This window comes from Merops nubicus, unplaced genomic scaffold (genome assembly GCF_000691845.1).
Source record: "Merops nubicus isolate BGI_N331 unplaced genomic scaffold, ASM69184v1 scaffold18632, whole genome shotgun sequence".
Lineage (NCBI taxonomy): Eukaryota > Metazoa > Chordata > Aves > Coraciiformes > Meropidae > Merops > Merops nubicus.
Window position 1 is genome coordinate 1 of NW_008595820.1, and position 50,551 is coordinate 50,551.

General features: G+C 43.0%; 1 protein-coding gene across 1 annotated transcript; it reads left to right on the forward strand.

Annotated features, from left to right (window-relative positions):
* Positions 1-16,677: 16,677 nt before the first annotated feature.
* On the forward strand, positions 16,678-46,907 carry AFF4 (AF4/FMR2 family, member 4). The gene is made up of 20 exons (XM_008936201.1): positions 16,678-16,800; positions 18,223-19,008; positions 20,569-20,613; positions 21,560-21,646; positions 26,758-26,794; positions 28,312-28,360; positions 30,012-30,066; positions 31,264-31,301; positions 31,654-31,816; positions 32,330-33,244; positions 35,270-35,358; positions 36,955-37,186; positions 40,018-40,115; positions 41,880-41,943; positions 42,094-42,230; positions 42,617-42,688; positions 43,412-43,505; positions 44,701-44,744; positions 45,603-45,823; positions 46,480-46,907. The coding sequence occupies exons 1-20, from the start codon at positions 16,678-16,680 to the stop codon at positions 46,596-46,598; spliced, it is 3,468 nt and encodes a 1,155-aa protein (XP_008934449.1). The 3' UTR covers positions 46,599-46,907.
* Positions 46,908-50,551: the final 3,644 nt, after the last annotated feature.

A 50,551-nucleotide genomic window follows, 5' to 3' on the forward strand; every position in this document is an offset into this window, starting at 1 on the left:
CTGCCTGACAGGCGATCGCACCCTCCTTGCGAGCCAGCAGGGAGTCGTTACGTAAAGCCCCATCCCCGGTGAGGGCTGTGTTACAGTTTAGAAGCAAAAGAGCTTCAGGTTTCTGGAACCCGGGCTGACAACGGCTTTGTTTTTCTTTATCTTTTTATTTTTTTCCCAAGGAACGAAGTAATAAAGTGTTGAGATGGGTAGTACAGACGTTAGTGCTTTCAGTTGCTGTGTCTTTCATTCACTTCTTGAACAGAGAGCTTCATTCCATCTGAAATACAGCCTAAAGAGGTGGTGTTGTAACAAAAAGAGAGCTCTGCTTCCCAGGTGTGAGCCCCTCTCTTTCACAAGCCCATCCCCTCAGCTTGTTACAGCCTTGCTTCATTTACATAGGAAGACTGATGGACATTTGAAATGTTGACATGTCCACAGCTGTCAGTCAGACCTCCCACCTGCCTCTGAGTGAGCTGGACACTTAGTCAGCACCAGCAATCCTTGAAAAGAACTTTTTTTCTGCTTGAGCCTGTGCTTTTATTTGTCACCTTACTGCCAGCTCCCTTCTAGCTGCAGAACTTTTCCTCACGGGTACAGTTTCTAGTTCCTTGCATTTCTTTGGGAGTTCTGAGTGCTCCTCTGAAGTCACCAGAGCTTTGCAGCCCCGGGGGCGTTGTTGTGAAACAGGGTCTAGTCAGGCACTTGGGAGGAGTGGTTGTAGACTTGGATTTGTCATTTTGTTATCTCCTCTAATGACAGAGACATAATTAAACTCCCAGTGCTACTGTTGTGTGTGCCTGCCTCAGGAAGGTGTGGTGCCCAGTGCTGGGTTGGTGCTGGATGTGGGTGTCCTGGTGGGTTACACAGGGGCTCCTGGTGGTCCTCCTGCAGTTCTTGAGGGCCACTATCAAGAAGAACATTTCACCCTTTGGCACTACTGATATCCTGGCTTTGTTCATGTGTCAGTGTTATTTGTTATCATTTCCTAGCTGCTGTACAGTGTGTTTGGATCTTTGTGCAGGAGCAAGCTCCCCTCTGTCAAACAGTGTTCATAACTGTGGAAAAAAACCAACAAACTTCAACTCTCCTCTCAAAAACAGTTTCTGGTCCCTTTAAACATCTCTGCACTCCTCATTTTATGACCTGTCTCCAGTGTCTCAACCACTGAGAGTGAGTTTTTGTGCACCAAGGGCAGCAACAACAAAGAAGAGCAGTTTGTGTGTTTGTGGTTTGCATCTTCCCAGTTGCAACGATCTGAGCTTGATAAAACTTGAGCTGCGTGGGTTTCTAGGTTCTCTCTTCAGCAAGCTGGAGCGTAGAGATGCTTTTCTGTGGTTCTGATCCAACTCATGAATGAGGAGATGCCCCCTTTTTATTTGCAGGTGCCACACGCTTTGCCTTGTTGGGGTTTTGTAGGGAGATGGTTGCAGCAGAAATCTGCCCTGGCCCTGCGGCCGGTAGGTGATCAGCTGGCACAGACACACCAGCTCCTCCTTCCTTTCCAGCTCACAGCTGCTGGCAAGGGTGTTCTGCTGGGCTTTGTGTTCCACCCAGGGTGCTCCTGAGGTCGGGTGTGACTGAGGACACGTGTGAGCTGTGTGGGGCTGACTGAAGGAGAGCCCCTAGCATCTCCTGAGGCAGGCAGGGAGCCCTGTGACAGAGGGGTGGTGAAGCTGCTGCTCTGTCCCCCCTGTATTTTCAGTGCTTAGGAGAGTTGCTGTGACTCCTTCTGATGCCTCCCTTCCTTTCGTTCCTGCTCATCCTCTGGTTTTCTGATTATTTGGGTTTTTTTTCCCCTAACCATTACTACTCTTACTCTTTACTCCTCATCAACAAAAAACTGTGTAGTTTAGGGTATAAATATTAACCAGCAATACCTGTGTCTGAGGCTGAATCTTAAGAATTGAGACATGAAATCAGCCCCTCCCATACAGGCAGATTTTGCCCTTTTTGGGCACATGGGAAAAGTATAAGCAAGGATCTTTGCAGCATCCACCTCTACCAGCAGCAACATGTTTCTTCCCTGCTCCAGCTGGGAGGGGTGTTAGTTGCACAGTGTCATATTTGGGGTCTGCCTGTCTGCAGACATAAGAATAGTCCTGAGATTGTAGTGACTCTGAGGTTTCTTTTCTGCTGCAGTAATCGTTCTTGGCCACATAATTTCAGATTGTTCCTCGCATGTGGTTTGTCCTGCAAGTGTATTTCTCTTCTCTGGTGTAGCTGTAGCCTCAGAGTTACCTTGAGCAGATGCAAAGAAATAAAGCTTGAGTCCACCTGTCTTCCTTGTCACTGGGTTTTAATATCTGTCCTGGAGTTTGTGTCAAGAAAGAAGAAATGTTGATGTCCTCTTTGCTAAGCAGTGAGAAAATAATGCCCCAAATGGAGAGGGACTGGAAATGGGTCAGGAAACTCTAACAGGGTACATTTTGATAGAGAAGGGTTGGATGTGTGTGAAGTACATTGCTAACTGTGTGAGAAGAAGCAGCAGGTTCATAGCCTAGAAGAACTCTCAGTGGAAGGAGTCCTGTGGCAGCTGCTGCTCTGCACTCCTGAGCAGTGTGGGGATCTCCCCAGGCCCTGCCTGCCTCCAGCCCCTTCCTGTCCCAGAGCTGTGCTCCCAGCCTCAGGCAGCCCGGGTTTCTCGGGTAGCATTGTTCTCTCCGGTGCCTTTTCCTCCCGCTGGCTGGGGGGGTTAGGGGGGGGTCGCAGGGCTGCCCCGAGGGCGGTCACCTCCCCCTCTGGTTCTCTGCCAGCCTCCGACCTGCCGTCCAAAATTCCACTTTCCCCGTGGCTGTGATGTTGTTTGATTAGACTCCTGTCTAATTTGGTGTCTGCCATCTCCCCAGGCTCTCCAAATCTTACTGCTTTCCAAGTTTCTTTCTCCAACTTTGTGTTTCGAGCCTCTCTTTTCCCTGATGTAGTGAACTATATTTTCTCCCCAAGTGCATTAGCTTATGGTTCTCCAGCTTGTCATGTCTCTTGTTCTTACTTGATTCATTAATTCTTGCTGATGAATGTAGAACACAGTTTATTAACTGGCAGTAGCACCAGGTACCGACAGGAAAGAAAGGAAAAAAAATACCTCCTTGTGCTTGGCACTGTACAAACATTGAATAAGAGAACTTCTTGCCCTGAAGTCTTGAACTAATTTTCTTCTGTTAACAGCTCGTTAGGAAAAGTTTTCCAGCACTTTTCTGTTGAGCTGTGGCACCCAGGCCCACCAGAACCTCCCTGGGCAGCTCCGAGCCTGATTTTATTGATCCCTCGTTTTACAGTTCATCTTCGTTTTAATTCGTGTCAACACTGACTGATCATTTACTTCAGTGTGGTGCTTTCCATGTTTTATAGTGAACAAACTGTGCTTTTGCTAATACTGTAATCCTGTACTGACCATGCTTTTTGGGAGAGGCTGTTCTGCCATTCCCAGCCTCTCCCTGTGGGTAGGTGTGCTCTGCATTTGTGCTGCTGACTCCCAGCACTCTACCGGGGGCATAAAGACTAGGCAGAGTAGACAACAGCCCAGAATAATGCTGTGGTTCTCCTCAGTGTGATTATTTTCAGCAGAGGATTGATGTTTCCCCCTTTGTCTGCAGTTCCTGAGAGCAGCTTTAAGATGTTTGTCTTTTGGACTCCGAACTTTCCACAGCTTTTAAGTTTAGTGGCTCACTCGTGGAGGGGCAGAAGTGAACCCTGGATGTGTCTGCCCCTCCTTAAGCTCTTGAGGGAGGCTCTGCTGGGCTTGGGAAGACTCCTGGAGAATGTGTCAAACCACAGTGGATCCCTAAACTTAGTGCTTTTAAAACCCCCAAACTTTTACTGTCCATGTTAGAAGGAGGAGGCGCCAGGTTTTGGTGCACTGTAACCTTGGAACCTTCTGGAAGCAGAGGTGAGTACTTGGTATCTCACTGTGGTTGGATCATATATCATTTTATTTACATACTTCCTTTAATTTTAAGGAAAAAAATAATAGCATGTTTAATTTTTAGAACCAAGCTCTGGGAAAATTGTTCCTAACCAGTGATAAAATACTCTTCAGACAGGACAAATTGTTTAAGCTCGTCCCTAGCTCAGATTCTGAGATTCCCCCAAGGTAAATTGCTCCGTATTAGAGACTTTCCTCAACATTTTTGCTCCCTGCTGAAATTCCATACCGTTGAAGAGTCAGTCTTTCTCTCCTGCTTTGTCCCTGCAGCGTAGCAGGTACATCAAATCTTTGAGAGCTGGGTTGTGATCTGTGGCAGGGATGTGAGAGCTGGAAATCTGCTCCAAGTGCCGAATCCCCACAGGCCAGGAGAGCAGAGCAGATGCTGTGGGGCTCTTCTGGCTGCATACAGCCTGTAGATACCGAGGTGGTGGCACCTACCCATAGATAGACACGTACTCACAGATAAACGTGCAACCACCCTGAAGCCATATAAGGCAATGTTAGTGGAACTGGTCCTCCAGCATCAGAAAATCTGGAGAGGAGCTGCGATAGCTTTATTTACCCCAGCAGGCAGCTCCCCTCAGGGCTTTTTCCTCCTGTGCTTTAGAGCTGCCAGAAGCACGGAATGCTCTTTCCTTAGTGTCACCCTGCTGCAAGTGGCTGGTTTGAAATGAGTGTTTAATATTTATATTGATTGTCCTCAGTGTTGTGTAGATAAATTATGCTTCAAAATGCTAAACCGTGCATGGCACCATCTACGCCAACCTTGGTAGAAAAGCTCAACAGCTTCTCATAATTACACATCTGTATGTTCACATGTAGTTTTTTTCTTTCCACGTTTAATTTGATTTCCAGAAGACTTTAAAGAGATTTCAGTGATGGAAGTGCTTAAATGATTTTAATCAGGCTTTGATGTGCACAAATCGTTAAAGCGAGTAGGATGAGGAGATAAGAGTCCACAATTCTCTTTGGGTAGTTTGGCTGCAGAGCAACCAAGGGAGTATTTTTCCTATAGGGGAGGATAAAATCAAACCAAAAAAGCCACATCAAAATGGGAGTTGAGCTTTTTTTTTGTGATGTATTTCGTAGGCAGAGGAGTAACCGGAGTTTCTGGAAAAAAAAAAAAGCCAGAAATCTACCAACCTCTTTTGCCAGAGTTTCACTACTATTAGCATAAGCATTTCCTTATTTAAAGGTAATTATTAAAATGCTTGATCAAAGTCCAAATCTGAAGAATTGAGCCATTAAGATGAAAAATTTCAGAAAAATTGAATATGGAGAAACAGGTTAAAGGACTTAATGGAGGAACATGTTCTAAATTTAATGTAGCAAGTTGTACAGTGTTTTGGCATAAATAACAGTAACCTAGTGGAAGTTACTGTAATTTAGAAATGCTTGATTTTTCTGAAATGTCTTAAAATCGTTTTATTCTTGCAACTTTAAGGGTCTTGCATAAAAATTGTCAATGATGAGATAAAATAGACTGATATTTTCCCCCCTCTTTTTTTGATGTGTTGGCTGGATATAGAAAAAAAGCTCACTGATAGTTTTGTGTGTTTGGAGAAGGTTTTCATAGATTTGGATGGGTAGGGGACTGCTGGGGGGGGGTTGTGTCAGTTTTTTGGTTGAGATTTACCATTAAACCTTCCAGTTTGCTGGTGGATTGTCTGTCAGTGCCTTGGGCTGGTGTGTAGCTGCTGCAGCCCACACTGGCTGTGGGCAGAACTCAGCACGGCCACTGTGCCTGCCTGATGGATTGGTTTAAATTCTCTGGTGAAGCTTTGGAACCACTTTATTTAATTTTGTCCATATGATGCTGAAAGGATAAATTAGCATCTTATTAAAGCATTGATCTGACACGGCGAAAGCTCTGGTGTAGATCCCCTTTAAAAGATAAAGGGTGAAAAGGTTTCTCCTGGAGCAATGATTACTGCTGTGGAAATGTCTGCAGCAATTACATTTAATGAGGAAAAAATGCAAGTAAGACGTTTGTACTGTGACATGACTACATTCTTAGCCAATAATTACCAGAAATATGTTTTAATAGGAGAGAGTTTTAACAAGCAGTCTTCAACTTAAATTTGTTAATCAGTAATAAACTCCTAAAACCCAACTTTTTTTCTTTTTCTTCATTTTTTTATCCAATTTTCTGGTTTTTTTTAAGGAAAAGGTTGCATTCTTTATGGCCACATGGAACAAGATCTAAGCTGAGCTGACTTTTAAAGATACTTCACAGTGTCTTCTCCACGTCCCCAGTTGGCACAAATAGCTTGTGTTGATATTTTTGTTTGTTTGGGGTTTTTTTTTGATGAACCCACTCACTGTTTGCTCTGCTGGTGCCAAGGAGCAGCACGGGGTGCGTGGGGGGCACCGGTGGCTGCAAGTGTGTCACTCCTGCTCTCTGTATCCAGGGTCTGTTCAGAGGAATGTTAAAATACTTTCAGCCAAGGTTTAGTGACAGACTCAAAACCTAAAGATGGTCAAAAAGGGGTGTGGTTTAATCTTCCGTTCTGTGTAAGAGAAGATGAGTAAGAAGTGTGGATCTCATTGGCTGGTATAATGGGGTGATTTCTTGCTAGCAGGAGTGCACTTGGTATTTATACAATTAATTGTAATCCATCATACAGCTCAGTATTTCTTTACTTTATTATGTGTAGGCAAAAAATTAATCATGCCTGAAAAAGAATTAATCTTAGCTTGTACTTAGTAGAATTCAGTTAATTGAGCCAACAACGAGGAGGTGCCAGCCGTGCCAGGGGCCTGAGAAGGGCAACAGAACAGTTCAGCTGAAGCTGGTTCATCCCCCACATCCCTGGGAGCTTGAGGGGTGGGGAGCAGCCCTCGCCCCGAGGTCCCTGTGGCTCTGGAAGGTGGCAGTGGCACCCCCAGGTCCCCAGGTGGTCTCCGTGGCACTCGTCTGTCTGAAATCCAGCTGAATTTTGACAAGACTTTTGCAAGGTCGCTCCTGTTTTTCTTTAACTTCACTCAGCAGAAAGCTTCACTCCTGTCTCCTGCAGCAGCATCCGTTGAGTCTCACAGACTTGAAATTTTACACGTTGTTGTGATTCTGTCTTCTGCAGTTTCATGGCTGTGGAGTCTTTCAGCTTCTAGTTAAAAACACGTCAGGAGCAGCAGTTCAAAACCAGCTTTGCACAGAGCCCTTGCTAGCTCACCAAATGCAGAACTCAGCTTTTTGGTCTGGGGAGACCAAAAACTGGTTACATATAGTCTGCGGAGGATATTTCATCCTTATTATTGTTCATAATTATCACCTCTCTGGTGTCACTGTGTGCTCCTGGGTGGCAGAGGGCTGAGACTCTGCAGGGACAACCACGAAGCTGCCGTCGGATTCCTGGCTGCCTTGCCTGGGACGTGGGATCCCTGGGGACAGGGAGTAGCACAAGGCACATTCTGTTCTGGGTGTCTTTGGTGGCTCAGGGTCTTTTTGGTTCTTAAGAACTTCAGGAAATAAAAAACAAACCAAGAAGTTTATCATGGGAGGGGAAGTAACATCCTTTTATTAAAAGGATTTGTGTAGCTAAGTTGATGTCTATTCTATTTTCCTGCAGTAATTAATATGCTCCTCTCTATCTCTATACTCAGTGGCTGCTGAAATTTAATTTTTTTTTTTTCCTCAATCTACTTACAGGGTTTAAAAAATACAGGTGGCATTTAGGAGGTAGGATGAAAGGTTAAAACTTTCCATCTTTTTTAACTGGTGTTTGTTTGGAAGCTGCACATCAAAGCTGTGGCTTCCCAGCTGAATTTCAGCTTACCTCTGTAGATAGTTCTGGGCCCTTCCCCTCGCTTCCAATTTTTTTTTGCTTTGTCTGCAAATCTTAAATACTCCTCTTCCCTCGTGGGTTTTTCCAGAGTTTAACTAATACTCGCTCTCCTCATTTTCATTATTTAAATATAAAAAGAAAGGTTTTAGAGATCAGAAAATATCCTGGATCTCAGAGCTGTCGTGTCATTCACATAGTAATAGCAGATTTTAGACAGGTAGCAAATGGTGATGGATGTGGTAAACTTCTTGCATACAATTTAGCTGAAAACTGGGAATCGGAGTTAAAATTGTTATTCTCTCGGTTTTTTGGTTCTCAAAATTGTAGATTTTAAGAACTCTACGAACCCTTTTAGTTTCCAAAATGCAGAGCAGTCCCGGAAATGCCGTTGCTGCTCGTGGGGACTGTTGGTGCTGCCTGAGTTCAAGCCAGCACTTTTGAATGGATATTTTCCTGCCGACGTGCATGAACTCAGTTGGCTTTTTGATGCTTCCCTTCAGTTGTTCTGTTAACGATCTGGAAACATAATTCACTTTGTTATGCTACTCAGTCCTTCTGCAGCAGACCTCCAGGTTTTCCCTTGTTTCTGAAGAGAGTTAAATCCCAAAACGATGAAGTTCTTCAGCTCTGGCTGCTCTGCCAACCTGCTCACCAGCATCATTCTGCTCTTGTTTCATCAGTCACAACTGTGCTGCTTGTTGGCTGGTGCAGACAGAGCCACCCGTGGCACTGTGATGCCAAAACGTAGGCAGCAATTTAATGAGAATTCTGTGGATTTGGGGTTGGGGGGTGGTAGGTTTTTTGGTTGTTGTTTTAATACCTATTTTGCACCTGCACAGATTTCCCTAATGCAGCTAAACCAGCTCAAATAAACGGCTGGGTGAGGACAAGCAGGAGAGTGGTGCAGGGCAGGGGAGCTCTGGGTGCAGCCCTGGAACCACAGGAACCCCCCCTGGACCAGACTCTCACATGTTAGCAGTCACCTTTTGCGTTAGGTACCAAGCAGAGCTGGGCACAGGGTGTATTAATAGCCCCAGAATACTCTATTACTGATGCTTGTGAAGATGCATCACATAAATGCTGCATTTAGAAAATAATCTGTGCTTGAAAGAGCAAGGGGAAGAGGCAGAGATGCTGCTGGTGCTCACACCACGTTGTCATGTGGAGGAGAACTTCCTACTGTGAGCAGCTGCAGAAGTTCCAAGTGGTTTATGCAGTGGCAGAATTGATATCTCAGGCCCTGGTGTTCACTTTAGTATGTTGTGCAGCAGGATGTTCAAACCTTGGTCGTGATAGGAGGTCTAAGATGAATGTCTTGTGAGGCAGTGCAGACAGATGATCTACCCCAAGGAAGCAGCTGTTAAACCTGGGTGATGCCTGTGACAAACTTTCTCTCCCTGCTTTTCCTGTAGTTCTGTTAGGTGGGAGAAGGATGTCAGCCTTGAATGGGATTTTTCCCTTCTGCCTTTTCACTGGGTTGGTTTAGATGGCACCTCATTAAAACATTGTCTGCTGTTCCAAATCTTGTACAGAGCATATTTATCAGAGAACTTCTGTGAAGTGAATCCGTTCTTAATCCTGATGCTGTAGAGTTCATAGCACTCAAATGTAATGATGGCTTTTATGAAAGTAAATTAATGTGAGGAAGTCAGAATTATAATAGACAGATTAATGTTAAATGTCTGAATAACTATTGCTTAATAAAATTTAAAAACCAATTTTCTTGGCTTCGAAGTTTAAGCAGGAGAACATGTAGGCACAGGAATTCAGCTATTAAGTTGCTGCCCAATTAAACTGCAGAATATTGTTGGGAAACAGTATTAGAATATGCTTTGGTTGGCCTGTGTGGACATGAAAAAGATTACATGTAAAAAATTTTGTGTTTGTGATGCTCCATCTTTGCACTCTGCAAATTACAGAATCCACCAGCAGTGGAGAATTGAAAGGACGAGGAGGATGTTGTTTCAGAGTGAGATTGGATTGGGCTGAAGTTTGCTGAGTTGAGATTTGTGTGAGAAACAAAATTCAGTCCCCAGTGGATGACAAAGCTCTGTTGAATTCAGTTGACTCTGCAGTGCTTTTGGGTTTGTTGTCTCCTGTACTGGAGGACATCAGGACCTGAGCTTCAGATGATGTTAAAAAGCCTTGGCTGAGAAAGCCTCATATCCCTGAAAGCAGTTTTGGTATTGCAAGATAAAGCAAATAGAAATGCAAAAAGTTGAGAAGGCAAAGTTGAAATTCTGCTTTGCTTACCAGCAGAAATGAGCTTTATTTCCCTCTTCTGGCTCAAGCTCAGCTCTTGGTAACTCCTCTGCCTGACCTGACTTGGTGTCCTGACTCGGCATTGTGGTAGGTGCAGAAAATGACCATTTTAGTAGATTTTTGTTGTGTGCTCTGTTGTATCACAGCATTCAATTGTAGAGGTCATTGCTCTGTGGGGTCTGTGCCTTTGCTTTGGGGTTGATAGAGGGATGAACCTTGTGCTGCTGCTTATGTCCAGCAAGAGAGGAGGAGAGAGCAGGGAGTTGTTCTGGCCCTTCCCAGACTCCCATATTTCTCTGCTGTTTTTGAAGAGACAGGACAAAAAGGAGGGACCGAAGTTGAAGTCCTGTGAGCAGCTCTGCTCTCTATGAAGGAAAAGAGCTGGGGACTTCATTTCTGTGTAAAATTAACCAGGGGAGGAGGGGAACCAGACGTTTTCATTGCTGTGTAATACTATTGCACAAAACCCATGACACTTTGAAGAATGGATGGTTTGGGATTTTTAAAGATCCCTCGAGTAGATTACATCAAACCAGTCTTGCAAACTCTTCCTGGGTATAAAAAATGCCAAGCTATTTTAGTAGTATGTTTTAGAAGTGGTCTTAGAACTTGGTTCAAAATGAGCTGTATTACAGCCTCTGAAGTTATAAATTTCCTCCTTAACTTGGCTTCTAAAATCCAGTTGCTGGCTGTTAACTCTTCCCTTAGTCAAAGTGCACTTAGTCCAGAGTGCTTCCACGTGCTGTGATGAGCAATAGACCCACTTCTTGTTGGCATGTCTTTAATGAAGCGTTCTACTTAAGAGCCTCTTTAGTTCTAAAGGTTCCCCAAGTTCTTTTTGAGTAGTTGGTGTGGAGTTACAATGGTCCCTGTAATTCTGCTCTCCATCATTGTGGTGTGGTGGCTCCTCAAGCAGATGACGCCGGCTGGCTGACGGGCGGGTGACCCGCTAAAGGTGTGAGGGCTGAAGGGGGAATCTGGCAGATAAGCCTAACGAGCAGGATGTAATTACTGGCATCATCACTTGACTGAGACACTGGAATTGGCCACAGCACAACGTTCTCTCACGAGGAGTCCTGTGCAGTTTCCTGGGGCTGGGGCTGGCGGGAGGAGCAGCAGCCCGGGTGATGGGCTGGCTCGGGGAGCTCGAGCCCAGCAGGGAGGAGAGGTGCCCACAGCACCCTGCTGACCCTGCTCTGCCCTCCTCCCAAATGCTGTCAGGCATTAACCTGACCTAGGCCAACTTTGTCCAGTTTTATGTATTTTTTTTAAAGCTCTGCCACCCTCACAATACATACAAAGGTGTTCGTGTCCAGTTCTTACAGTGTGTTTTCCCTGGTCAACATGCAGAAGGAATCCCTGACATGAAGGGTGGCACAGAAACATTTATGTTTATACTATAGAAAGGAGATATTTATGTTTCTCTTTATGGTGAGCTGGTTTGTATTTGTCTTATTACCAATACAGTGTGTATCTATCATATTACCAACAGCTCAGACCTTCTGATGAAACCTTGGACGGAGGGACAGCTCTCTTCTGGAGATGGAGCAAGTGGAGAGCTCCTTCTCTTCAGAAATATCTGAATGAGGTTATGACTCAGGCTCTCTTATGCTCCCACACACAAAAAACCCAGAGCCTTTGTGTCAAGAAGGTCCAAGGGGGGAAATAAAACAGAATACTCTGTCCTTTGGAAAAGTTGGGGGGTTTTCCCATTTTTTGGAGCATATGAATGTTGCTCGAGTTCTCTGTAAACTCTTGTTCTTAATTTTGTTCCTTATTTCAGTGTTGTAAAGCTGAAGATTATTTGGTTGTAGTGCTTCTGTATTTGCAGCATTATGATGAACCTTTAAGAATGGAGAAGTATTCTGCGTGTACTGTTTGTATTTTTTTTGTGCAAAGCTGTACAAGTTTTTTTTCCCCTTTGCCATAACAAAGAACGTTGGAAGTGGGGACTACACGTTCACTTCACATGCCAAGTGTGAAATAAATAGCTTTTGGTGACACCAGAGCACGTTCCTCTTCTGTGTGTTGGTGGATTCTTGTTAATTTTGTGGTTGCAAGATGATTATTTTTAAAAATTTTTCCTTTTTTTAACAGCACTTATGCAAGTACATTTATATTAAAAGCTGACAGAGTAGCATTTTAGGGTTGTTTACATGATATTTAGTGAGAGGATTAGTACCAATGCCATACTTGATGCATGAGCTGTGAGAAGCATGCTGTGCCAGCTCCTTAGATGCTCCTTGCTATCCATGGTACAAGAAAAATATTTGAAATAAGTAACAGGTAGCTTTGGGAATGCAGCACTAAGGCAATAGCTGGTGTTCTTAATTGCCTTCTGAAAACATCATTCCCTAATGGAATAAGGATTTCCAGCTGGTTTTTTTTCTCTTTTTTTTTTAAAAAAAGAAAAAGCCCAACTAAATTTGTTTGAGTTTGAGCTTCTGGCAGCTGGGTGTGCCCTGCACCAGGCACTAGATACTGTGTGTTCTCTCTGAAGACTGTTTATCGTTCATGGCCAAATGTTGTCAAACAAAATTCATGTTTCATCACAGCCAATTAACTGGCACTGGCTAAATGAACTGTTTGATTGCTCTTGCTTATGAAACAAATTCAGATAGAAAAAAGCCCTTGAGTTAAATGAGGATGTCTTGAAGGAAGTCAAGGTGTTGTGAAGATGCTTTGAAGATTCCCCCAGTGCGTGGTTGGAAGGTGGTGGGTCTGGATTGCTTTTTGATGGGGGGGGTGTGGAGGGTTCCCCAGGCACACCACTGCTCCTCACGTGGACCTTTGATTGTTTTGCCCTCTGGAGTCTGGGAACATGGAGCAATGCTGCTGGTAAACTTGGGCAGGGACAGGCTCTTGGGTGCCTGGTGTGGCTCGGGGGGTGAGAGGTAGCTGCAGATCCTACACCTGTACCCAGGGATTGGCCAGGGACCTCTTCCCTTTGACAGCATTGCCACTAAAACTTTGGCAATGTTGGTTTTGGTTTTTTTGTGTGGTCCACAGGCCCCATAGCTGGGACCTGTCACTGTGCCCCAGAGCCCTGGGAGTGGGAGGTGGGAAGCAGGAGAAGGCTGCAGCAATGCTGGAGTTTCATAATGCCAGTCATAAAGTCCAGCATGATGTTTGCCTGAGGGAACTCCAGCCAAAGCTGTGCCCTTTTTGGATTAAGGATACATGGAAATACTAAATGGGATTAAGTAAGATGTTGGAATGAGAAATGAAAATTGTTTCTGTTGTGGATAATTCAAATGACACTCGACCAGTTCATGTGCTCAGGACTCCTTGAACAGCAGTGAAAGTGGTTAAAGAACACCTGCTAATGAATTTGGTCAGAAGTTTGTGAACTTCTTGCTGAATTTCCTGCTGTCTTTCCAACTCTTTCTGTTAAGCTGGAGAATCACACGTTGTCTCCCTTAGCCTGGTTCTGCTCCTCCTGGGAATTCACTCTTTCACTCAGGCCTCCTAGGAAGAGGGGAAGGGAAATTCTAGCAGGACCCTCATGACAGCAGCAGGTACAACTCAACAAGTTCTTCATCTTCCACTTCCATGCCTGGAGTGCAGGGAGGGAGGAGCAGAACTGCTGGTGGCAGGAGCTCAGCTGCACCCATCTGCTCCAGGCTCTTTTATCTTGTGGGAAAAGGTTTAAATCCAGGATGTGGGGATGGATCTGGGAGAAGGAGAAGCAGTTTTGCCTCCATGCAGAGGTATCCCCTGCATGGTGTCCCCTCTGGCTCAGGAGAAAAATGAGGACCAGCAAATAGTGCATAAGTTTGCTCACAGTGGTGGTGGGTTTTGAAGGGTAGTTATCACAAAAACCCCTTCGTTTTGCAATTTCCTTCATGCTGAAGTTAGTTGCTGGTGAGGTTTAATGTGCATGTTGTAGTCTTCTGCTTTTCAGAATTCCTCCACTGTTTGTGTCTCCTCAACCCAGGCAGATTTACCTTCTGTGCTGTTCCGTGGCTGTGGGAGATTGGAATTAGACAGGGATGTTGTCTGGAGTGCAGAGTTAAAGCAGCCCCACTAAATAAATTACCCATTCAATGCTAGTGTGATTTTTAACAGCTCAGTACACATTGGAGACACTTAAAATATCTCTGTAGAGAGATTTAGAAGATGAGATACAAACGAGTCTTAACTTGAATCACATTCAAACTGTTGACTGGAGTAGAACCTAAACCAAATTCCCATACAGTTAAAATGACTCCCCATGATTTATCATCTTCACTACAAGATGCCCCTACCAGGGCCCCTCACTACAAGAGAGACAGCAAGGTGCTGGTGCATTTCCAGAGAAGGGCAACGAAGCTGAGGAAGGGTCTAGAGCCCACGTGTGGGGAGGAGCAGCTGAGGGAGCGGGGGGTGCTGAGCCTGGAGCAAAGGAGGCTCAGGGGAGACCTTCTGGCTCTGCACAGCTCCTGACAGGAGCCTGGAGCCAGGGGGGGGTCGGGCTCTGCTCCCAAGGAACAAGCAACAGGACAAGAGGAAATGGTCTCTAGTTGTGTCAGGGGAGGTTTTGGTTGGATATTAGGAAACAGTTTTTCATTGAAACCGTTGTCAGGGCTTGGTCTGGGCTGCCCAGGGCAGTGGTTAAATCACCATCCCTGGGCACGTTTGAAAGCCATGGAGATGTGGTGCTGAGGGACATGGGTCAGCAGTGGACTTGGTAGAGTTTGGTAGAGCTTGAACTCTGTGGTCTTGAAGATCTTTTCTATCCCACATCATTCTATGATCATTGACTATAAGAGACTGGGGGAGTGGTGAAAAGTGTGGTAAGCTGATGCATTTCTGCTGGCTAATTTTACCTTGACCTGGCAGGGACAGAGAGATCAGCTCTGGGGTTCTTCCAACTCTGCTCTCAAGTGGATCTTTGCTGTAATGTTCCTTTCCTGTGACAGTGCTGGTACAAACGTTGGGGTTTTCCCTCAGTCCCAAGAGTTCTAGTCAATGTTGATACAGTTTTGAAAGGTGATGCTTGTCTCTCTAGAAAGTAGTGAAGGTCTTTGTTAATTGTTAACCCTCTGTTTGTAAAATGTAGGTGTAGGATTCCTAGCTAAGGTGATAATGTTCTAAATGTGTAGCTGTGGATGGTTCATAATGTTGGTGTCCTGATGTGAATGAACTGCTCAAGGGCAGGACACTCCTGCTCCTTGCCTCACATTCTGCCTTTGATACTAAAGTGGTAGAGATTCAAACTGTTCCAGCTGGCTTTAACTGATCAGTGTCTAATTAAATCTTACATTTGTTTAAATCCTGTGTGCATAACAAGTTCAGCTGCAGTCTGAACAATAAGCTTTTCAAGCCTCAAACTTTTTAAACAGCTGGAGAAAAGCTAGAGGAAAGAAGTGATTTTTCACATATAACATAAAAGTGATCATATTCCTAGGCTTGATGTCAGCACTGAGCTGGATTGTGCCAATGCTTTTACTTTGTTTACAACAAACAACAAACTTGTTGCCCTCAGAAGCATCAAAGATTTAAATTTAGGCTGTAGTTTTATTCTGTTTTGGGCATCCCCTTAGATTTCACTGTGAAGCAGAGCACAAAATGAAGCCAAAGGAGTCAGAAGTTACAGCGAGAGGTCAAAATGTTAAGGTTAAAAGATTGATATTTTAAAAATTGAGTGATGGGTTGAAGTCTTCTTGTTTAGGGTGAAATAGCTGGTTTGGCATAGCTTTCAAATTAATGATGTAGCATTGCTGTTAAATAACCATGCAGCTGCCTAAAAACATGCAATAATGACTTTGTAAGGAGATGGCACTTTCATTTTAGACTGTAGATTATGTGGAAGAACATCTATTCCTTTCCTGGGAGCACCTACCTACATTGTGCAGATCAGTAAAGTACATTTATGAATCCCTTGATATGAAGGCTAGAACATGTTAAAAGAGTCAGTACCACCTTATTTAACATCTCATTTTCTTTACTCCTTTAAGTCCCAATGCTTTATCAAGTTCTAAGGGAACCTTTTCCAACTTGCTGCTGTTGCAACACTTTGACGTTATTTCTGTTAACTCCAGTGGCAAGACCAAACTGTGAAGTAAAAATTGTAAGAGCTGGGCAGATTTTAATCTGCATTTGGCTGAGGGAGAACACTGTGTGGTCGAAGGGGAAAGGTTCAGTGTCACTGCTGAAAGGACTGCTCTGGGTAGAAGTGTCTTTTGGGAGGAAGGGAGACCTGGAAACAACATCAGAGCTCAAGGTCAGAGCCTGTGGGAGAATGGGTGCCAATAAAGGTGTCTCAGCAGCAAAAATAACCCCAAATCTACAGGAGAAGTCAGGCACTGAATGGGTGGGGGAATAGGAGAGTAAAATTAGAGGACGTTTGAGGGATGTGGAGGAGAAAAAGCATTTTAGAGATGAATGGGAGCTGTACAGCGTGGGTGGAAGTAGCGAAGTGATGCAGGCAGGTGAGATGGTTTGAAACAGTCGCTTGCCTCAGGACTTGTACATTTTTATTTATATTTTTATTTTTTTTATTAGTGTATGAACTTCCCCTGTTAGAGGCTCGCTGCAGCTCGTGGGTTGTAGCTCTTCTGAGTGTGAGGTGTCCTGGATTGGGCCCTCCTGTTCAGCTCTGAGGAGCTGGGGTCAGTGGAGGGCTCAGGACTGAGGTCGCTGTGCTGTGGGAGGTTGGGGGGCTGGCCGTGCACTCGTGTCCCCCCTCCTGTCCTCCTGTCACCAGAACTGCTGCTCTTTGTCCGTAGCAACATGAACCGTGAAGACCGGAATGTGCTGCGCATGAAAGAAAGGGAAAGGCGGAACCAGGAGATCCAGCAGGGGGAAGAAGCCTTTCCACCTAACTCTCCTCTCTTTGCTGAGCCCTACAAAGTTGTGAGTTCATGCAGTTCCTACAAATGCAGTTTTTATGGCAGAAGTCGTAGGCAAATGAGCATCTGAAATGTGTTTTTACACAGATCCACAGCTCTTACGGCAACCCAAGTATGTCAGCAGGGCTTGGAAATAAGGATGGACAGGGACTAACCAGCAATACTGACAGCTTTTAAAAATGCTTACAAAGGAGGAGCCACTTTGTGGGAGCAAGAAAAGGGATGCTAAAACCCTAAATTGTTTTGGTGTTTTCTGCTTTTGCTACAGTGACTCAAAACAATTAAACTGTCCGTTGTGTCCAGCCCGAATGCTGGGGTTTGGGTGTTTTAGCCTGTTGCTAAACTTTCTAGCCTTCAACCAATGTAGTCCAGACCTGGGTAAGTTCAGAAAGAGAATGTTTAAATAGGAGGTTAGTTTGAAAATACTGAAATGCCTGATGTGATAGAATGACCAGCTTTAACTAGTATGCCAATTGTTTGTATTGTATTTTTTAGTTTGTTTTGAAGGAGTCAACTCCGTTTATGATCTTGTGCAGCTGTTAACCTGTGCTGGATATCCTTCTGGGTTTATTTGCTGAGCAGAATTGGAATAAATAACCAGATTCTGGGAGAGCTAAGAAAGAACCATTCGAGATTTTCATTATGTAGCTCAAAACTCACTTGGAAAGCAAAGCTGTTCCCTTATCACCATTTCAGCTGGTTTGCAAGAAGTAAAACATTGTGACTGAAAACAGTCCTCCTGCAGGAGGAAAGTTGAGAGACTTTTTCTTTTTTTTTTTTTTTCTCCTGCAGGAGGAAAGTTGAGAGACCTTTTTCTTTTTTTTTTATTCCTGGCTTGTTATTCCACTTTACTGTGGTTGATAACCAAATCCCACATGGGTGAAGTGAACTAAAGCTGCCTGGGATGCATGGGAAGTGGTGCAGTGTATCTGCTGTGAAAACAAGCTGGTTAAGTAAGGAAGAACCCTTTTCTTAGGTGTAATCTTGTTGGCAACAAAAATTATGCCAGCATAAATACCAATTAAAAATTACATACGGTGGTGAGGTTAAGTTGATTTTATTATACTGTTAATTAAAACCTTTTAGGGCTAATCCATTCTATATTAGAAAAATAATCTTTAAGATGTTAGTAAGCATCTACAGTATTGAAGCTTGCATTCAGCTCCCCAGTGCTGGGTTGGAAGCACTGATTAGTGCCCTTTCAGCTCTTCCTGCTGCTGAAATGCATCTTGTCCTTACGCTTCAACAAGTTAAATTACTGCTTTGAGCACTAGAATTGGGAATTGGAAACAGTGGCAAAAAAGACACGGATCCTAGCCGTGATCTTAGCCCTGAAATTCAGATCAGCTGCAGGAGTTGTCAAGTCTATTAACTGAAAGCGAAGTTACGGCTTTTAAAGCATTATTTTTAAAAATTGCTTTCACAGACCAGCAAAGAAGACAAATTGTCTAGTCGTATTCAGAGCATGCTTGGTAATTATGATGAGATGACGGATCTTATAGGAGACAGATCTCTCCAAAAGCTCGTTGCAATCCCCAAACCGACCGTCCCGTCAGCGCCGGACGAGAAGTCCAACCAAAGTTTCTTTGGTGATCAGAGGCACAGCAGCAGCTCGCACCAGAGCAGCAAATGGACTCCTGTAGGACCAGCACCCAGCACTTCCTCCCAGTCCCAGAAGCGGTCCTCGGGCTTGCCGAGCGGGCACGGTGGCCAGCGTGGCAGTGGCAATAACTCCAGCAGTGGTGGCCAGAGGCACGACCGTGACTTGTACGGCGGCAGCCGCAAAAAGAGCCAGCATGGATCCGAGCACTCCAAAGGCCGTTCTTCCAGCCCTGGCAAACCCCCTGCTGTGTCTTCACTGAGCTCCGGCCATTCCAGGTCTCATGGAAACGATCACCACAGCAAAGAACACCAACGTTCCAAATCTCCCCGGGATCCTGATGCCAACTGGGACTCTCCCTCCCGTGTACCCTCGTTTTCAAGTGGACAACACTCTAATCAGTCTTTCCCACCCTCACTAATGTCCAAGTCCAGCTCCATGTTGCAGAAACCCACGGCGTACGTCAGGCCGATGGACGGGCAGGAGTCCATGGAACCAAAGCTCTCCTCTGAACACTACAGCAGTCAGACTCACAGCAGCAGCGTGAACGAGCTGAAGCCGAGCAGCAAAGCACATCTAACCAAGCTGAAAATACCCTCTCAACCACTGGATGTAAGTGCCTGCATCTTTCCTGGCTTCCTAAATGTGAGTCCCATTGGGCTGGGATATTCCAGCTTCTGTAAAATCCCAATCTACGTAACCAAAATTGAGTTTTTAGTAAACACTCTTGTGTTTTTTGTTACACAAAATGTCTTAAACTGATGTGGTGAAGAGCTGTGTTTTAAATGGGGACTGTGCACAAGCTATTCTATTTTTTTCTTCTTCTTCTGTGTGGCTACTGTGTTTTTTATTAAAGAAAGGCTATGAGACCTTCAGAAAGGCTGGCTTAACCCAGAGGGGCTGATTTTCAGAGTATTTCTCTAGTCAGAAGTTAGTGAAATACCAGGATACTCACAAATGTTTTGACAAGCTAGATACATATATTGTTATTACTGGGACCCGTGTTGTCATAGAGCAGTGATACTATCTGCATATATCAGATTTCCTTTTGAAGTGTGCAGCAATTACTAGATGTGATTATTATACCTTCACCTAGGTAAAATAAGCTAACCCTAAAGCACTCGAAATTGAACAGGGCACAGAACTTTTTCCAGTTATGCTGGATACAAAAAGCTACTGAGTTAACAACTTCTAGTAGTTTGATAATTCTTGACTCGTTAGGGGACTGAGTGATTACAGCTCACTTCCAAGGAGAGCTCCTTAATGCTAAAATGTCATTGCATCTCCTGTTAAACTGCTCGAGTTGTGGTAACTAGAGGACAGCTTTTGTTCCTGGGGTTTCAACAAACAGCAAGATAAGATCCAGGACACAGGTAAGGAAATTAGAAGGTAAATTGTTTTCTTATTTGTGAAAACTTGACACACTGATGCTGATGCAGCAAATTGTTTAGGAGCTTTGCTTCCTTTCTTTTGTAGCAATCAGGGATGCAGAAGACTCCTAGTTGTATGATTATTGCTGTTTCCAGATTCATGCTGTATTGTATGTTTTACTTCATAATGCAGTTTGTCATTAATGTGCATTAGGTAAATTATTTTCTTATTTGTGAAGACTTGACATGCTGATGCAGCAAATTGTTTAGGAGCTTTGCTTCCTTTCTTTTGTAGCAATCAGGGATGCAGAAGACTCCTAGTTGTATGATTATTGCTGTTTCCAGATTCATGCTGTATTGTATGTTTTACTTCATAATGCAGTTTGTCATTAATGTGCATTCACAGTCATGCATTTGAATTCAGATAGGATCCAATGGCTTCTTCCAGGAAATGACTGAAAGCTCCAAATCTCTCTCTTCTCTCTCTACAAGTTCTTAATGTCACTGACTGCCTATGATCACTTTAACTGTCAAGTGAAAAGTAAGATATTATTGTCACAGTTCCATAGATCTCATGTATTTGCTTTTCATAACTGGATGTGACTCACAGCATAAAAATATGGATCTATCAGTTATTAAAATTAATGTTGCTGAAAAGAATGAGCAAGCTCTTGTTTGTACCTACATAGAGTCCATATGAATCATGACAGGGGTGGAAGTTCCTTTTTAACTGTTTCTAGCCCTGGGATCTTTGACAGGAAATTTGCTTTTGGAGATGTTAATCCTGAGTTTTGATTTGTAGGCATCAGCATCTGGTGATGTGAGCTGTGTGGATGAAATTCTAAAAGTAAGTTCTCTGTGCTTTATGTTCATGACTTCTTTGTTGGGAATACAAACATTGCTAAGGCAGTGGAAAGTACTCTGCAGGTGATGAGTGCCTTTTAAACCACCTTGGCTGCAGGTTTTTGCAGGGGGTTTCTTCAGTCACTCCACCAGTGCAGGTAGACTGGGGGAAATGTGGGGCAGAGCTGTGTGTGAGGTGGGCACAGGGCATTGCTGGGTGTGCACATCATCTCCTGCACGGCCTCACTGCAGAGCTGCTCTTGTAGGACACCTCCCTGTTAACTGAACCACAACTACCCCTTTTTTCCACCAAAATACACTCCTTGCATTCTGGTATCTTTTTAGATTGTAACTTTTTTGCTACCCCAGGGCAGAACTTCCCCTTCTCTTCTACCTAGGTTATTTTGTCACATCTTGTTCCTCCTCCTGTGTTCCCATGCTCATATGTGTGCTGTCACAAAAGAGTGATCAGATTCCCCTTGAGCAGTTCCATGGCCTCTGACCTGCAGTACTCTGGGGCTGTTGGAGGTGCTCTGAGACAATACAAGGCACTTTCCAGCTTCTGGTGTTGGATTTTTCCCCTTATTCTCAAACTTTATAGGCTTTTCTTTCCTAGGATTCTTTTTTCTACCATTGTATCCTACACATGCTCTTCAGAGACTGAAATGATCAGACTCTGACTTCTACTATAGTTTATGATCAGGGAAACCAATTTTGTTGATTTATGCCTTTCTGCCTGTTATTATGTCTGTTCTCCTGGGTAACAGTTTAAGATTTAGGTCTGTGTGTAAAATCTTTGTTATGCATTTGGGAAATTAAGATTTGGATATAAAACTTAGTGAAGTGTGGACAATGAACTGAAAATTGAGAGGCACGGTTAACATTTGAATCCAGACTGTAACTTGAAATCTTTGCTTTAATTTTGTTGATGATTTTTGTTCTGGTTATAGGAGATGACCCATTCCTGGCCTCCTCCACTGACTGCTATCCATACCCCATGCAAAACTGAACCCTCAAAATTTCCTTTTCCAACAAAGGTCAGTGCTGTAGTCAAATACTGAATGCTGTTGAAAGAGAAACTCCTATTAAAGATCAGGATTTTGGAGCTCTTTTAAATTCAATTCTCTAGAGTTCTGGGTTTGTTTCAGTGCTTTGTATCTCTTTATCTTGCTTCACAACAACATTTGTCAGCAGCAGCCCTATGAAGAATGTAATCATTTTTCCTCTGATTTACAGGAACAGGAGTCTGCAAAGCTGTCTGTAATATAACTTTCATTTTTTGTTTCATAAATTCAAACCTTCAGGATACTTCTGAAGCTTGAAAATGCCACTGGGCTGTTTTCTCTACGAGGGAAACACTTTGGATCATTTTGTGTAGAAACAACCAAGTGTAGTGTTTACCTCCATCTAGCAGAGTGCTTGAGGCTGGCTGGTAAATGCTAGGAAATTTAAATGTACTTTCCCTTTTCTGCACGAACTGTGTTCTCCTCATAGTTTTGAAGTCCATTAATAGTTCTATTAGATCTTACATTTTCAGTTTTAAAAAAAAAATAAAATTCAGATGTTTTGCTGAAGAAATTTTCAGCTTGCTTGTTCCAATAGATCCTCTTCCCAACCTCCCCTGTACTTAATAGTGTCAATGCTTCAGTAGTTATTAATTCTGGAGAGAAATCAATCGTGCTCTGCTGCTGTTGGTAGCACAGGAGACCTGCTTGAGCTGACACCTCGGGGAAAGGAGTTCTGCTCTCAGCTGCTTGCTCCCTCCCCCCAGGCTGGTCCTGGCAGCCCCAGCTGCAGGGTTTCAAGGAAAACTGGTGCTGGTGATTGTCTGGCTGGAAATACAGCTCTGCAGGATGGGTGCTGTGGAAGCTGGTGGGTAGGCAGGCTGGAGATAGGCTGGGTAGATAGCTGTGGGCAGCAACTTCAGCAAGCACCGTTCAGCTTGCGATAGGTGGCTGAGTCATTCAAGAATTCAGGTTTTGTTTCCTCTGTCTACTGTTTACCAGTAAAAGATTTAAATCAACAATATAATTTTTCTTCAGACTCAACATATCTCTGAAACAGATTGGGGTATTCCACCCTGAATTTGGCATCACTTCAGAGTGAAGAAATAATGCTGTTGTTCTTCTTACCTTCATAGTAATTAAGACTCCCCTTTTCCTGACCAGACTGCTGTCCTAGAGCACTGCTTGCTGCTATCAGCTTCCTGTTTGATCCAAGCTGTTCCCAAACCAAAACAGTTCACAGGAGTATTTTGAACAGATTTTCTCACTGAGGTCTCTGATTATATTCTGTCTAAACAGATTGTCTTGCGAGTGCTTTGACATCCCCTTCTTTTGGCCCAAGTTTCCAGGTCCCACGTTGTAAGCACATATCCACAAAACTCCTGCAGACTGGTGCAGAGTTAAACAGTTCAGGTTCTCACCCTGGCTGAATATCCCAGAGCTTTTGGCAATCCTGTGGTGGTCGCCCTCTGTGCTGTGTGTTCTCCCTGTGTCTTGGTTGCTTCTCTCCAGTGAGCTGAAGAGGCAGAACACACTGTGCAGTTCTCAGCTTTACTTTTGAAGGCATGTCTGGAAATAAATCTTGTCAGCTATTTTCTTAACATTAGGTCAATATTAATCTTACATATATTCCTTTCAGTCAGGGTTTATTTGTTATATGAAACTGTGAACCTGGAAATAATTCTTACCTTTTATTGTAAAGAAAGAAATTCCAGACTTTTCCTCATCAACAGAAGTCCTTATTCCTGAACCTTTGGGGAGATGTTTTCCCTTCGCACACATTTGAGCCCAGCTGAGTGTGGGTTTGCTGGAGGTGCTTGTTTCTGGATTTGACTCAGTTTGGGAAGAAAGGAGGTGTGCAGAAGCACATGTGGCTTTGTGACGCAGAGGGAAACTGTGTGAGATTGCACAGTCTTGATGTTTGAGCACAAAAGGTGGGTTGTGGTTTCTTGAACCGATCAACCTGGATTGTGTTTCTTTGCTCAGTTTGCAAAAAAATTCCATTTATGGCTGCTCTTGAGTCTTTTGACTTTTTGCCAGCTTTTTTTTATTTTGTGGCTGCACATCTTAGCCATGGAACTTTGTCAAATTCTCTCTCTGCATCCAAAGCCTATAATTTCCTCTGCCTTCTCCCCTGTCATTCTTGGCAGCAGCATCTCTGCAGAATTCCAGCGAGTTAGTGAGCCATAGGCTTGTGCAGTCTGGACCCAGGGCAGAATTCAGAAAACAAAACAAAACAGTGGTTTACTTTGATCAAGCAGTACCACTGAGGAAGGCTCATCCTCTTTAATACTGTGCTCAGTGTTTACAAGTAATATGCTGCAGTGTTTCCTGGCATTCCTCTTGTGTGCAGAAGTTTGGTATGTTTTGCCTGCACACATAAAATTAAGCTTCATTTGGTGGACAGACAATTTTATTTGTGAGACAGTTGGAGTGAAATGATTCTCCTTGTGTATAGACAGTGAGTAGCTTGAAGGGACCCAGACTCCTCACCAGGGCCTCTCTGCATTTACTATAAATATATCTAATAATTATCAGGAAGTCTTTGAATGAGATGATAAAACTTCATGAAAATAGGTCAGGGAAAGTTTTATGGATACTATGAAAAAAATGCAGATTCCCAAGTCTTGATAAGAAATGTTATCCCCTGACCTAACACTCTATAATTTTATCCTGTGTCACTTTTTAAAGCCGTGGGCTTGCAGTCAAAAAACTCCAAAATACTGGTGTGTTTGTAAAATCATTTAAAAAATCCCAGCTGGTTGTTGGAGGGTGAAAGTTCCTCGTGTCAAAGCCCTGGGAGAGCATTGGCAGTTTCTGTACCCACCTACCTGTGTGGGGACCTCGAGGCATCTCCAGGGAGGTGAGTTCTGCCTCCAGGTGTGTTCAGCATCTGCCCTGTGCTGGAGTTACCAGGAATGGCAGCAGTCAGGGCCTTCCTCTGCTGGGAGACAAATATAAAGGAGACCTGACCTGAGATTTCAAACTTCCAATGAAGAAATGGTCCCATTCAGCACAACAGAGGCTGCAGTGAAGCTGGTAGCCTGCAGATGTGGCCTTGGTACCCAAGGCCATTCTGTCCAGATGGTGGGGGTTCTTCTCTCCATGGTTTCTGTGTCTGAGTACAAGCTGCAATTTTTGTTTCCTGCTTGAGTGTGTTCACTATCTAATCTCAGTAGTCTATTACACTTTGGTTAAAAGGGTTTCCTTCCTTTTAAGTTGTTTTGAATTTCTTCTTTCTGAAGTAGACCTTTAGAAGATACTTCTGTGAAGAACTTTGGAGTTGAAAGTATAGCCTTTTTTTTTAAAAAAAACCCTGAATTTCTTCAATAATGTCTTTTTAAATACAAAATAGAAGGCAAGAGAGTTGGAAAAAGTTGCACATTTAAACATAACACCTCATTAAAGTGGTGTTAACTTAACTGAAAGAGTGCACTGTGCCTTAGAAATAGGAAGTTGGCTGAAGTGAGCAGAGGGGCAGGTGCTTTCTGCAGAATTTGTGACAGGAGTGCTGGTGAGAAGGAGTGCCAGTTCCTCATCCTGTGCCCACCCTGGCACAGCCCCTCTGTGGATGTGGTGTTTGGTTACTGTGCAGTCTCCAGATTTCTGGTTTGATAACACAGTTTGTCAGCCTGTGCAAGCTGACCCTGGAGGAAGGCAGGCAGGGAATCACACTTGCATTCCTCACAGTCACCTGAAAGATAAAAATCAGTTTGTATTTTGAAGGAAGTGAAGCTCTTGTTTTCTTTTGAAGTCACAAGCTTTCTCTCCAGCTTTGCTTTGCATTTTAAACATAGGTTAATTTTATTTTTATTGTCTCTTCCAGTCTTTCCATTAGAGGCATTTGAAACACTTTCCAAGTTCCTTATTAAGTTCCCTATCAGCCAAATACTCATTCAGTGCATTACTGCAATGGCTTTCACTTTTGAAATAAAAGTTCAGGGAGATGAGAAAGATCTAAGTGTGCTTTGCTATGGAAATCTTTTGTGCCTTTAAAAAAAATGAGATTTTTAAATTTGTGTGTAGAACTGCTGCCCATCACTGACCTGGTTATTTGGCAGAAGTGCTTCACAGATATATCCAAAACCCCTGGAATTCATTGTTGGATTGTAATTCTGGTTTGCCCATGGCCAGAGCATTGAAGTAAAATGTGTGTGTGTGTGTATATATAACTTTATTTTTTGAGTCAGATATTTGCAGTTTTTATTTATGGGGCCAACATTTGTCCTCATTTTAAAATGAGGTCAGGAAGGTCCTATTGTAAATGTCACTCTAGTCCAGAAGTAGCTTTTCAGTCACTCAGTAGCCTCTGTGTATTTGTTTGGTAAAATAATATTGTAAGGTTTCAAAACCTCAATCTGCTATGTCTTGGGAGGCACAATTCATTTTTCTGGAAAGGGAATACTGAAGGTTATGCAAGGGCTAAAATTTGCAAGGCTTCATCTTTCACACCTAGATTTGTAGGTAGCAGAATCATGTATCAGAGGAAGCTGTGTATTGTTGTTCATTGGGTTTTGCATAAGTAAATTATCTGATTGCACAAAGATCTGGCTGTTGGGGGGAGGAATGATGTGTTGGCCAACTGCATGTACCAGGGACTCAGGGTCAGATCTTGTTTCATTGTCTCTTGGGCTCTTGTGTTGCTGAAATATGGGGTTTTTATTGATAAGTTGTTGCTAATACTCATTGCTTGTCCACCATGGTGCTGTTATGTGTCTGAGGAAGAAAAGACTTTGAATGACAACACACAAAACCAGCAGCAAAGCTTTTCCATGGATAAAGAAAGTAAAAACATACTGAATGATTCCTTCCCATGCTAAACACACCTGAAGACAGGATTTATGGCAGTAGGGCTTTTGGAGTTCCAGCTATCATGTGGTGTAACTCCACATGGCCCTTCTTAAAGCCAAGCCAGGGGGAGAGCTGAGCTTGGGCAGAGGCATGTGGAGCTGGGGCCCAGACAGACAGCCACTCTTTTTGGATTTGTTGAGTGGTTTTTTTTGTTGGTTGTTTTGGGTTTTTTTGTGTGTGTGCTTAAGTTAGCTGCCATCCTTTAAGTGGAAAGCATTTCTCCTTTAAATCATGGGGTTTGATATGTTAAAATTCCCAGTGAAAAAAACACTTGTGATCTTTTATTCCCCTAGGAGTCTCAACAGTCCAGTTTTGGCACTGGAGAACAGAGTAAGTGTATCAAACTTCCTGTAATCTGTGTAATGTTCTTGTGATTTGGTATTCTTAATATCTCTTCAGATGTTGTGCTTCTTAGAGATCTTCCAAACTGGTAACAGGATGGAGTCTGAGTTAAGATTTTCTGTCCTTTCTCAAGTTTTAACCTATAAAACAAGTGCTTGATTTTTTTTTTAGCATTTCTTCTTGAGATCTAGAAAGTTCAGACCAAGCTGTTAAGGTTGGTAGTATCTTCTAGGAAAAAAGAAGCATTTTTATTCTGTCACATTTTCTAATTCTTGAAAAAATACCTCCTTTGTTTGTCTAATTGGAAATAACTGAGTAGTAGAACAAAACACCCTGTAAAAAACCCAACTCCTTGCTTGGGGACATACTAGAAACCAATATAGTGCTTGTGTTTGTATTTCAATAGAAGCAGCACATTGCAGTTTCCCTCTTCATTTTCACTTTGTCATTTTAAAATCAAGAGAGAGAACTGGCTAAACTCATATAGCAATCTAATATAATAATGCCCTTGAATTTCTTGTCCTAGAATGCATGTACAGATCTTAGCCAAAAGCAGCTTTTTCTTTCTCTTTAACTGTATCATTGTTTTGAATAATTCTGAAATTTCTAGATGAACACAGGTAACATGCCAAGTAAAATTGAATTAGATTTTTGCTGTTACCTTTCAAAAGTCTTGCCACTCCCTCTTGAAGTGATTAAACACATTAAGTAGTAAAAGGAGAATGGTTTATTCTTAGATATCCACAAGCAGCTTAATCTAAATACCTGATACAGTGGGCAATTAAGGAAACAAATGGAAACTTAATTCCATAATGCTAAATTGTAGAAATTGTAGACTTTTATGTTCAGGTAGTAACTGATCTCTAGGTGTGGAAGTGGAGAGGCAAGGTTAGTCAAAACACAGAACCAGTTTTTAACTCCTGTTTGAATTTTTGGGGAAGCTTTTAACAGCCTCAGTTCCTGGTTCTGTTGAATCGGGCTTAGCTCTTTGCCAGAATTGAAGAAAAGGGAAGGAAAAGTCTCCCAGACTGCAAACCAGGTTGTATCAGTGTGTATTCCTGTTGTAAGAACTGGTTTCTGACTTGGGTTGCTGGATCAAAAGATTGCAGATCTGTTAAAAAGCTATGTTGGGATGCTGGAACAAGCCAGCTTGACAGGCTGGCCTGTCCCATATCCTGCATGCAGAAGGCAACAGATGAATCTTGATAGAAGTAAAACCATTTTTCATACCATTAATAACAAATTCAGTGTGTATTGGTTTAAAAGGCAATGATATAAATGACTTTTTTTGTTGTTGATTAAATTATTTGCTGCATTTAGGGTTTAGTCTCTCACCCATTCAGTTCTGCAGCCAGTGGGAGACTGTACCTGGCATCAGCTAGTTGTGGCTTTCTCCTGATTATTCAGCCTTTCTTGGTCTATCTCAGACTGTTCTTGGGGCAGCTTTGGCATGACTTGGTTCAACAGCTGAGTCTCCAACTGCATTTCTCTTTTTCTTCTTCTAGAACGATACAATCCTTCATCAAAACCATCCAATGGTCACCAATCCAAATCGTAAGTGGGCGTTGAGAAAACATTTTTCAAACAATAGTTTAAGAGATTTGGAAAAGAGCCCTTTTTTTTTTACTAGAACCTGTGAGTTCTTGCACAGAGTCATTAGTATTGTTCTCCTTGACTGGCAGAAAAAGGAGATCATCTTCAAGCAGCTGTTCTCTGGGACACACTGCAATGAGTAACAAATACCCTGTGCTGCCTTTCTGTCCCCCTGTTCCCTTGTCAGGTCTCAGGATAGGTGTGCAGGAGTTTGGACTCTTGGGAATTGGCTTGTGAGCCAGAAGGGTGTTGGCAGATAGGAGGAGGCAGGATGGGACAGGACTTATCAAACGTGCACCACAGCGCTGGCAGCTGGGAGCAGCTTGTGGCAGCTGCACAGAGAGGCAGAAAAGGAAACCCTGTTGTGCTGGGGGAGACAAACTGTGTTTGGGGTCTAGTGAAGTTTGTTCTCCTTGGTCTTTTAACTACAGACAAATATTTCTATTAAGTTATGCACACAGACCAAACATTTTATGTTGTCAGTGGTGCAAGTGGAAAAACAAACAAGAAGCAACTGGAATATTCTAGATGGGTGTAGCCCACCTTTCTCATACCTGAAAATCAATTATATGCTGTTACAAAACTGTTTCCAAACAAATAAGGCTGTGAAAATAAAGGTTTACCAGCTGACTGTATGTTTAATGAAAGTGGTTGTAGGTTCTGAAAACTTGTTCTAAGTTCACATTTGTTGAGATGCAGTCACAAAATAAAAGTCTAGTTCTTCTGCTTGTCTGTGTGCATGCTAGCAAGATTAAGAAGCATGTGACCTTTGGGAAGGGAATGGAACAAAAAGGAAAGACACACACCCCCAAATTATTATAGACTTACAGTAAGTGTCCCAAAACCATGTAGTTAAAAATTGCCTGTAATCTGGTGAAAAAAGGAGATAAATGCATCTTTTGTTATAAGGATAGCAATGAAAAATCTTTCAGGAACTGGGTCCTAGAGGTTGGTGTTTCTCTGCAGATCATCAGTAGAGCAGCTATACTGTGAAACTCAGAAGTGTTAAACTTTTAATTCTCTCTTTTTTTTTTCTTTCTCCAGATGTGAATCGAACCAGACAGAGTAAGATGTTTTATTTTTTATACTCAAAAGCTGTTTTTCAACAAGCACAAAGGGCCCTTACCCTGCTCTGTTTTCAGTGTGTGTTCACATACTTGCAATATTGTGAAATAGTATGTATGACTATCATAAATAACTATGTCTTTGCCTAATAATGAAATAAAGATGGCTTAGAGCAGTTGCTCTGTTGCCATGAGGCAGGAAACAGCCACTGGTGTGAGCTTTCTTGACTCCATTTAGCATGGTGTTCTTGGCCATGGTGTGTTAGGAGTTGAATAGACACGTTAGCTCTTCCTGCAGTAGTAAATTGTGTCACATTTCCTGTCTAAATTTGAATGGACTAAGGAGTCAAAGTACTAGAATCCTTATTCTTGAAAGAATGATTTAACTCACCATTCTTGAACATGAAATATTAGAATGGCATCTTGTGGATTTCACCCACGCAGCCTACTTGGTAGTATAAACAATAGCATGTTGAAATATAGAAGAAGGCTTTCAGAGTAATTAAAGTACGTGGAAAAACTTGTCTCACTTTCTCCCTTTTACTTAGTATGTTGAAAGATGACTTAAAACTGAGCAGCAGTGAAGACAGCGATGGAGAGCAGGTATGTTCATCCCATGGGAGCTCCTGAATAACCCACTGGATGTGTTCACAGCTCAGTCCTCCAGCAGTGGTGGATGTTCCAGCAGCAAACTGGGCAGCTTGAGAAGAGATTTATGATTAAGAATCAAAAATGAAATTGAATGTTTTTAGACAAACCTCAAGTATTCCTAAATGTAAACTTGGGGAGAACTGTTTTGTGAAAACACTAAGATTTTATCTGGAAAATCACATTTTGCTGATTTGAGGTGGGCTTTCTCTGACCTCCAGCAGTGGTGGATGTTCCAGCAGCAAACTGGGCAGATTGAGAGAGATTTATGATTAAGAATCAAATTAAATTGAATGTTTTTAGACAAACCTCAAGTATTCCTAAATGTAAGCTTGGGGAGAACTGTTTTGTGAAAACACTAAGATTTTATCTGGAAAATCACATTTTGCTGATTTCAGGTGGGCTTTCTCTGAAGATAAAGCAGCCATAGTGTACTTTAAAGTGCATGTAATGGCTCATCTTAAAGATTGAACCCTCCATGTTCTGCCATTCTGGCTGAAGGGTTCATGGTGTGAATGTCTCTGCACACTAGTGGCTTGGGACTGTGTTGGGATGATAAGATTTGCTGTGTCTGTAACTGGGAGGACAGCAGCACTTCTCTTTTTTCCTCTTTGCCAATGTTATCTTTGTGCAGCTTCTGCCAGAAGTGGCATTTAGCATGTCAAATGAGAAATACCTGGAGGGTCTGTGCTACCCAGCAGTAATCCACACTTGTCTTATGATTCTTTTCTTCCTGTTCCAGTTCTGGTACTTGATTTTCTTCATGTGGAAAACTTGGAGACAGTACATTGAGTCAGTGAACTCCTGGTACTCTGGGCATCTTAGGAGTAGCAATGTGAAATGTTGAATTATTTGATTCAAAAAGATGGAAACGTGGTATTAGCAAGCAGTGGAAGCAGGGGCTCTTAGAACTGTAGTCAGAAGATATAGGATTCTGTGATAATAGATTTGTGGTGAAAACTTAGTGAAAATAAACACAGACAAAAGACAAAACATAGACAAATTTAAACTGCTCAAGTACTGAATTAAGCTGCTCTTCAGGCTAAATAAATTTTAAAATTTAAAAGCTCTAAATTGATGTTTTGCAACTGAATTGTATATACAGTCCTAAAGTAACTTGTAGAAGCTTCATGCTCTTTCTCTTCATTGCAGGACTGCGATAAGACAGTGCCCAGGAGCACACCTGGAAGGTAGGCACTGGGGGGGCTGCAGCACAGCCAGGGCAGTGGTGAGGGGCAGCCCAGTCAGCACCTGATCTCATTTCTAAAATTCATATCTGTCTTTGGTTAAAACAAAAGGTGATGAGAATTTAATCAGTGATTAAATAGCATATATCCTGCAAATTATACCAGCCTCTTTAGGAAGAGGGGGGGAAAACAAAGGCTGTTGTTTGTTTCCAGGGTGAACTGTGTTTGGTTATGTTGATTTTTCTAGTAAAAAATATTTAAAATACTGCATTTTATTCTTTCTGATGAAGTTACTTCTAGGATATATTTGTGCCTTGATTAATATTTGTTCATTTCTCCTCATTTTTGTTTTCAGTAATTCTGAACCTTCACAGCATAACAGTGAAGGAGCAGATAACTCCAGGGATGACTCCAGCAGCCACAGTGGATCTGAAAGCAGTTCAGGATCTGACTCTGAAAGTGAAAGCAGTTCCAGTGATAGTGAAGCTAATGAACCCTCACAGAGTGCGTCCCCCGAGGTAGGGTTTGACATGGACTTGGGCTGTCCTCATTAGCTTGGCATTAATCATGAGTTTTAAAAGCAGAAAAGATAAATTCTCAATCTGCTTTAAAAAAAAAAATAGCCTGACAAGCGTGGGATCATTTTCAAGCTGGACTGTTCTTCTGCTGGAGTACCTGTAATGGGAGGTGATAACCATTTGCTATATAAGCACACACTTGGTGGTTGGATTTGAGGTGTTTTTTACCACCAATTATCTGTTGGAGAGCAGAAGTTAATGGTAACTGCAGGCTTTTAGTGGGGAAAGCTGTGGCAGCAAATATTGCCTGCTGATGGCAGCTGCTCTGCCTGAAGGAAAAATGAGACCTGTTAGTTGTACCTGTGTTCATCAGTCTGTATTTCATTCTTTAGCTCAGGTTTTTTTTGGTGTACCACTTGCTTAAGCATGCAGTATAATACAGCTGTCCCAGGGGAAAGATGGGAGAAGTGTGAAATATTTTATCTAATACTATTTTTCCTAATTTGCTTTTAGCCAGAGCCACCACCAACAAACAAGTGGCAGCTGGATAACTGGTTGAACAAAGTTAATTCCCATAAAGTGTCACCAGCTTCTTCTGTGGACAGCAATATCCCATCCTCCCAAGGCTACAAAAAAGAGGGCCGGGATCAGGGGCCAGGGGGTGGGTACACTGACCAGAGTGGATCCAAGGATTCCATTTCTTCCACACCGGGGAGAGATTCCAAACCCACCCAGAAGGGCTCGGAGAGCAGCCGTGGCAGGCAGAAATCACCTGCCCAGAGTGACAGCTCAACACAGAGGAGGACTGTAGGTAAAAAGCAGCCCAAGAAAGCAGAGAAAACATCTGTTGAAGAGCCTAGAGGAGGTCTTAAAATAGAAAGTGAAACCCCAGTAGACATGGCGACAAATATCCCTTCCAACAGGCATAAGGCAGCCACAAAAGGCTCCAGGAAACCCAATATAAAGAAAGAGCCCAAATCTTCCCCTCGGCCTACAACGGAGAAGAAGAAATACAAGGCTTCGAGCAAAACTGCCCAGAAATCCAGGGAATTCATAGAAACAGATACCTCATCCTCTGATTCAGATGAAAACGAGAGCCTGCCTCCTTCATCACAAACACCCAAATACTCTGAGAGCAATAGGACTCCTGTTAAATCTTCCATGGAGGAGGATGACAGCTTTTTTCGGCAAAGAATGTTCTCTCCTATGGAAGAGAAAGAGCTTCTTTCACCACTCAGTGATCCTGATGAAAGGTACCCACTTATTGTGAAGATTGACCTGAGCCTCTTATCAAGAATACCAGGGAAGCCTTATAAGGATGCTGATGCACCCAAAGTGGAAAAGAAAACCGTGCCTGAGAAGCACACGAGAGAATCCCAGAAGCAGCCGTCTGACAAGAGTTCAACAAAAGGCAAAAGGAAACACAAGGTGATGATTTTGTAGAGAGAGATTTGTCCCAGCCCCTTAGTGGGTTGCTACTGGTGGCAAAGCATGTAACCCAGCAGCTGAGGTCCTACCCCACAGTGGTGACTCTGGGCAATTTAGGAGATAACTCTGGGTAGCTCTTTGGTGTGGGACACTCTGAGCATCCCTCTGCTGTTCCAGTAGACTCCTGAGATTTTCCTGGGGAGTGAGGGGGAAGGGAGAAGGTTGCAGCTGTGGGGGTGTTAGGAGTGTGGCTAGAGCCCATGGAGGCACCACAGCTCTTCTACCTCTACTCCTGCCCTCTCATGCCTCCACTTGATTTGGCACCAGCCCCTGTTGCACTGCAGGCCAGCTCAGGCAGCTGAGCCAATGGAAAATTCACCTGGCCCCCAAAAAAAAGGCAGTCTGCAGCTGGATGAGCTCCTCAACGTGGTGAATCATGCAAATCATGCAGTCACATGTTGCCAGGACAAGGGATGGATGGGGCAGATATGGGCCTGGGGCATGGCTGCAGCTGGAACCATAGTCTCAGGGGTGCTGCTTTGCTGGGAGCAGAGGGATCTCTCCATAAGGATATTTAGTATTTTCCAAAAATCATTGAATCTTTTCAGCTGTAAAGATCAGGGAATGTCTGAGGGCAGTAAATGGACAGAAGTCAATGGAGGAGCTGAGTAGAAGTAACACTCTCAGAGGGGGGAGTGGTAAGGAGTAGTTGGTGGGGTAATTTTAAACTGCTTTCAGAAACCTCAGAATATAGACAGCATGTGTAAAGAGCAAACCTGTGACTCCCAGATGGACTCAGTGACCCAGGGGGTGTTGTTCCCTTTCTGGTCTCTGTGAAGCCCTGGTTCAGGGACTCAGAACCACCATGCTGCTCCCACCACATTTCATTGTGAAAATTTTGTGTTGACAGGCTTGTAAGACTTTGTTGACATGTCAAATCAAGGGCTTACAGACTATCATCCTAAGAGTCATTTGACTTTCCAGAGGAGAGAGGTCATTTCAGATAAACCACTTTTCCTGTTAAGCAACCCAACTAAACTTGATCACTGACTGAAATGAGAGTTGTCTGGGAGACTTGACACCTAACTGCAGGCAGAAGTTTCTCCTGTACTGCTCCCAGGATTCCTGTTTCCTCTGGATAAGGAAATGAAGTGAGGAAGTATGAGCTTTTTTTATAAAATGGGAATAACTGACCAGTACAGCAATTAATCATTTTTTTGCAAGTGTAACTGTAAAAAAAAAAATGCATCCCTGTGCTCCCATGGCTCTGAACACACCAGCTTTCAGTTCTTTGACCAGTTGCACCTTTCAGTGCACATTTGGAGTCACAGCATTAATGATCTGAGCTCTTGGATCTAAACCAGAAAGCTTTGGTAAAACCAATTAAATTTAAGCTTTATCCCAGCAAACAGTCTGGTTGATAGTTGTTTGAAATCTTTTGGGTTTGAATTTGGGTTTATGTTACCAGCTGGGTTACTCTGTGAGGCTCTGATTTCCATTTTATTCTCTGTGTTGCTTGATGCAGGGCTTGCTGAAGACAGCTTAGAAATTTACCTTCAAGACTCTTTGATTTTAGGATTAAATTTATATAAAAATCTAGTCTTCAACAACTCTGAGTTTACTTTAATAGACTGCAAGACTTTGACCTCTTTCTGGCATTGGTAGGACATCTCTATTAAGCTCCACAACATAAAAGGTGTCTCCTGATCTCTTACTGAAGCCTTTGCCAGATTTTTTGGTATTTCCTGATGATATGTTTGTGCTAAAATGAACAATTTAGCTGTTACTACTTTTATGCAGGTTGGGAATGTAGAAACCAGACTTTGTTTTTCATTATGTTCTAGTATCAGGGTCTGGTCAAATATTTGATGTGGCCTAGATGCATTTTTTTTGTGGTCTGTATATATCTTATTCTGTACACTGCAGAACACCTGCTAAATTCTTTTAACATGAGACATTGCCACTGTCAGTGAAGCTGTAACTGTGGACATTTGCCTGGATGTATTTCTCATTTGCTTTATTCAGAATGAGGATGAAAACAGAGCCAGTGAAAGCAAGAAAACGAAACTGGAAGAAAAAGCTCCATCAGGACACAAGGCTTCTAGCAGTAGGGAGTGAGTATCCTGGCTGTGTTCATGACTTTGAAGGCTCTGGGTGATCAAGGGGAAGATGGGTGCTCATCGTTCCCTCCTCCCCCCAGCAAAGTGTTTCCTCCTTATTAATGAGTAGGTAAAATTTCATTGTTTCTTACACTTCAGAAAGATTTACTTCAGAATTTCTACTAGCAGTTGGTAGAAAAGATTGGCCAAGGAGAGTTTTTTCCTTGACAGAAGTAAGGTAACCCCTCATGTGAAGGGTTGGGGTGTTATGGTATCTCTGCTTCCTGGGTTTTCTCTAATATCCAGTGGGGTTTTGTTCTGGTTTAGAAATCAGCTGTCTCTAGCTTTTTGGTCTTGGAAAACCTGTGCTTTTCAATTAACCCAATCTGTTAATTCCCCATTTAAGTTTCTAAACTGTGAATAAATGACTTAACTGGCATTGCCTGGGAAGCTGATGGTGTTGAGATTTGGATCCATGGTTTAGCCTCACATTTGCATGATAGATTAGCTAAAGAAAAGTGTGAGTGACACAGAAGTAAATACAGAGGCAGCAAATCAATAACATTGTTTAATACTCTTTACTTGTATGTTATTTCTCTAATTTTCGATGCTTTTTGTAATAGCTCTTATGCTTTTATTTGCTGTATTTCTTGGTCTGTGTTAATCCACAGGAAAAAGTAAGGTTTTTTTTTCCACTGCCTTTTAAAACTGCTATTTCAGATCAAGGCCCTGAAAACGGATATAATTATGCAATGGAAAATATTTCTCTACAGTGAGTAACTGCCAGATTACAAATATGTGAGGAGCTGCAGCACATCAGATGCTACAAATCTTGTTTTCCCATTCTGAATTAAACAGTGTCTTACTGTTTGTTAGGAAACAGCTGTAGAATGAACAGATGTGGCTGTAGCTTGATGATGCTTTTTTACCTCTTCTGATATTCACTTGATTGTCAGTGCAGTTGTCTGAAGGACACTTGATAAGATGAAATTATGTGATTTTAGACAAATAATGTGTAGAAATAATTATTATGGGAATAATAATTATTCCAAGATAATAATTCCAATGATTATTACCAAGAGTAGCCCTCAGCAGCCAAGGTAAGAGTGTACTGGAAGGCTGTGCTGAGAAAACTTTCCAGTTTCCTGGGTTCCAAAGAAAAATTTATCTGGACCATCTCTTTTATGAGCTGTTAGGCTGACAAGTCTGCAACAGACAGGCCGGCGCTGCTGCTGGCACTCAGCTCTGACCTTGTAGGTGTTGAGGGTGTTGTTTTAAGAACTGGTGTAGGGATGTGGTTTGATGGTTAGAACTTGTCAACTGCGTTTTCAGGTCAGGACAAATAAAACGGTGCAAACGAGTTCAATCTGGAGCATGGAAAGCTGCTCACTGAGATGATTATTCTTTTTCTTTTCCTCCATATCTGATTTGCTAGGTCTAAAAATAAAAACCTCATTTGTTTAAAAAAAAAAAAATATATATTTTCTTTTGTATGCAATTTTTTTAAGTTTTGTGGTTTTGATTTTTGTTGTTGTGTGGTCGATTTTCTTTTTGATTTTTTTTTTTTAAAGGAAAGAAACCCCAAACCTGAATTTGTTGATTTTTGTCCAGGTCTTCAAAGCCAAATGCTGCTAAAGAGAAGGATTTACTGCCATCTCCTGCTGCCCCAGCCCTGCAGAAAGATTCCAAGCAAGAACATGGCTCCCGGAAGAGGACGGTCAGTCAGTCGTCGTCCTTAAAGTCCAGCAGCAACCCTAGCAAGGAGAGCAGCAGTAAAAGCAGCTCATCTTCTAAACAAAAGAAGACAGAGGGGAAGAGTTCTAGCAGTGCTAAAGAAGCCAAGGTAAACAGCTTCTCTGTAAAGGCCTTTGGCCTGTTCCTCTGCTTTACAGCTTCACAGAATCCCAGCATGTTAGGGTTGGCAGGGACCTCTGGAGATCATCTCCTCCACCCCCCCTGCTCCAGCAGGTCACCCACAGCAGGGTGCCCAGGGTCACAGCCAGGTGGGTTTGGAATCTCTCCAGAGCAGGAGACTCCACAGCCTCTCTGGGCAGCTGCTCCAGGCTCTGCCACCCTCACAGGAAGGAATTTTTTCTCTTGTTCAGATGGAACCTCCTGGGTTCCAATTTGTGCCCGTTGCCCCTTGTCCTGTCGCTGGGCACCACTGACCAGAGTCTGGCCCCAGCCTCTTGCCCCCCATGCTCTTTATCAGCATTGATCAGATCCCCTCTCAGTCTTCAGCCCCAGGGCTCTCAGCTTTTCCTCAACACAGAGATACTCCAGGCCCCTCAGCATCTTTGTAGCCTCCACTGGTCTCTCTCCAGTAGTTCCTTGTCTCTCTTGAACTGGGGAGCCCAGAGCTTGACACAGGACTCCAGATGTGGCCTCACTAGGGGAGAGTAGAGAGGGAGAAAAACTTCCCTGGATCTGTTGGCCAAACATTTCTTCATGGACTCCAGGAAACCATTTGCCTTCTTGGCCACAGAGGCCCCTTGCTGCCTCATGGTAAATTTGTCCACCAGGACTCCCAGGTACTTCTCCACAGAGCTACTTCCCAGGAGGTCAGCCCCTCACCTGTACTGCTGCAGGGGGTTATTTCCCCCTAGGTGCAGTTTGACATGTTCAGTGTGATCTAAACAATAATTGGCAGTTCAAATTTAGGTGTAATTAGGTTTAGATACACGTTGTTTCATGTCTAGTGCTTAAGTACCTTGGGAATCTGTAAATTAGAAAACAACTTGGGAGAGATCATGGAATACTAATGCTTATATTCCTACAGAGTTCTTATGCTAATTAGTGAAATGTATTTAGTCACCTTCTGATTACTGATGCTGCTTGCTTTCTGTTTAATTCATTAATAAGAAATATAATTTGAAAGCTGCTTATGCAATGGTAAGTGGAACAATGAGGTTACTCTTGTCTCATTGGAGCAGATCCAGATCTTGTCCTGGTTTATAAGGAGAGCAGAAGCTTGGTCCATGCTCAGTGCTAGGTTGTGAAGCTGTAGCTCTCATTCTGTGATGTTGGAGGACCATGGAAAGATGATTTCAACTCCAGCTCAGGATTGTACAGAGCTCTCTGTGCCTGGAGTGGAGAAAAAATGGGGTTCTGAAGATGGTGCAGAAAATGGGGTTTAAGAGATGTAGATTAGAAAGACATGGTTGAATTTTAAAATACTGTAGGAAAATTGTACCCTTGGGTCACTGAATTTTAATGTGCTTTTTTATCAGTATATAAATGTGTATTACTGGACAGAAATTAGCCTGTGAGGACCTCTGAGAGTGTGTTACTGAATACCTGTGATGAGCAGTTCTGTTGGATAGCCAGCTGTGGAGCACAGTGGGTTTAACTGGGAGGGATTTCACCTTTGTCTTGGTGTTTCTAGTGTGTGTGGCTGTCTCCAAGCAGTGCAGCAGAGCCCCAGAGCCTCTGAGGGGCTGTAGAAACCCTGGGAGTTAAAACATCTGTTAAACCTCAGCAGCTGGAGTTGCAGTCTCTGAAGAGCTTAGAAGCGAAGACTAAAAACGTTCAGGACAGATAATTGATTTGGGGAGGAGTAAAGCAGCTCATAGATGTTAGGCAGAAAGTAACTTAGTCATCAGGGTGGGGATGGTGAGTATCTGAGCTGGGAGATGTGCTGTTGTACCTTCAGATGCCAGCAGCAGGAGATTCCAAAGCCTGGCAGGCTGGTTGTCTCAGTGGCTGTGTAAGACCCTTCCAGGAGCTGTAGATAGTGAATTTACCTTACAGGCTGAGAGACTTTGCCCTTCTTCATTCATCAGTGTAGAAATGTCCCTAAGCCAGCTGTTAACCTGTGAGATGTTTGTCATTTTATACTTCAGGTATGCTCAGTCACACCTTTCTCAGAGTAGTGTTTGCTCTTCCTGAGCTGTGCTGCATGTTCTGTTCTTGTTTCTCTGCTGCAGTGGCAGCTTCCACATTGCTGTGCAAACCTGGTGCCTTGCAACCCAGCATCCTTCTGGGTATCAAATGTATCTGCATAGATGGCCTTAGGTCATGATAAATTAAGGGAGCAGAAAATGCCTGTGAAGCTGGGGAGTTGTTTTATGCTGTTTAGCTACTAAAAATGGATTCACTTATCATTCACAGGATGTTTTTACTGTCCCTCTATAGCCTGAAGTGTCGTGTTGGGCTGTGTCTCATTTAGGGGAGCCAAGGACAGTGTGTGGTGAAGACAGTTAACTTTTCTCCCTGAAAATGATGTTCATCCTTCTGAAATATATATATTTTTTTTTCCAAGGCAAAGAGTGTACCACTGAGAGAAATGAGAAGTCAGAGATGTATTCATCATCTCTGTTAGAGTGGAAAAACAGGACTTAGTGACATGGGAGATTCAGGGAGGGATTTCCTGGAGCTGGGTGTGTCTAGAAAGCCTTGGCTGCGTTCTTCCCTCTAATGGGCATCTCCTGGTGCAGCAGAGAGGAGCTTGGTTGCAGCCTCTGTGTGTGGCTCTGTGCCAGGGCTGGGTGAAGCCCTCGTGGGAGCTGTGTCAGTGTCCCTGCTGAAGGGCAGCCTGAGCTGCTGCAGAACTGATGTTGCTGCATGTAACATGTGAAGCCAGGGCAGAAATGTGCACAACAAATGCTTTCCTGGAAGGCAGAGAAGGTTTACCCACTCTTTAAATTTCTGGTTTGACAATGATTCTCCTTTCAGGAGAAGAATCTGAACAACTCATCAAGCTGCCCTCCTGCATCTGCTCCGTCGGCAGAGAGCTCCAAGTCAAGAAGAGCAAAGCTCGTTTTTGATGACAGGTAAGAAGAGCAGAAGGCACTTTCCCTTTGCATCCCTTTGCAGTCTCAGAGCTCAGCCAGCTCCCCAGGAGAGCTGTGTTTGCTTCCCAGGAGGAGAGCCCAGCTGGTGCCCTGGGGAGCTGCACGTTGCTCCTGCCTGCTGTCTGCCTGCTCCCCGTGCCCTGGCCAGCTGGGAGGAGCTGCAGCCTGCCCTCAGCATGCCTGCCAAGCATGAAAGGATCACGCAGGAGACTTAAATAGCACAGGGTGGTTCTGGTTTTAAATGTTGATGGGTCCCTTTTCACCTTACCAGGACACTGCTGCTACCCCTCTGCCTGTTCTCTTCTCAGCAGAGCCCGTGGCTTCTAGAGTCAGGAGTTTGGCTCATTAATTGTAGAGAGGAGCCTTCATTTTTTGAAATTCCAGACCCACAAGAGTGGGACTGGGCTTTAATCCTAGGGCAGCAAAGAAAATATCTTGAAAAGAAAATATAGCAAATATTTTACTGTCTGGTGCAGACTTCAGCTTTCACTTGCAGCAGCTCAAATCACAGCACAGTGCTTGAGCTTAAAGCATTTCTCCTTGTTCTCTAAATTCACTTTACAGATAAAATTACAGTGGCTTCAAATGTAAAAGTAACTTCCTGGTTAAGAACTCTTTGGAATTGGCAAACTAGCTTGTAAGGGCTTTTCTCCCAAGAGTAATTTCTTAAAAAAAACAGTTAATTTGATGATTGGAGTAGAGTATCAATTGTTTAGGACAAAGCAGTTTACAGGGATTTTGTAATTATTCCAAGACAAAACTGAAACTGAAATGAGATCAGACTTTTTAAAATCAAATCTGAATGTGTGTTGAAGTGCAAGACATAACAAGAGCACCTGCCAAAGGCACAGTAAACCTGCTTGGGAATGAGGACAGGTTGTAACCTTGTGACTGAGGCATTTTTAGGATTTCCTGGTCCTAGAAGTGATTGAATTAGTTCTGTAGGTAGATGACTTAATGACATCAATTTCCTGTAACTGGACTGTTAAAAGTGTTGATTTCAGATGTCTTTAATTTTTTTACAAGATAGGATGGATGGGAGAATTTGTTTCAAACTTTAATCAACTCATAGGTAATATCTTAATATACTGAAATGTGTAATTACACTTTTACAGTTACCTTGCCTCATCTAATTGTGAAAGTCATTTAGCATTGATTGGCTTGGGTAGCTAAGTGAAAGCAATTACCACCTGAATGCATCTTGATTTATTTTGTGCTATTATCATAATTTGGAAATATTTCACAACTTCAGTAATGCCAGTCCTGGAGCTGGTGGATTAATTATTCCTCATTTTTTTTAATTTTGTCTTGTTCCTTGCCCTGTCCCTGTCATTGGTCTAGTGTTTGGTTTGCTTGACTATGAAATGCAACAAATTTAACCAAATTATGTGTATTATCAAGTTGCTTAAAGTGCTGTCTTGAATTACCTGAAATTAGAGAATGAACTTTAAACTATTCCTAACAATTTTTTTCATACTGTAACTAAGCATGCTAGTTAACTATTTATTATTTTCATTTTTCATTTTTTTATATTATTTAGTTACTTTATTTCTACTTTATTAATATTCACTTCTTAATAATTACTTATTTATTAACAGTTTTTAAGACAGCTTGATTGTAGTGCAGCTCCTGCAACTCGAGTTAGAAAAACTATGAAAATGGGGCAACATTAAGAAACTTCAGTCACAAGAGGACATGCAGTGGGGAGGGGCTGAGTCCATTCACTTGTGTCCTCTGTTGCAGGACTTACTCAGCTGATCATTATTTGCAAGAAGCCAAGAAGTTAAAACATAATGCAGATGCACTGGTAAGTCAGTCTCTAACCTTCACCCAGTGCTTGCACGTGATACAGGGCTTGATTCACTGCCTTTGGTGGTTTGCTGCCCTTCTGTGCTGGAGCTTTCTGGTTCTTCCTCTCTGGTTTTTGTCCTCTGAGGGTTTTTTGTGCTCTCCTCAGTCTGACAGGTTTGAGAAGGCTGTGTACTACCTAGATGCTGTGGTGTCCTTCATTGAGTGTGGGAATGCATTGGAGAAAAACGCTCAGGAATCCAAGTCCCCGTTCCCTATGTATTCAGAAACTGTGGAATTAATCAAGTAAGCACTGCAGGGCACATACAAAGAGCCCAGTGGGTGGGAAAGAGGGCTGGAAATTGGAGCTTCTGGGTTTATTAGTGTTTGACTCCCAGCTTTTGAGCTCTCTTATCATTCTCTGATAAAACTGGGTCGCTTACCAGTTCGTTCCAGTTGTTGAGGCTTAAAGTGGTTTCCTGAAGGTTGAGATGCTTTCTACTAATGCTCCTTAAATCTTGAAGCAAAATTACTTCTGTTGCCACCTAGTCAGCATTTTGGTTAGGGGCTGAAAGAGGTTCCTGAAATGAAGACAGTTGAAGCTAGGAATTCATGAGAACTTCAGTGTTTTGTGATGGTTAAACAATCCTGTAATCTTTATTTTGTTGTTTGCTTGCTGCCTTTGTTTGCAGATACACTATGAAACTGAAGAATTACTTGGCACCAGATGCTACAGCTGCAGATAAACGGCTAGCAGTGCTTTGGTAAGTGTGTTCTGAACTTAACACACTGCACTGAGTAATTCCATGTTTTATCTGCAGGAAACTGTCACCCTGAGTTGTCAGGTGTAGCTGAACCAAACACATGACTGTACACAGACATGAATGCTGTGTATCTAATGACTGTAAATTGGGGCAGAGGGGATGTTGCCCACAAGGGCCAAGTCTTTGAAACGTTGAGGAGTAAGTGCAGGAAGGATGGGGATCCTTCCCACACACTCTCACCCAGGGATAAGTCAGAATTCTGACTGGCTGTAAGGAATTGTCACTAGCTTCCTAAATCAGGAGGTACAGGGGACCAGAGCCAGTTGGGTTGGGTGAAAAAGAAAGGGGAGGCCATGGCAGAATGGATCAGGCTCTGTAAATCCTGACACAGGTGGAAAATAAACTAAACCCTTGTCTAGGAAGTAGCTTGGCTAAGTTTCCTAGCCTCTGAAGTTTTCCTGGTCTTCCTGGTCTCCTAAGCTGAGAACTGGAAATGGGAAAATGAGCAAGATCACTGAAAATTATAGTTTCAGCTTAAGGCACTCAAGGCTGTGCTTTTATTTCCTTGAGAGTTTAAAGGTGCTTATGGATTTTTTTTCATAAAGCTACAACTCAAGAGTTGGCAGAGAAAGCTTTACAAACACAGCTACTGGATTTTTGAACTTCACTCAGTTGTGCTGAACCTGACTTTAATTGTACATGTTCTGTTCTGTCTTTGCTCAGTCTTCGGTGCCAATCTCTGCTATACCTAAGGCTGTTCAAACTGAAAAAGGAAAGTGCATTGAAATATTCTAAAACTCTGACTGAACATCTGAAGGTAATTGCATGTGTATTTTCTTTAAAATAGGAAATCCTAACCCACTTGAAGCTCTACATCACTTTAAATTCCTGAATCTAATTTTCAGAGTGGTATGTGTGAGCTTGGACTGTACCCTGTTTAGAGCTGGGCCTTGGAAGTGTGTTAAAGTTGAGTAGTTTAAAACTGGGAGTAGTTTAACACTCTACTGTTCCCAGCATCAGAGCTCTCTATCAATAATTTGACTAGCTTTTGCCTTCTTTGACAAACTCAGTAGGCTTCAAGCAGGATTTGAAAACTTTTTTCTTGCTGTAGATAGAACAAACTGAAACTTCACTGTCATGTTTAAACTGAAGGAAATCTTGGGGTGCATTACATGGGCTGCAGCTGTTCAGCCTTCCCCAAAGCAGGCACCAGAGCCAGCTTCTACTTCAAAACCAAATTTATGACTTTTGGAGGTTTTTTTCAGTGGGCTGTTTGATATATCTATCTATCTATCTATCTATCTATCTCTCTCTCTCTCTGTATATAGATATGTTCTTTTTAAGGTATTCCAGCCACACCCCCACCCCTGAATTTATCTAAATTCCTGTACAACTGATTTTAAAGTGCTGGCATGGAAAGGAGATGAAGAGACACATCCTTTGAGTGAATTTATTTGAATGACAGTGTTGCAGATGAGAAGAACAGTTGTGATACTTCTGTAATTACTCAGTCTAATCTAGACTGAGATTTTTCAGAGGAACACTTGGGGATAGATAACTCATGTCCTTGTGTTTCTCTGAAACATCCATCTCTCCATCCTGAGAGGAAACAGGCTTCTCACATGCCTGACTTCTACAATTTTTTGAGACATCTTTAATTTTTCAATGCCAGTAATAACAGATTTCTTCCTATTAATGGACTGAAAATCCCAAAACATTGTCATAAGAGGCAGTGGGGTCTCCTGGTTAGAACACAGGACTGCTCCAGTCCTACATTGTATATTTAGTGGCCCTCTTTGTGTTGCTAAAATAATCCCTTCATTTGTGTCTCAGTCATCAGTAAAACAGGATATTTTATTTTCCCAAATTTGAAGTTACTGGGCTGTTGTTCAGAACGTTGGTTGTTGCTTAAAAGACAAACTACAAAAATTCATTTGGAAGTAACCAGATGCAGTAAAACTAATTCAAGTATGAACATAAAGCAGGTGACAAATTTGCTTTTCCTCCAACAGAATTCCTACAATAATTCTCAAGCCCCGTCGCCTGGCATGGGAAGGTGAGTGGGAAAAGCTGTTCCCTCTGTTCCTCAACTTCTAGCCAGTTTCCTCTGGAAGCTGTGTGCCTGGGGTGCTCCAAGAGTAGCTCTTCACTCCTTAAAGTGCTGGTTCCAAGGGTGTGGATTTTGATTTGGCTGTTTGTGTAACTGTTCTGATAAAGGGTTTGGAAGGTTGTGATAGTGCTCAGCAGCTCCTTGTTGGAAAAAAAAAGGGTCAGTGTGTCACTAACAAATCACTTATCTCAGTGAGTTTTGTTGGTTTATTTTATGTGGGGTTTTTTTTCCCCCTCAAAATGATAACAGCTTTATTCATGCTTTGAGTCCAGATGGCTGCAGATACCTTCAGGGTTGTCTGTTCCACACTGCTGCTCTTGAAAGCCTAAGGAAGGAGCTGTGCAGGATCACTCTGTGAGCTCTAGGAGGGCAGTTGAGATCTGTGTTACCTGACAGTGTGATATTATGGCAGAGCAGTTGCTGTGTAGTTGTAATGTTTGTGGTGTTATTCTCTGGGGTTCGATTTATTTAAACAATGACTTTAAGATCTTATTGAATTAAGAGATGATGAGGTTTGGTAATTAGATTTTGACTGTGAAGCTAAAACCCAAGAGCTGGAGGATGCTCAGCAGTCCTTACCATGGAGGATCCTCAGCAGTCATTACCAGCTCATGGATTTCCTTTGTTGTAGGGGAAATCCTGACTTTTTGATGTATAAAGTGGGAGTGCTTTAGCATCTCACACCCTGGGAGGTGGGAGGAGAGGTCTTGGAGGAGGTCACCTTACAGCATGATGTGCCTGAAGTAGATAAATGTGTCTATAGATCAGCATTTCACAATGTCCTGTCTCCCTCTGGCCGAGCAGCAAGCCTGTGGGTATGCCATCTCCAGTCTCTCCAAAGCTGTCTCCAGGGAATTCAGGAAATTACTCCTCTGGGGCAGCCAACCCTTCAGGGAGCGGGTCTTCGGTGACGATCCCCCAGAGGATCCATCAGATGGCAGCCAGCTACGTCCAAGTTACATCCAACTTCCTCTATGCCACTGAAATTTGGGACCAAGCCGAACAGCTGTCTAAAGAACAGAAAGGTGAGGGCTGGCACGAGGGGGTGCTGGCATGGGGGATACCAGAGGGTGCAGAACTGCTCCTAGGAGTTCTGGAGTTGCAGTTGATGGTGTCCAGGACACTCAACCAGGTCCTCTGGGAGAGTAAGATGGGAAGTTGCACCGTGGAGTACAGTGACACCCCAGGGTGGTTGTCAGGGTGGTGTCAGATGTAACATTTCCTACCAGCTATGTTTTTAAAACAAACCAACCAACCAGACTTGTTGTATTTCCTGTAAAATTTCAGTGCAGGGAGAGGAACTTGCTGCATTTCCATTTCTGAGGTTCTTAGGTGAAACTTGAGGGGGAAGGCCAAGGACACTTTACAATAGTTTATCCATACTCTTGTTATTCTTATCAACCAGTCTTCTGGAAAAGAGTAAGGAAATTGAGTAGAAAGGACCTTTTCCTTTAGTTTTACCCTTCCCTCTTTCATGACTTCTGCCTATCTTAATCTAAAAGATCCTAAAATCTTAATCTAAAAGATCCTAAAGTCTTAATCTAAAAGATCCTAAAATCTTAATCTAAAAGATCTTAATCTAAAAGATCCACGCTGAAACGATGGAGGGGGGGAGGGTTGGGTGTAATATTTCCCCTGTGAAAACCCGTGCCTGGTTTAACTGGTGTTTCTGTTGTTTTAGAGTTCTTTGCTGAACTGGATAAAGTTATGGGCCCTCTGGTTTTTAACTCAAGCCTCATGACCGAGCTGGTGCGTTACACCCGCCAGGGGCTGCACTGGCTGCGCCTGGACGCCAAGTGACACTGGGGCTGAAGGAATGGAAAGATCCAACCCCTGCTCCTCGCTGCCTCTGATTCCTCTCCACAACACTGTGTCATGTCCAAAGGAAGACTGCCATAACACATTGCTTAGTCGACACTAAGAGCAAGGAATGCTTTCACCTCTCCCATCCTCATTTGTGGTTTTGTTTTGGTTTCTTTTTTAGCGTTTTAACCCCGAATCATCTGGTCAATGGACTCCTTCAGTATTCCCCTTTTAAGTTATTTAAATATTTTAAAATTCGCTGCAGAGAAAGGTAGTTTTTGCTGATCTGTCCTGGATGGATCATTGGAATTCCAGTCACAACGCAGAAATAGGCAGTTGAAATCGTATTTATTTTAATTTTCTAATTTTAATTTTGAAAAGCCCCATTTTCGGGCCGTTTTTTAGATATTTCTTCCCTAAATTTACCCTTTCGAGTACTTAGCAGAAATTAAACATAGACACTTTATTTAAGTACTTTGTGAGCTTTGTTACTCTGTAATGTCTTGTGGTGGTAGAGCCTGTAAAAGGAACTAGGGCTGGTAGGTTCTAACGTTTAGGGACACCATTCTTCTCATGCCTAATGCCTACGAGTCAACTAATAAATGACAACTACAGATTTATTATTGCAGAATTTGTACTAAATAGAAAAGTTCCAGATATTCTTCTACGTATTAAGATACTTCCTTTAAATGAATTATAAAGAAATTTATATGGAAAAGTATTTAGCTGGATCTGACTTGGATTGTTTTCAAGGCAGTTTCAAGACCTGGATTAACACTATAACAATCACAAAACATTACAGCCATTTGGGTTTGATGTCACATCCCAAGTAATGGTGTAGGAACGAACGTCAGTCGGACGGGTGAGATGCATACAGGAGAAGTTTCTGAAAAGGACAATCTTGTGCTTCTTTACATCTCTTCATTTAAAATACGTTTTGTTTCCGTGCTTGTCATTCTTTGACGCTTAGAAAATCGGTGGACTCTGTGGTTGAAACACCAACAGTAGCTCAGTTCCTACCAGAGCTGTCATTTGCATCTTTTCCATTGACTGAGAAACCAGGAATCTTGCGTAGAGATCGAGGTCCATTTTTTTTTTCCTTCCTAGGGTCTGATAGGTAACGGACACTACAGGATGACAGTGCAACAGCCATCGTGGGGTGGGAGCACACCTGCTTTTACAGGGAAATCGACTGTTCTGATGCAGAATGGATTTAAAACTTGTCTTTACCCCGTGTTAATGAAGGTCCCGTCGGTGTTTGGCGGAGCAGAATATTCACTTGTCGAGGGAGCGGCTCGGTTGCAACGGGAGTGGCTCGTGAGTTGCAGTTGAGTGCTCTCAAAAAGTGCAAACCAAAGTACCTTGCCACATAAGGTGCTTGTGCGAGTCAAAGGTTTAAAACGCTACTGCTTTCAGTATTGCTTAGTGCCCCTAACATGTCTGGTGTGCCTTATGCCTTACTTTTAGATGAAGATTTTATGAACTGTTTACAAGATGTTTTACAGCAGGACCAGGTATACTGTATGCAGTGGTCTTCTGCAGTACTTTGGTAAAATTCCATTTCCTTTTGAAAAAAAAAAGTCCTCGTGTCTGTCACACAAACTGACTTCTCGTGGCGGTGGTCTCCATTCGAAGAGTCAAACTCTGAATCCTTTGGAGTGGGATTGTGGAATGCTGCTTTGTTTTCTCTCCCGTCGAACCCTTTATTCTGTACCAGATACGAACGTGCATGTTCAGGAAAAATGATTGCACTAAATTTTTTTTTTTTTGTGTAGCTGTTAGTTCAAGTGCCAAACTCACGGCAACCTCGAGAGAAGGAATAGAATTCTACGCCACTTAGTACTGCAGTATGTCCTATGGGCTTTAAGAGTTTAGAAGTTTTGCAAAATTAGTAACCTACTAAAAGGTAGCTGCATATTCGTAGAGCTTCCTTTGCGTTCCAGCGTGTTTTTGTACTTCCAGAAGAGCTTTGCTACGTACGAATCGAGACATGGTGAACGGGCCTGTGACTTTTTTCCACGACAGCCCAATTTTCAGGCCTGTCAGAGCATCCTCTTATCTCCAATCACTGTGCGAGGTCACGTCTCTGTTAGTGTCTGCTGTCGAGACAACTCCCTACCCTCCAACTCCACATCCTGCTAATGGGACAGTGTCAACTCTCTTTCCTTTAATACTCTAAAGTGCCTAGCACACTTTTGACGCTATATGAAAAATACCTTCGTAGCCGTTGCGTTCGTGGTTTAGTTTTTGTCTAGTGCTGCACTAGCCAGCCTGGCTGTTTTTTCAGCTTGCTCCTTCGTGCACAGTTGCCATTCCTGTTAGCAGGAACGGCCTCATCTCTGGGAAGTTGTTTTGTTTTTTTTTTCCTTAACTAGAGTCCCACAAAATACCTTTTGGTGTCACGCTAAATTGGTCTCTTAAAAACGTATCGCTTATCCCTAGATCAGTGGGTCTTAAAAACTTGTCTTCAGAGGACCAGAAGACTTTTTACACGGTGTCAGAATGTGGACCTGAGCCGGTTGAGAGTGTCCCACCTAATCAGGGGACAGTGGCCTCTGGAGTGCTGCCCCGGGTCTGCTGTCTGCACGGGAGACACGCAGCGGTCTTGTTAGGCAGGAAGAAATGCCTTAGCCTCTGTGGCTGTTCAACTCCACCTTTGCAGTCATATCGTCATTGGGGATCTACTCTTGTTTCTGAGGGAAAAGTTGGGTGCTTTGTCAGGTTGCATAGCTCAAAAAAGACAAAATGAGTCCATAATAGGCTTCCACCCCTCTGTCAGAGTGCCGGCAAGCGGCCGAGGCCTGTCCCTCCACACCTCCATCGTGTCACCTCAGCACTGGCCGCTGCTGGTGAGGGGGTCCCGAGCTCTGCCTCCCAAACTGCTCCCCGGGATGGGTGTGTGTTAACTGCATATCAACACCCTACCTGTAATCCCCTCGCCGGGCACGGTCCCAGTTGGTGAATCTCAGCCATGGCTCCATCAGACTAGGCTTGCTCAGATACCACAGCGATGGGAACCTGCTGACCAGCTTGCAGGTTCCTAGGTGATAAAGTGCAGCCACTTCTAATTCCAAACAAATCTTCAGGACACCAGAGTAAAACAGCCCGAGACTTTTCTTTTGATTTGAGACTATTAGCCATAAAGCAGAGCACATGGGTGGCTCTTCTTGGCTTTGGATGGCAGTATGCAATTTGTATTGTACGTGTCTTTTAATATATATGTATATATATATGAACTCAGTCTGTCCAAAGTATATGTTATACTTGTTTTTAGATTATGGTGCAACTGACTATATTGATATATTATTTATTGAGTGCTGAATCACCATCTTCTTGGTGATAAATCTTGCATATTATACAGGAGTGCAATGTATATTCCTTTAGATTGCTGAGGCTTGATTGCTGTGATTACAAAAAAAAAAAGCCCTGAAATGTATTTATGAATGGCCCCAACATACAGAGAGTCAAGTACTTTATGGGAATAATGTAGCACTTGCCTGGGGCAAGTAAAACTAAAGCCGTAGGCAGATAAATAAGGAGCTTGCCAAAATGGCAAACTGCTGGGAAGAGAGACTACCTGTGCTGTATTTAATATTTCATTTACCAAGCAGGTATTTGCTGTCACTGCAGTGTTTATACTAAGGCAGATACAAAAGGGCCTGAGCAAGTCGAGTTTGAATTGCCCACTGGGGAGTAAACAACTTCCAAAGATTTCTGACAAATACTTCGGTCAGGGTTGAAATCACCCGGTCTGATGGATCAGTGTTAGGGAAAACCCTGCGTGCGTTTCCAGGCGACATCCTTCCAGTCTAAAGAGCAGCCAAAGCTTTTGCTAGCCAACTCAGACCAATCCAGACCTGCTCCAGGAGACAGGTTGGCTCAGCGGGACGGTTCTGCCGGCTGGGAACAGCCAGGGAGTGGTGCTGCACCTCCAGCTCCGGGGGGGTCGA

Coding starts and splice junctions, on each gene's coding strand:
- AFF4 (XM_008936201.1), top strand. CDS start 16,678: ATGAACCGTGAAGACCGGAATGTGCTGCGCATGAAAGAAAGGGAAAGG. Junction 21,647..26,757: donor AATTTCCTTTTCCAACAAAG/GTCAGTGCTGTA, acceptor TTATTCCCCTAG/GAGTCTCAACAGTCCAGTTT. Junction 41,944..42,093: donor AACATAATGCAGATGCACTG/GTAAGTCAGTCT, acceptor TGCTCTCCTCAG/TCTGACAGGTTTGAGAAGGC.